Source organism: Solanum lycopersicum, chromosome 2 (assembly GCF_036512215.1).
Source record: "Solanum lycopersicum chromosome 2, SLM_r2.1".
NCBI lineage: Eukaryota > Viridiplantae > Streptophyta > Magnoliopsida > Solanales > Solanaceae > Solanum > Solanum lycopersicum.
In genome coordinates, this window is record NC_090801.1 from 65,062,733 (window position 1) to 65,123,619 (window position 60,887).

A 60,887-nucleotide genomic window follows, 5' to 3' on the forward strand; every position below is an offset into this window, starting at 1 on the left:
AGAGATAATAACAATTTGTTTCTATTGAGAATTGCACCTAAGACAACTTTTCGGGAGGGTGTAGCATAAAACCTTTGCTTTCATAGAACAGACGCTCAAGAAATGCGATCTACTTTTGGACAATGAATTCTTCATTTCTTATTTAAAAAGTATTTTCTATTTTAAAAGATGAATTCTTCTTTTAGTGTGGGAGATTTTATTATAAATTTATAATGTGCAATGTCAGTGTTAATGTGCAATATTAGTGTTAATGTGCAATATCCGTGTTATAATATAGAATTATTTATGTGTATTGTAAATAATTCATTTCCTCCTCATTGTTAATTTCTACTTGCACCTCCTTAGCACTGCCCTCGCTATGAAGAGACCCATAATAATATATAGAAGAGAAGCAACTTTAGTGTTTTTGGATTATATACAACAATGAATGGCTTAGCACAAGCAAGGTGATTTTTTCTACCATTGTATTAAAATGTGATTATAGTACTACTTCTAAACAACAACAATAATGTAGATAATTAAATTTACAACTATTATTATACATAATTTAAATCGTTAATATATTAGATAATTTAATAATTTTTTGAAGAAAGATATTTTTTTTCCTCAAACAACAATAAAAAGGTCATTAATTAGTTGTAGAAAGAAAACAAGCCTGTAGTATTGTATGTTTAATGCCAAGATAAGAAACGATAAAGAAATTTCCAAAATAAATCAATCACATTTTTTGCACTTGAATGAACTTTATAATGTGAAAGTTTGCTTTTTAGTTTTGGTGTTTTGCTAGTTAGTGGTTGAAGTTGCCTACATGCATAAACATGTGACATCAATGAAGGTTCTAGAATCATTGAAGCGAAGTATTTGATAATTTTTTATACTTAACATTTAAATTAGAAATAATTACAGTTAGTCGTATTGAGAGTAAGTAGTTTAGTTTGGTGGTTCTCTTTTAGAATGACACAAGTTATTTGGTTTTTATCTATGAAATAATACTAGGAGATAAATTGATTGTGTGCAATGCTAGTGCTAATGTAGAATTATTTAGGTGTGTTGATGTAGAATTATTTTTGTGTGTACAAGAGTTATAATAGTATGTGTTAATTTTATTTTATGCTTAACGTTGAAGTTAGATATAAATACAATTTGTTGTATTGAGAATAAGTAGTTCAATTTGTAGGTTCATTTTTGGCATGACGTTGATTCTTTTTATCTTATTTTTCTCGAAAAGTACAAGGAGATAAATTTATAATGTGCAATGTCAGTGTTGATGTGCAATATCAGTGTTGATGTGCAAAGTCTTTGTTAATTTAGAATTATTTATGTGGGTTGTAAATAATTCATTTCCTCAATGTTAATTTCTACTTGCACCTTCTTAGCACCTTCCTCGTTACGAAGAGACTCGTAAAGAGAAGAGAATTAACTTTAGTGTTTTTGAATTATATACTAGCATGCATGACTTAACAGTTAGCACATAATCCACACTATTAGCGAGGTGATTTTTCTCCCACTGTATTAAAAATGTGATTATAGCACTACATCTAAACAATAACATAGTGTAGATATTATATTTATAATTATTAGTATATATAATTTAAATTTTAAATATAATAGATAATTTAATAATTTTATGAAGAAAGATATTTTTTTTCCTCAAACAAAAACGTTAAAAAGGTCATTAATCAGTTGCTAGAAAGAAAACAAGCTTATAGTATTGTATCTTGTAACACCAAGATAAGAAATGTCTAAGAAATCTCCAAAATAAATCGACCACATCTTTTGCACTTGAATGAACTTTACAATGTGAAAGTTTGCTTTTTAGTTTTGGTGTTTCGCTAGTTAGTGGTTGAAGTTGCCATATTTTTCCCCTCAAACAATGATAAAAAAAAAATTATTAAACAGTTCCTATAAAGATTTCAAGCCTATAGTATTGTATCTTGTAACGCCAAGATAAGAAGTTTCAAGAAATCTCCAAAATAAATAGACCACATTTTTTGCACTTGAATGAACTTTACAATGTAAAAGTTTACTTTTAGTTTTGGTGTTTCGCTAGTTAGTTGTTGGAGTAGCCATATTTTTCACCTCAAACAACGATAAAAAGGTCATTAATCAGTTCCTAAAAAGAAAACAAGCTTGTAGTTTTGTATTTTGTAACGCCAAGATAAGAAACGTCCAAGAAATCTCCAAAATAAATCGATCACATTTTTTACACTTGAATGAACTTTACAATGTGAAAGTTTGCTTTTTAGTTTTGGTGTTCTGTTAGTTAGTGATTGAAGTTGCCTGTATGCATAAACATGTGGCATTAATGAAGGTTCAAAAATCATTAAAGTAAAGTATGATTTGATTTTTTTTTATACTTAATATTTAAGTTGGAAATAATTACAGTTTGTTGTATTGAGAATAAGTAGTGCAATATCATGTTAATGTAAAATTATTTATGTATGTTGTAAATTATCCATCACCTCAATGTTAATTTCTACTCGCACCTCCTCAGTACAACCCTCGTTACGAAGAGACCCCATAACTATAGAGAGAAGAGAAGAAAAAAATGGAGAATGCAAATTAAAGGAAGATAAAGAGAAGATTATTTCGTTCTTTGATGAAGTGACAAAGTGAGTGATATATAGTGAGGGAAGCAACTTTAGTGTTTTTGGATTATATGCTACCGTGCATGACTTAACACATAATCCACAATATTAGCAAGGTGGTTTTCACTCCCACTATATTAAAAATGTGATTATATGTAAATATTACAAGAACTAAATATTTTGCATTAAATTTAATTGAGAGTTCTCTACAGAATAGTACTACTTCTAAACAATAACATAGTTAGATAATTAAATTTACAGTTATTACTATATATAATTTAAATCTTAAATGTATTAGATAACTTAATATGTTTTTGAATAAATTTAGTTATTTTCCTCAAACAACGATAAAAAAAGGTCATTAATCAGTTGCTAGAAAGAAAACACGCGTATAGTATTGCATTTTGTGACACCAAGATAAGAAAAATTCAAGAAATCTCCAAAAAAAAATTGACCACATTTTTCGCACATGGATGAACTTTACAATGTGAAAGTTTGATTTTTAGTTTTGATGTTTTGCTAGTTAGAGGTTGAAGTTGCCTGCATGCATAAACATGTGGCATCAATGAAGTTCAAGAATAATTAAAATATGTCTTAATTTTGTTTTGTACTTAACATTTAAGTTATAGATAATTACAGTAAGTTTGTATTGTTTTGAGAATGAGTAATCCAATTTGATGGTTCTTTTTTGGCATGACGTTAATTTTTAATGTATTTTTCCTTAAATAGCAAAAAGTGATAAATTGTTCATGTGCAATGTAAGTGTTAATGTGCAATGTTTGTGCAATGTCCGAGTTTAATGTTTTTGGATTATATGCTAGCATGCATGGCTTAGCACATAATCTCCACTATTTGCAAGGTGATTTTTTCTTTCACTATAGTAAAAATATGATTATATGTAACTGTTACAAGAATCAAGTATTGTGTAGTAAATTTAATGGAGAGTGATCTACAGAATAGTACTACTTCTAAACAATAACATAGTGTAGATAATTAAATTTATAATATTAGTACATATAATTTGAATCTTAAATACATTAGATAATTTAATAATTTTTTGGAAGGAAGTTATTTTTTTCCTCATATAATGATAGAAAAGTCATTAGTCAGTTGCCAAAAAGAAAAAAAGCTTATGGTATTGTATTTCGTAACACCAAGATAAGAAATGATCAAGAAATCTTCAAAAAAATCGATCACATTTTTTGCACTTGGATAAACTTTACAATATGAAAGTTTGTTTTTTAGTTATGGTGTTTTGTTAGTTAGTATGAAGTTGTCTACATGAATAAACATGTGGCGTCGATGAAGGTTCAAGAATTATTAAAATATGTTATAATTTTGTTTTATACTTAATATTTAAGTTAGTGATAATTACGGTTAGTTTGTATTGAGAATAAGTAGTTTTGTTTGGTGGTTCTCTTTTCGAATGACACCAATTTTTTTTTTTATCTATGAAATTGTACAAGGAGATTAATTGATTGTGTGCAATACTAGTGTTAATGTAAAAATATTTGTGTGTTGTGGTAGAATTATTTATGTGTGTTCAAGAGTTATAGAAGTATGTATTAATTTTATTTTTACGTAACATTTAAGTTAGAGATAATTACAATTTGTTTGTATTGTGAATATGTAGTTCAATTTGATTGGTTCTTTTTTGGCATGACTTTGATTTTTTTTTATTTCTCAAATAGTACAAAAAAAATAATTATAATGTGCAAATATCACCGTCAATGTATAATATCACTGTTAAAGTGCAATGTCTATTTTAATGTAGAATTATTTATGTGTGTTTTAAATAATCCATTTTTTCCTCACTGTTAATAATTTCTACTTGCACCTCCTTAACACCGCCCTCGTTACAAAGAACTCCATAACAATGGAGAGAAGAGAAGAAGAAAAAATGGCGAAAGTAAAGTAAGGAAGAAAAAGAGAGATTATTTTGTGCTTTGATGGAGTGATGAAGTGAGTGATATATTGTGAGGGAAGCAACTTTAGTGTTTTTAGATTATATGCTTGCATGCACGACTCAACACATAATCTACACCATTAGCAAGGTGAAAAATGTGATTATATATAATTGTTACAAAAATCAAGTATTGTATATTAAATTTAATGTAGAGTTATCTACAGTATAGTACTATTTCTACACGATAACATAGTTTAAATAATTAAATTTACTATTACTAGTATATATAATATAAATTTTAAATATATTAAGATAATTTAATAACTTTTGGAAGAAAAATATTGTTTTCCTCAAATTAGGATAAAAAGGTCTTAATCAGTTGCCAGATAGAAAAGAAGCTTGTAGTATTGTTTCTTGTAACGCCAAGATAAGAAATGATCAAGAAATCTTTAAAAAACAAAATCATCCTTATTTTTTGTATTTGAATGAACTTTACAATGTGAAAGTGTCACGACCCAAACCGGGTTGCGACTGGCACCCACACTTACCCTCCTATGTGAGCGAACCAACTAATCTAACCTTAACATTTCAATATAATATCAACAGAAAGAAATGCGGAAGACTTAAACTCATTAAATAAAGACCAATTCATTAACTTCTAAAATTCAACATCTATTATTCCCCAAAATCTGGAAGTCATCATCACAAGAACATCTACGATCAAATGACTAAACTAAGAGTATTCTAAAAGCTAAAAATACATAAGAAGCTAGTCCATGCCGGAAGTTCAAGGCATCAAGACTTGAAGAAGAAGATCCAGTCCAAGCTAGAAGCATTAGCTCACCCTGAATTTTCGATGTAGTAAGACTGGCTTGAATTACTGTTGAGTTGAAGACGATGGCACGTTTGCTGCACTCCACAAATAAACAAGAAGAAAACATAAAAGTAGGGGTCAGTACAAAACACGGGTACTGAGTAGATATCATCGGCCAACTCAAAATAGAAATCAATATATACCAAGTAATATCATAAAATCAACTATGATACTCAACATGTAGCAACAACAAATACTATATCATTAACAATTACCGTCAAGTTCACACATGAGGACTCAAGCCTCAATACCATACTCATTTGGGAATCATGTTCATTAGATTGAGTATATTAACATCTTTCAAGATTCATTATCTTTATTTCTCTTGTGTCGGTACGTGACACTCCGCTCCCTCAATATTCATTAATCCTCTTGTGTCGGTACGTGACACTCCGATCCCCTAAATCTATGTGTCGGTTTGTGACACCCGATCCCCTAATTCTACGTGTCGGTTCGTGACACCCGATCCCCTAATTCTACGTGTCGGTTCGTGACACCTGATCCCCTAATACTACGTGTCGGTTCGTGACACCCGATCCCCTAATTCTACGTGTCGGTTCGTGACACCCGATCCCCTAATTCTACGTGTCAGTTCGTGACACCCGATCCCCTAATACTACGTGTCGGTTCGTGACACCCGATCCCCTAATTCTACGTGTCGGTTCGTGACACCCGATCCCCTAATCTCCTTCCATCAATTAATCAAGCCTTCTTTCTTACCAAGGCATCATCAATCCCATTATTTTAGTTCATCACGCCTTCTTTTATACCAAGGCCTCATTATTAACAAAGAGATTAGGATTTTGCAAGATTTGGGATTCAATAACTTCATCATGCTTATGTAATCACAATTATATAATTACATTCATGCAAGCATACAATTAAGCACATAGCAGGGTTTACAATATTATCAATACATATCATTCTCTATTAAGAGTTTACTACGAATATCGTAAGAGAAACCATAACCTACCTCCACCGAAGATTCGTGATCAAGCAAGCAAATTTTCCCAAAGCTTTGTGTTTTTTTCCCCTTCTCGATCGTCTCTCTCTCTATCGATTCCCTTCTCTCTCTTTCTCTTGTTCTTTCTATTTTCTTTATTCAAACCCTCTTTCTTTTACCCTAATTAGTATATAATTAAAAATAAAAGATGACAATAATAGCCCACTAATTAACTTAAGGTTACCTCTTTTATCCCCCAAGAAATTGAGTTATTAATATAGACCCACGAAATATATAATTATAGCAGGAATAGTCCAAAACGCCCCTTTAAAACTTAACCAGAATTCCGACTTCAACTGGGATTACGCAACCTGTGACGGCCCGTCGCGCCTGCGACGGTCCGTCATGCAGGTTCGTCAGAGACTCGATTTCCTTAAGGAGTCTGTGACGGCCCGTCGTACCTACGACGGTCCGTCCTGCACTTCCATCACGACGTTCAGAGAATCGTTCCCTGTACCAAATTCTCAAGAGTTGAAGTGTTTTGAAACGGTGGATCACGACGGTTCGTCGTGCCGGTGACGGTCCGTTCTGCAGGTCCGTCACAGAGTTCAGAGAGTCGATTTCAGCACCTAAATTTCAGAATTTCTAAGTGTTTTGGGACGAGACACCCTCGACGGTCCGTCGTGCCCATGACGTTCCGTCGTGGGTTCCGTCGTCTCAGCCTGTTTTTCCAGAAATAAAATCTGCTGCTCAAAACGACTAAACAGGTCGTTACAGAAAGTTTACTTTTTAAATGGCCAAAAAATCTCCAAAAGAAACCATCCATAATTCAAAAGATCTCCTAAAGAAACAATCCATAATTTTTGTATTAACATGAACTTTACAATGTGAAAGTTTACTTTTTAGTTTTGATTTTTGATAGTTAGAGGTCAAAGTTGCCTGCATGCATAAACATATGGCATCAATGAAGGCTCAAGAATAATTAAAGTATGTTTTAATTTTGTTTTATACTTAACATTTAAGTTAGAGATAATTACTGTTAGTTGTATTGAAAAATAAGTAGTTTAGTTTTGTGGTTCTCTTTTAGAATGACACCAGTTTTTTTGGTTTTACATCTATGTTTTAATTTTGTTTTATACTTAACATTTAAGTTAGAGATAATTACTGTTAGTTGTATTGAAAAATAAGTAGTTTAGTTTGGTGGTTCTCTTTTAGAATGACACCAGTTTTTTTGGTTTTACATCTATGAAATTGTACATGGAGATAAATTGATTGTGTGCAATGCTAGTTTTAACGTAGAATTTTTTATTTGTGTTCAAGAGTTATAAAGTATGTGTTAATTTTATTTTATACTTAACATTACGTTAGAGATATTTACAGTTTGTTGTATTGAGAAAAAATAGTTCAATTTAAAGGTTCTTTTTTGGCATGACGTTGATTTTTTTATTTTATTTTATTTTTCTCAAATCATACAAAGAAAATAAATTGATGATGTACAATGTCAATGTTAATATAAAATTATTCATTTGTGTTGTAAATAATGTAGCTGTAATTGTGACCGTTTAAAAAATTAGTTATAGAATTATACTTTTACATAATGAAATAAACAAATCTCCCTAGCTATTTTCTTTCTCGTAGGTCGTTGAATTTTCATTCCCAAGCAGCCTCAAGATAGAATTTAGCTTCTATTTCTTTGATAAAATTAATATAATATTAGCTAGTAACTTTGTCCGTTTTTAATTACATGCTTTTGATTTAAGTTAATAGATTTTTTTCTCTTGTGTTTTCATTTTTTTAACTTGTTAAGTAGTAAAGTTTATCACATAATGTGTCTTTTTAAAAAAGAAATTATATATACTTGTTTTGATAATTAAGCAGTAAACCTTCAGACGTTTTATACTTAAGTTTAGTGTATATAATTTTTGTTAAATTTTTATATATATTAGATAATTTAATCTTTTTTTAAGGAATTCTTTTTATTCTCAAACATGAATAAAAGGTTATTAATCAATTGCTGGAAAGAAAACAAGCATGTAGTATCGTTATCGTATCTTGTAACCCCAAGATAAGAAACTGTCAAGATGTGTCTGAAAAATACCAATCATATTTTTTTTTTGTACTTGAATGAACTTTACAAGGTGAATGTTAGTTTTTTATTTTTTGGTATCTTGCTAGATAGAAGTTGAAGCTTCTGCATGCATAAACATGTGGCATCAATGAAGGTTCAAGAGTTATTATAAATAAATGTTTTAATTTTGTTTTATAGTTAATACGTAAGTTAATGATAATCACAATTTGTTTGTATTGATAATAAATAGTTCAATTTGGTGGTTCGATTCAATCATGACGACCTTTTTTTAAAATTTTTATATCTTTGAAACAATACTGCCAGTGTTAATATAGAATTATTTGTATCTTCATAAGTGTTATAAAAGTATTTGTTAATTTATGTTATACTTAACATTTAAGTTTAGAGATGATTATTATTTATTTATATTGATAATAAGTAGTTCAATTTGATAATTTTTTTTGTATGACGTCAATCTTTTTGGTTTTATTTCTTTTAGACGGTACAAGGAAATAAATTGATAATGTGCAATATCAATCTTAGCATGCAATGTTAGTGATAATGTAGAATTATTAATGTGTGTTGTACATAACTTTTTATAAAAATAATATATTTTATGTTATTAACTTAACTAATCAATAAATAATTGAAAAGACACATTTTCTTTTTAAAAAAAGTTTTCAAAACTTTCTAATTTGAACAGTTTTTTATCCATTTTCTCCTGTATATTTATAATTTCTACTTGCACCTCCTTAGCACCATACTTGTTAGAGAGGCCCCATAGGAAAAGAGAGAAGAAAAAATGGAGAAAGCATAGGAAGGAAAAGAGATATTATTTTGTGCTTTGATGGAGTGATAAAGTGAATGATATACGTTGGGGACACAACTTAAGTGATTTTAAATAATATACTCGCATGCATGACTCAACTCATAATCCACACTATTAGCAAGTATTATATATGCATTAAACTTAATGGAGTTGTCTAAGTATAGTACATCCACTACTAAATAGTAAATAGTTTAGATAATTAAATTTATAATTATTAGTATTAATAATTTACATCTTAAATACATTAGATATTTAATCATGTTTTGAAGAATTTTGTTTTTCTCAAACAAGGATAAAAAAAGGTTATTAATCAGCTATTGGAAAGAAAACGAGTCTCTAGTATTGTATCTTGTAACGGTAAGATAATAAACGGCCATGAAATCTCCAAAAAACAATCGATCACATCTTTTGCACTTAGATGAACTTTACAATGTGAAAGTTTGCTTCTTTGTTTTTTGGTGTTTTGCAAGTTAGAGGGTGAAGTTGTCTTGCATACATAAACATGTGGCAAACGATCGAGTCGAATATGAATCGATCAAAAAACGAGTTAAATAAAAATTGATAAATTACCCGACTCAACACATATTTTAAATGGGTAAAACGAGTTTACCCCATGGATAATATGGATAATCATATTACCCATATTAGATTAAAGATTTTGTTCAAAGCTTTAAAAACAAAACAAAAAAAATTAATACTTAACTCCACTCTAGCAGCCCCCACCTCCCAAAAAATGTAAAAAATAAAAAATTTCACCCAACCCCTACCCCTCCCCCCCCACCCACAAAAAAAAAATTCACTAAATTTAAAAAAAAAGCATTAATTTTTTTTAAAAAAAATTATCACCCCACCCCCTACCCTACCTCCCCCCCCGCGCCGCGCCCCTATCCAAAAAAAAAAATCATTGATCTTTTTTTTTAAAATGTCCACACTCCCTACCCAGCCCCTACCCCCTACACCTCCTCCTCAATACTCCATCCCACAAAAAAAATCAACAAAAAATTTAATTTTTGTCATTAATATTTTAATTTTTTTAAAAAAAAAAATTATCACCCCCCTTACCTCCTACCCCCCATCCTACCACCCCTATCCCAAATCAAATGTACAAAAGAATTTCATGATTTTTTTAGATTCTTTTTTTTAAAAAAAAAAATTCTTACTATCTAACTCTTTATCACATTTTTTTGTTTGTTTTATCCATTTTATCCATTTAACTATCCATTTTAAATGGGTAATATAGGTATTATTCGTTTTTTTTACCTATTTTCAAATGAGTTGGATACCTAATTGATTTAATATGGATAATATGAATGGATACCCATTATGTGTTAATTTAGTTTTGTAGTTACAGTTAATTTGTAGTGAGAATAAGTAGTTCAATTTGGTAGTTCTCTTCTAGCATGACATCAATTTAATGACCAATTATTTATGTGTGTTTATGTAGACTTATTTATGTGCATTAAAGAATTATTAAAATATGTGTTAATTTTATTTTATACTTGACATTTAAGTTGAGAATAATTACAGTTTATTTCTATTGAGATAAGTAGTTCAATTTGATAGTTTTTTTTGGCATGACTTTTTAATTTTTTTATTTTATTTTTCTCAAGTAGTACAATAAAATAAATTGATAACGTGTCACTAACAATGTTAGTGTTAATGTAGAAATATTTGTGTGTTGTAAATAATGAAGCTGAAATGGTGATTGTTGAAAAATTAATTATAGAAGCTCTTTTTTCATTCCCAAGCAGCCTCACCATAGAACTTATCTTCTGATTTTTTTTATGTTTTTTTGATAGAATTAATATAATTTGCTGGTAACCTGATACGTTCAACTTACTTGCTTTTGATTTAAATTATAGATCTTGTGCTGGAGGTTGTTGTATATAACTTCATTTAATAGATAAATTGAAGTACATAATCTTTTCTTTCAAAATTTAAAAATGTCTAATTTAAATTTCGGTGAAGTTGAGGGCTTTAATTCGAATAAAGCCTATTTTTATCAATAATCTAAATGAAAATCCCTACAAATTTAAGAGACATAATGTATTAAATTTACAATATTAGTACATATAATTTAAATCTTAAATAGATTAGATAATTTAATTATTTTTTTGAAGAAATAATTTTTTTTCCCAAACAATGATAAAAAGGTCATTAATCAATTGCCGGAAAGAAAACAAACTTACAGCATTCGATCTTGTAACGCCAAGATAAGAAACTGCAAAGAAGTCTCCTGAAAATACCGATCACATTTTTACCTTTAATTTACAATGTGAAAATTTACTTATTATTTTTTGGTGTTTTGCTAGTTAGAGGTTAAAGCTTCTGTATGCATAAACAAGTGGCATCAATGAAAGTTCAAGAGTTATAGAAGTATGTGTTAATTTTATTTTACACAACATTTAAGTTAGAGATAAATATAATTTATTTGTATTGCGAATAAGTAGTTTAATTTGATAGTTTTTTTTGGCTTGACGTCAATTTTATTTTATTTTATTTCTCTCATACAATACAAGGATATAAATTAATAATGTGCAATGTTAGCGTTTATATGCAAACGTCAGTGTTAATGTAAAATTATTTATGTGTATCGTAAGTAATAAAGCTTTAATTCCGACTGTTAAAAAATTAATTGTAGAATTATTTTTTTTTGACAATGAATTAAACAAATCTTATTGAAGCCTTAAGAACCCTGGCTATTTTCTATCTCTTAGGTCGTTTCATTTTCATTCTCAAGCAGTTTCAACATAGAACTTAGCTTTTATTCTTTGATAGAATTAATATGGAATTAGCTAGTATCCTGATCCATTTTTAGTTACATGCTTTTTAAATTTAAATTAATTGGTTTTTTCCCCTTGTGTTTTCATTCTTTTATTTGCTAAGTAAAATTACTATTTAAGCAGTAAACGTTCAGATATTTTTCACTTGAGTTTAGTGTATATAATGTTTGTCAACATATTATATTTAATCAAAATTTAAGTAGAGTCAGAAACATTCAATTTCAACAGCAAAAAAGAAAAATTTTGCCCATAATTGTTGACGATAGTTGGTGGCCATGGAAATGTAGTAGTTAATATAAATAATTCTCTTTTAATAAAATTTTGGCTAAACCTGAATCCATATTATTTTATTTTTTTAACTTTTTTTTGGTTAGCCAATCGCTAGGAATAAACTCCTCGTTTGGATGTTTTTTTTTTTAAAGTTTCATTTATATAAGTTGTATACCAATTAAATAATGAAAAAAACCCATTAATTTTAATATAAAAGCATTATTTAGGATAATTATGAATTTCCAATTAATTTTTTGTTATTTTATTTTTATATTTAGTACTTCTTCAGTAAATTAGGATTCTAGAAGGATCTGAAAATCACATAAATTAATTTGGGGTTCAACGAATCCCGATGTTACATTTCTCCGCCAGCGACCAACGAATCCCAAACACTTTTTCTTCTGGTGAAGTGTTAAAATTTGATTTGTGTACTCATCAGATCTATGTGCGTTTTGAATTCCTCGCCCATTTTCGGTTGTGGATGGGTTTTTGGGGAAACAGAAGGTCAATTTCAGTGAGGAGTGAGATGGCTCTGTAATTTCTTGATCTTGATAACATGGAGGCCAGGCGCTGTGCTAGAGAGGTATAATTTTTTGATCTTGATTTATCATTCTTAGGGTTCTGGGTTTGGATTTATGTTTTGTTGAATTGAAGTGTTGGTCTATGGTGCAGACTGCAATTTATTGAATTGGGTTATAGACTACATGTTTTCTTAACTTGCTAAACTATGTGCTATATGTTCTTTTGAGATTATCATGTCATTTGTCAATCCTCCATTCCCCAGAAAGTGGTACATGTTAGAGGTGTTCTAGATTAGAAATTATGGCTAACAGGACTCCATTGAGGTTTCCATTGGTAAAATTTTACAAGATGTATAGGATAAGGTATGAAAATAGGGTTTCAACATAAATTTTAATGTTAAAGGTTTATGAAAGAAATCGTTAGTTGAAGTAAGTGACCTGGATTTGGATTTAGGATATTTGTAATAGAAAATAACTTCCGCCAATAAGTGAGTGAAGTCGTTTCCGCTCTTCAGGGGAAAATCATGAGTAGAGAAAATATTTTCTACACTTCAAGATAAGTAAACAATAAAGAGAATATTTTTGGAGGAAAATGTTTTCAGCCATATTGAGCGCACCACCTCAATAATCCATTGTTGGATTTAACAAGCATGCAGTTGGAGAATTTAAAAAAACAAACGATCAGAAAGAAGCATGGTACTTTCACATGGAATAATATCACGCCCATTTGGGAACATTCCTCCATTATATTAGACGACAAAGGTAAAATGTGTATACAAGTTTCAACTGGCAGCTTAGGGTAGAATGTACATTCGCGAAGATGACGTACATAAAGTATGAATGCACTTTGGACATTGTTAGCAGTTTAAGGGCATTTCGAGATTGATCATTCCCTTTTCAGTCAATTAGCTGTCAATACATTAATGACACATTTTCCCAAAATCCAACCATAAGCTTATTTATGGATTTAAGAAATTGAAATGACCGTCAACAAAATTGGCTTTTCCCATCTTATGTAAGGCTGAATAACTATTAGTTTTTCTCGTCAATAACTATTCTGTTCCTTAAAAGGCGGAAAGGATATTTTGATAAGTATATTCTTGTAAAGGTAAAATCATCATATTTTGTTCCAAGGAGTGTGGCCTAGTGGTCAAGGAATTGGTTGAGAACCTTAAGGTCTCAAGTTTAAAACTTAGTGGAGACAAATCACTAGGTGATTGTTTTCATTTGTTCGAGCCTTGATGGATAGAGTTATTTGATACTTTTTACTTCAGGGGCGGCTCAAAGATATTAGTGACCTAAAGCAAAAATTAAACGGGGCCTTAAACTTGAATTGTTTAACTTTTATATAATTCATTTTTTCGAGTTTTCAATTGATAATATAATCATTGTTATTTTAAATTATTTTTCATGAGATATAGTAATCTTAATATATCAAATTTCTTCTAATATTTCTTTCATTTTTCATGAAAATTTAATTTTTTTCTACAAATAATATTCAATATTTGTTAAAAAATAATTACTTATAATCTATTATTATTATAAGTGAGGCTCCTTAAATTTGGGGCCTAAGGCACATGTCTTTTTTTAACACTTTCGAGCCACCCCTGCGTGGAATTAGTCAAGGTGCACGATAATTGGCTCGTAAATCACGGTCATAAAAAAAAAAGAAAATACATTCGCAAAGATATGACCTAAATAAAAAGATTTTAACCAAAAAAATTGCTAAGTGACTAGAATATACATACCAAATGTCCTTTCACCTCTTTAGGAACCGATGACGTACATAAATCTCCAACTTACTTTACGAGAATGTGTACTAAATGTTCTTTCAGCTTTTCAAAACCGAACGATAATTGACGGGCATAATTAATAGCTGTACAATTTGATGTAAGATGGACAGTTGTCACTTGCACATTCTCATAAAGTATGTTGGATATATTTGGATAAAGTAAGTTGAAACTAGCAGTACGTCATTATTCAGATTCTGATAATATGAAAGGACATTCGGTACATATATTGTGGTGAAGTAAGTTAGAGATTTATGCACGTGTATTCTCATAAAGTAAGCATTTATCTAGTTAAAAATGTTGTGTACTTTGCGAATGTAAGCTTGTTATGTCATCTCCGTAAAGATTGTTATAACTTTTGGAAGCGTATACCTTTGTCGTCTATTGTAATGGAGGAATATTCCCAAATTGGCATGATATCCCATTTGGGAAACGTCTATTATGCTTTTATTTCCTTTTTTCTAAGGTTGTTGGAAACGTGTTGATGCATCATTGCCTAATTTTTCTTGCTTAACTGTAAATGTTCTTAGCTTGTTCTGTACTTTGTAATGTAGCATGTTATGGCTTCTTCCTACTTTTCCTTTTCAAAATGAGAGATGATTTTAATAGCTAACAATAATAAATAAATTTACTACATTGCAGTGAAGAGATCTAGTTTCCTTACTTAACTGTCAACCTTCTATTTGATTATGAGACGATTGCATACTCATATTGGAAGGTGGAATGTTGGGTTCATAAGATTATATGCTCCAAAATTTACTACATGTTATCAGTAATGTAGACATTCTTGAGAAAGATGACTTGGTCCCTCAAGGATGCTTTGAGTATTAGTGCTTTTCCCTTACATAGACTAAGGAAAAGGGAGAAGAGTCTGTTTTAGCGTACAAGTTGTTGAAATTTGGATGTTATATCCATACTATTGATGTGATTTACATTGTATAATTTTCGACATTTATTGGCAAAGTCTTATAAGGTTAGTTCTCGAGGGCTTGAAATCTTCCCCAAAAGTTGTTGTAGTCTATTTTTGTAATGGTTATGGGACTTTTTTTGTTGAAGGTCTGTGGCTTGCAAAAGCATTTAAAGTCTCAGACAAGTTATCTTCTTATAAAAGAATTTGTAATAACTATCATTAACTGTTGGCATTTCAGGGAAATTAGCATCATTTTTGTAATGGAGTTGTTGCAATGGATTACCTCGGTGGGCTTTCAGAAGGCCTTCCTTCATGGTTACATACCAAGCTTTGACTAGCGTGTTGATGACGTCATTGAGCATTACTCAAAATTTAAAGGTATGACTCAATTGGATAACCTACTATTGCCTTCATCATTAAATTGATTCTTCTGAAAGGGTCAAGACACAAAAAATGTGTAGAAATTAGATTCAAAATATCTTACATGTGAAGGTCTGAGCCATATGAGCTTAAGTTTTTATTTCATTAATTAGATAGCTCAGTTGACGCTGATGGTAAGCTGAAGATGTTTTAGGCCTGCCTGATTAAGGGCTTCAACCATCTTTAAGACTGGAGGGCTGTTGTTTCTGCTGAATTAGTGAAGGCTGATGTTACTTTTGGAACCCTTCTGTATATTTGAAGTAGCATCTTCTGTTTTTTTTTTGAGGTAAATGTGAAGTAGCATCTTATCGTGGGTGAATGTATAAGTAAAATGAAATACTCTTTCTTTTGGGATGGAGACTTGTTTGAATGGCGAAATAAGGGCCAGTTAACATTGTTCATCTGATCGTGCTTGTGCCAGGAATGCCACTGTTATCTCAAATTCTCAATTGCATTAAGTGATGTTGAATAGCTTCTAGTGGGACTTATCTTGATTGGTTGAGCATTATAATTAGATGCACAGATACTGACCGTTTTTTCTGTATGCAGACTGCCTATGTTGTCATCTCTTACAAACATGAACCCGTTTACAGACTGTCCTGGAGTTGCTGAATGCCACAAAAGAGATAGAGGGACTACTAGAATAGGTGCGTCACCTGTTTCAACTTTTCTTTTGAATTAGTGTAAAAGTTCATCGTTGTGTTAAATTTTTTAAGAAGTTGATATGTGAATATTTTCCATTTATGGGAGCTGCTCCACAGTCCGAATTTGTTGAATTCGGTCATATGCTTATTCTATCATGTTTTGCTCTTGTAGTTTAGGAAACACTTGTCCTCATTTAGCTTGATAAAGAGTCACAAGAACTGTCCATATCTGTGCAGACAAGTTAATTAACCATCCCGTTTAAATAAATACACAAAGCTATTGTTCATGCGTTTTTTTGTTGCCTCTAGATCTTCATAATTCTTTAGAGTTAGCAATTTACTCGACGAGATTTGAGATAAGCAACCTGAGATATAAGAGCCAGGGATTCTGTCATTTGGTTTGCTTTCGATTTTTGAAAATTGTTTTACTGAATACCGAACTGAATTAATTTGGTTCAGTTTGTGATTTTTTAATTCGATTCATTTTTGTAATTTGGTTTTGAAAAAATTTGTCGTGGTCGCGGGTTGCTACCTGGTCGGCGGTCACTGGAGGCTTGACTTGGAATTGAAATTTGGAAGAGTAGCCTAGAAGGCAGAAGCAAAAGATGCGGCAGAAATCGGAAAAACAAAAGTAAAAACCTAATGTTAAGTTGCCAAGGGTGAAGAATGAAATAAAATGAACATGCTTAATAGAATTAATAACTACATTTATTTATTATAGTGTGCATATTAGTGTGTATTTTTTGGTATAATCGAAATACCAAAAATATGAAAAACATATTATCAAAATCAAATCAAAATATCAAAAATATAAAAATGTTATCGAAATATCAAAAAAAAGAATTGGTTTGGTTCGGTATTTATGCAGGCTGGGCATATATGAGTCCGGAGCCTAAAGGGTATAAAATATTAATAAAAATTTCAAACGGTGTATAAAATTTTGTTTCAACCAAAACAGCAAAATCGCTGGAACAACAATTTTGCTTTTTTCGGTGGAGTAAATCGCTGTTGTTCCAACGATTTTGCCGTTTTGGTTAAAATAAAATTTTATGTGCCGTTTTAGAATTTTTGTTAATATTTTATACCCTTTAGGCTCCGAACTCGGGCATATATGACGAAAATTCAAAATATCTGATCGAATTGATTTCATTTCCGATATTCTATGATATGTTTTTGTATTTTCGATATTTTGGATTGGTTTTTGATAATATGTTATCATATTTTTTATATTTAGGTAAATTGAAATATACACACTAATATATATATATATATATATATATATATATATATATATATATATATATAACTTATAAATATTATGTAATTATTAATACTAATTTGGCATTTTAAGTTTGTTTCCTTTTGTGCCCTTTAGCACTTAGTAAGTTAGGATTAGGTTGTCATTTTTGTTTTTCCAATTTCCGCTACACCTTGTGCCTTCTCTTTCAAAATTCCAATTCCATGTTTATGCCTCCAGCGATAGCCGACCAGGGCAACAATTAGCGACCACGACCAGTGATTTTAAAATTGAATTTAATAAACTGAATCGAATCACAAATATTAAATTGAATTAAAAAAATTGAACCGAATTAGTTTGATTTGGTGTTAAGTTCAACAGTTCCAAAAATTGAAATAAAAAACCAAATGAACGCCCAGCCCTAATTTTTTGTGCACAAAGTCGATTAAGTAACTGCGCAATTGTTTTTGCACTATTGGTGCACACTAGTTATAATTAGAAAAAATTATATATAATAGCAAACTAATAACCTAAAATAAATGGAGTAGGTAGGGTTTGATCTAATTGTGCTCCATAGCCCAGTTTCTTTTGTCTTTCTCTCTTTCTCGTTTTGTACAATTTTCAAATTGTATCTAATTTCTCTCTTTCTCGTTTTATTCAATTCGATTCAATTGTATATTCGTTGTCAAGTCTCTTTTGTCTTTCTCTCTTTCTCATTTTATACAAATTCAAATTGTATATAATCATTCTATACACTTATAATAATACAATTTGTTTTATACAGTTCTCTGCCCAAGTGTCTTTCTCTTTCTTGTTTTATACACTTTGTTTTATACAATTTGCTTTAACTGTATATGTATAACGAATTATATAGTTTCTATGTTTGCTATGGAGCGTAATTATGCAAACTTTGCTATAACATACAAATATGAATTTTTTATTTACTATATTGTCCTTATAATTAAGCAATCAGTTTTAAGTAAAAACATAGTTTTTATTTTTTACACAATTGGTGCACACAAGTTAATTTAGCACAATTTTAAGTAATTACACAAGTTTTTTTTTTTTGACTATGTTGATATATAAAACTAATTAACGCACTGATTTTAAGTAGTTGAACAATTTTATTTCATAATATTGGTGCACAAATGTTAATTAAGCACCATTTTAAAGTGACTACACAATTCTTTTTGACACTATTGTTGCACAGTAATTAATTAAGCAGTTCTTTTAATTAGTTAAATACCCAAAAAAAATTCACATTGATACATAGAAATTTTTTGAACACCGCATTTGTATAACTACATAATTTTTGACATTGTTGATGCACTAACGTCAATTAAGCTTTTTCTAAAAAATAGCTACACAATTCTTTTGGCCTGAAATCTAAGATAAAAGAACTTTTACATCATACATTACATGCAGAAAAGAGAAAAATAAAATTGGTAGAAAAATAATAACCTGATCGAATTTCCCAGAGACTTAAAAACGAAAATAAAAACATATAATACATTAATCCACGAGCTGGGGAATCTTATCTATTTTTTCTTATTATAGCGAAGGCACTCTTCATAAGTGTAAGGTGACCAAATCCACTCCATAAGTTCAAAGTCCCAATTAGCTTTTGTAGCTAATAATGATCCCTCATCTGGAGGAGGAATTTCCATCAATTTTTCTAATTCCATTAATGATGAAACAGTTGAAGACAACACCACAGGAGGATTAATAATTTCCTTCTCATAAGGAGTAAATTCCATCACCTTTTCTTCATCTTCTGGTAAAAAATCAGAAAACATGGCATTAAAATCTATGCCAGCACTTTCATAATTAGTTTCACCTAATTTCTCCAAATCTAAGATTAACCCCATATCTTCATAATCTTTTACATCTAAAGGACGAATTTCACCTACACTTTTTTCTGATCTTTTCTCTATTTCCTCATCAAGATTTATAATTTCTACTTGCACCTCCTTAGTACCACCTTCTTTACGAAGAGACCCCATAACAATAGAAAGAAGAGAAGAAAAATTGGAGAAACCACAATAAAAGAAGAAAAGAGAAGATTATTTTGTGCTTTGATGGAGTGATAAAGTGAGTGATATATAGTGAGGGAAGGAAGTATTTCTGGATTATACGCTAGCATGCAAGGTGGTTTCTTCTCCCACTGTGTTAAAAATGTGATTATATGGAACCATGTATTGTGTATTAAATTTAATTGGAAGTTTAGATAATTAAATTTACAATATTAGTATATATAATTTAATTCTTAAATATATTAGATAATTTGATAATTTTTGAAGAAAAATATTTTTTTCCTCAAACAAGGATAAAAGTGCCATTAATTGGTTGTTAGGAAGAAAACAAGTCTGTAGGATTGTATTTTGTAATGCAAAAAATAAGAAACAACTAAGAAATATCCAAAAAAAATCGTCCACATTTTTCGCACTTGGATAAACTTTACAATGTGAAAGTTTGAATTTTAGTTTTGGTGTTTTGCTAGTTAGAGTTAAGTTGCCCACATGTATAAACATGTGGCATTAATGAAGGTAGAAGAATCATTAAAGTATGTTCTAATTTTGTTTTATACTAAACATTTAATGTAGAGATAATTACAGGTAGTTAGTTAGTTTCTATTTTAAAAGATAAATTCTTCTTTTAGTGGGAGGAGATTTTATTATAAATTTATAATTTTATCTTCTTTTAGTGGGAGGAGATTTTATTATAAATTTATAATGTGCAATGTCAGTGTTAATGTGCAGTATTAGTGTTAATGTGCAATATCCGTGTTATAATGTAGAATTATTTATGTGTGTTGTAAATTATTCATTTCCTCAATGTTAATTTCTACTTGCACCACCTTAGCACTGTACTCGTTATGAAGAGACCCATAACAATATAGAGAAGAGATGCAACTTTAGTGTTTTTGGATTATATACAAGCATGCATGACTTAGCACAAGCAAGGTGGTTTTTTCTCCCACTGTATTAAAATGTGATTATAGTACTACTTCTAAACAATAACAAGAATGTAGATAATTAAATTTACAATTATTAGTATATATAATTTAAATCGTCAATATATTAGATAATTTAATAATGTTTTAAAGAAAGATATTTTTTTCCTCAAACAACAATAAAAAGGTCATTAATTAGTTGCAAAAAGAAAACAAGCCTATAGTATTGTATGTTGTAATGCCAAATAAGAAACGATAAAGAAATCTCCAAAATAAATCGACCACATTTTTTGCATTTGAATGAACTTTAAAATGTGAAAGTTTGCTTTTTAGTTTTGGTGTTTTGCTAGTTAGTGGTTGAAGTTGCCTACATGCATAAACATGTGACATCAATGAAGGTTCTAGAATCATTGAAGCGAAGTATTTTATAATTTTTTTTATACTTAACATTTAAATTAGAGATAATTACAGTTAGTCGTATTGAGAGTACATAGTTTAGTTTGGTGGTTCTCTTTTAGAATGACACGAGTTATTTGGTTTTTATCTATGAAATAGTACTAGGAGATAAATTGATTGTCTGCAATGCTAGTGCCAATGTAGAATTATTTAGGTGTGTTGATGTAGAATTATTTTTGTGTACAAGAGTTATAATAGTATGTGTTAATTTTATTTTATGCTTAACATTGAAGTTAGATATAATAACAATTTGTTGTATTGAAAATAAGTAGTTCAATTTGTAGGTTCATTTTTGGCATGACGTTGATTTTCTTATCTTATTTTTCTCGAAAAGTACAAGGAGATAAATTTATAATGTGCAATGTTAGTGTTGATGTGCAATATCAGTGTTGATGTGCAATGTCTGTGTTTATTTAGAATTATTTATGTGGGTTGTGAATAATTCGTTTCCTCAATGTTAATTTCGACTTGCACCTTCTTAGCACCTTCCTCGTTACGAAGAGACTCGTAAAGAGAAGAGAATTAACTTTAGTGTTTTTGGATTATATACTAGCATGTATGACTTAGCAGTTAGCACATAATCCACACTATTAGCGAGGTGTTTTTTCTCCCACTGTATTAAAAATGTGATTATAGTACTACATCTAAATAATATCATAGTGGAGATATTAAATTTATGATTATTAGTATATATAATTTAAATCTTAAATATAATAGATAATTTAATAATTTTATGAAGTAGCTAGGATTTAATTTAATTGTGCTTTGACGTGAAATCTAAGATAAAAGAACTTTTACGTTATACATTACATGCAGAAAAGAGAAAAATAAAATTGGTAGAAAAATAATAACCCGATCAAATTTCCCAGAGACTTAAAACCGAAAATAAAAACTTACAAAAAATTAATCCACGAGATGGGGTATCTTGTTTTTCTTATCATAGCGAAGGTACTCTGCATAAGTGTAAGGTGACCAAATCCACTCCATAAGTTCAAAGTCCCAATTAGCTTTAGTAGCTAATGATGATCCCTCATTTGGAGGAGGAATTTCCATCAATTTTTCTAATTCCATTAATGATGAAACAGTTGAAGACAACACCACAGGAGGATTAATAATTTCCTTCTCATAAGGAGTAAATTCCATCACCTTTTCTTCATCTTCTAGTAAAAAATCAGAAAACATGGCATTAAAATCTATGCCAGCACTTTCATAATTAGTTTCACCTAATTTCTTCAAATCTAAGATTAACCCATTATCTTCATAATATTTTACATCTAAAGGACGAATTTCACCTACACTTTTTTCTGATCTTTTCTCTATTTCCTCATCAAGATTGATAATTTCTACTTGCACCTCCTTAGCACCACCTTCTTTACGAAGAGACCCCATAACAATAGAAAGAAGAGAAGAAAAAATGGAGAAACCAAAGTAAAAGAAGAAAAGAGAAGATTACTTTGTGCTTTGATGGAGTGATGAAGTGAGTGATATATAGTGAGGGAAGGAAGTGTTTCTGGATTATACGCTAGCATGCAAGGTGGTTTCTTCTCCCACTGTGTTAAAAATGTGATTATATGGAACCATGTATTGTGCATTAAATTTAATGGGAAGTTTAGATAATTAAATTTACAATATTAGTATAGATAATATTTCTTAAATATATTAGATAATTTGATAATTTTTTGAAGAAAAATATTTTTTTTCCTCAAATAAGGATAAAAATGTCATTAATCGGTTGTTAGAAAGAAAACAAGTCTGTAGGATTGTATTTTGTAACGCCAAAGATACAAAACAGCCAAGGAATACCCAAAAAAACGTCCACAATTTTCTCACTTGGATGAACTTTACAATGTGAAAGTTTGAATTTTAGTTTTGGTGTTTTGCTAGTTAGCGTTAAGTTGCCTGCATGTATAAACATGTGGCATCATTGAAGGTAGAAGAATGATTAAATTATGTTCTAATTTATTTTTATACTAAACATTTAATGTAGAGATAATTACAGTTAGTTAGTTAGTTTGTATTTAAGAATAAATAGTTCAGTTTGGTCGTTCTCTTTTAAAATGCCACCGCTGTTTTTGGTTTTATATCTATGAAAGAGTACAAGGAGATAAATTGATTGTATGCAACACTAGTGTTAATGTATAATTATTTATGTGTGTTAATGTAGAATTATTTATGTGCGTTCAAGAGTTATAAAAGTACATGTTAATTTTATTTTTTACTTTAACATTTAAGTTAGATATAATTACAGTTAGTTTGGCATGACATTAATTTTTAATTTTTTTCTCAAACATTACAAAGAGATAAATTGATAATGTGCAATATCGATGCTAATGTAGAAATGTTTATATGTGTTTTAAATAATCCATTTCCTCAATCTTAATGATTTCTACTTGAGCAAAGTAAAAGGAAGAAAAATAGAAGATTATTTTGTGCTTTAATGGAGTGATGAACTGAGTGATATATTGTGAGGGAAGCAACTTGAGTGTTTTTGGATTATTTGCTTGCATGCATGACTTGGCACATAATCCACACTATTAGCAAGGTGGTTGTTTCTCTCACTGTGTTAATACTGTGATTATATGAAACTGTTACAAGATTCAAGTATTGTGCATTAAATTTAATGGAGAATTTTCTACCGTATAGTACTACTTTATATCAGTAACATAGTTTAGATAATTAAATTTACAATTATTAGTATATAATTTAAATCTTAAATATATTATATAATTTAATAATTTTTTGAAGAAAAATAATATTTTTCCTCAAACAAGGATAAAAAGGTCATTTAATCGGTTGCTAAAAAGAAAACAAGCCTGTAGTATTGTATTTTGTAACGCCAAGATGAGAAACGGCTAAGAAATCTTCAAAAAAAAAACAGACCACATTTTTTGTACGTGGATAAACGTTATAATATGAAAGTTTGCTTTTTTGTTTTGGTGTTTTGCTAGTTAGAAAGAAGTTGCTCGCATGCATAAACATGTGGCGTCATAAAGGTTCAAGAATCATTAAAATATGTTTGACTTTTGTTTTATACTTAACATTTAAGTTAGAAATAATTACATTTAGTTTGTATTGAGATATTTTGATTGTGTGCAATGGTAGTGTTAATGTAAAATTATTTGTGTTAATGTATATTTATTTATGTGCGTTCAAGAGTTATAAAAGTATGTGTTAATTTTAAATTATGCTTAACAATTTAGAGATAATTACAGTTTCTTTGTATTGAGAATAAGTAGTTTAATTTGATGGGTTTTTTTGCCACAACGTTGATTTTGTTTTTCTCAAATATTACTAATAGATAAATTGATAATTTATAATGTCTCTGTTAATGTCATTATAAAAAGGTCATTAATGAATTGCTAGAAGAAAACACGCTTGTAGTATTGCATCTGTAACGCCAAGATTAGAAATGGACAAAGAATCTCCAAAAAAAAAACCGTCCATATTTTTTGCACTTGTATACAATGTTTTCTTTTTCATTTTGGTGTTTTGGTAGTTAGAGATTGAAGTTGCTTGCATGCATAGACATGTGACATCAATGAAGGTTCAAGTATGTTCTTTTTTTTTTTAATTTTATACTTAACATTCAAGTTAAAGATAATTATAGTTAGTTTGTATGAGAATAATTAGTTCAATTTGGTAGTTCTCTTTTAAAATGACACTAGTTTTTTTTGGTTTTATATCTAGGACATATTACAAGCCAATAAATTGATTATGTGCAGTGCTAATGTTAATGTGTAACTATTTATGCGTGTTAATGTAGAATTATTTGTGCGTGTTCAAGAGGTATAAAAATATATATTAATTTTATTTTGTACTTGTTTGTATTGGAAATATGTAGTTCAATTTGATGATTCCTTTTGGCATGACATTGATTTTTTTTTTATTTACTCTTCTCAAAACACGACATAGAGATAAAATGATAATGTGCAGTGTCTTTGTTAATGCAAAATTATTTTGTGTTGTAAATAATGAAGTTGAAATTGTGACCGTTCGTTAAAAATGTGATTATATGTAGCTGTTACAAGAACTAAGTTTTGTGCATTTAATTAAATGGAGAATTGTCTACAGTACAGTACTACTTCTTAACAATAACATAGTTTAGATGATTAAAATTACAATTATTAGTATATATAATTTAAATCTTAAATATATTAGATAATTTAATACTTTTTTGAAGAAAAATAATTTTTCCCCTCCAACTAGGATAAAAAGGTTATTGATCAGTTGCTAGATAGAAATTAAGCTTGTAGTATTGTATCTTGTAATGCCAAGATAAAAAAATGGTCAAGAAATCTCCCAAAAAATCGTCCACATTTTTTGTACTTGGATGAACTTTATAATGTGAAAGCTTGCTTTTTAGTTTTGGTGTTTTGCTAGTTAGAGGTTGAAATTGTCTGCCTGCATGTATAAACATGTGGCATGTTTTAATTTTATTTTATACCTAACATATAAGTTAGAGATAATTACAGTTAGTTTGTATAAAGAATATGTAGTTTAGTTAGGTGGTTCTCTTTTAGAATGATATCAGTTTTTTGGGTTTCATATCTATGAAATAGTACAAGACAATAAATCAATTGTGTGCAATGCTAGTGCTGATGTAGAATTATTTATGTGTGTTAAAGAGTTATAAAAGTATGTTTTAATTTTTTTTTACTTAACATTTAAGTTAGAGATAATTACTGTTTTTTTGTATTGAGAATAAGTGGTTCTTTTTTGGCATAATGTTTGATTTTTTTCATTTTATTTTTCTCAAACAATACAAAGAGATAAATTGATAATGTGCAATGTCAGCGTTAATGTACAATATTTGTGTTAACATGCAATGTCTGTGTTGATGTAGAATTTTTTATGTCTATTGTAGATAATCAATTTCCTCCTCAATGTTAATAATTTCTACTTGCACCCCTTCAGCACCGCCTTAGTTACGAAGAGACTCATAACAATAGAGAGAAAAGAAGAAAAATGGAGAAGGCAAAGTAAAGGAAAAAAAAGAGAAGATTATTGTGTGCTTTGATGGAGTGATGAACGGAGTGATATATAGTGAGGGAAGCTATCATGCATGACTTAGCACATGATCGACACTATTAGAAAGGTGATTTTATCTTCTACTGTACTAACTGTTACAAGAATAAAAGATTGTGCATTAAATTTAATGAGGAGTTATCTACAATATAGTACTACTTTTATACAGTAACATAATGTATTAATTTTACAATTATTAGTATTATATATTAAATCTTAAATGTATTAGATACTTTAATAAATTTTTGAAGAAAAATAATTATTTTACTCAAACGAGGATAAAAAATTCATTAATCAGTTGCTAGAAAGAAAATAAGCTTGTAGTATTGTATCTTATAACGGAACAGTCAGGAATCTCCAAAAAATTGATGAAGTTGCTTTTTAGTTTTGGTATTTTGCTAGTTAAGAGGTTGAAGTTGCATGCATGCATAAACATGTGGCATCAATGAAGGTTCAAGAATCAAGTATGTCTTAATTTTGTTTTATACTTAATATACAAGTTAAAGATAATTATAGTTAGTTGTATTAAGAATAAGTGATTTAGTTTGGTAATTCTCATTTAGAATGATAACAAATTTTTTGGTTTTATACCTATGAAATAGTACAAGGAGATAAATTGAATGTGTGCAATGCTATTATTAATGTAGTATTATTTATGTGTGTTCAAGAGTTATAAAAGTATGTTTTAATTTTGTTTTTTACTTAACATTTAAGTTAGAGATAATTACAGTTTGTTTGTATTGAGAATAAGTGGTTCTTTTTTGGCATGATGTTGATTTTTTTATTTTTATTTTTCTCAAACAATATAAAGAGATAAATTGATAATATATAATGTTGTGTTAATGTGCAATATTTGTGTTAATGTGCAATGTATGCGTTAATGTAGAATTATTTATGTTTATTGTAAATAATCCATTTCCTCTTCAATGTTAATAATTTCTTTTCTACCACCTTTGTTACCAAGGGACCCACAACAATAGAGAGGAGAAGAAGAAACATGGAGAAAGCGAAGTAAAGGAAGAAAAAGAGAAAATCAGTATGTGCTTTGATGGAGTGATGAAGCGAGTGATATATAGTGAGGGAAGCTAGCATGCATGGCTTAGCACATAATTCACACTAGTAGAAAGGTGACTTCTTCTCCCACTGTATTAAAATGTGATTATATGTAAATGTTACAAGAATCAAACATTATGTTCTAAATTTAATGGAGAGTTGTCTATAAAATAGTACTACTTTTAAACAGTAACAAAGTGTAGATAATTAAATTTACTATTATTAGTATTATATATTAAATCTTCAATATATTAGATACTTTGATAATTTTTTTTGAAGAAAATAAATTTATTTCTCCAAACAAGAATAAGATATTCATTAATCAGTTGCTAGAAAGAAAACAAACATGTAGTATTGTATCTTGTAACGTCAAGAAAAGAAACGACCAGAAAATCTCCAAAAAAAATTGATCACATTTTTTGCACTCGGATAAGCTTTACAATGTGGAAGTTTTTTTTTTAGTTTTAATATTTTGCTAGTTAGAGATTGAAGTTGTCTGCATGTACAAGCATGTGGGATCAATGAAAGTTCAAGAATCGTTAAAGTATGTTTTAATTTTGTTTTATGCCTAATATTTAAGTTAAAATAATTATAGTTAGTTGTATTATTAAGAATAAGTGGTTCAAATTGGTGTCTCTCTTTTAGAGTGATATCAATTTTTTTAATTTTATATCTATGAAATAGTATTAGGAGATAAATTAATTGTGTTCAATGCTAGAGTTTATGTAGAATTATTTATGTGTGTTCAAGATTATAAAAGTATATGTTAATTTTATTTTATTCTTAACATTTAAGTTAGTGTTCAGTGCTAGACTAAATGTAGATTTATTTGTGTGTTCAAGATTATAAAAGTATATGTTAATTTTATTTTATACTTAATATTTAAGTTAGTAATGATTACAGTTTGTTTGTATTGAGGATTAGAAGTTCAATTTGATGTTTTTTTTTTGCATGACTTTTTTTAATTTTATTTTTCTCATACAGTACAAAGAAATAAATTGATAATGTGTCATGTCGATGTTAATATAAAATATCAGTGTTAATATATAATATCAGTGTTAATATTTATGTAGAATCATTTATGTGTATTGTAAATAATGAAGCTGTAATTGTGTCGATCGTTTGAAAAATTAATTGTAATTTTTTTTCCACAATGAAATAGACAAATCTTTTTGAAGCAGTTAGAACCTTAACTATTTTCTTTCTTTTAGGTCATTTCATTTTCAATCCCAAGCAGTCTAAACATAGAACTTAGCTTCTATTTCTTTGATAGAGTTAATATGGAATTAGCTAGTAACTTTATCCGTGTTTAATTACATGTTTTTTATTTAAGTTAGTTGATTTTTTTCCTTGTGTGTTTTATTCTTTTACTTTGTTAAGTAGTAAAGTTAATCACATAAATATATCCTCTTTATAAATTATATATATTCATTTTTATAATTAAGCGGTAAACCTTGAGACATTTTATACTTAGTGTATATAATTTTTGTTAAAATGTTATATGTATCAGATAATTTAATCACTTTTTGAAGGAAAATATTTTTTATCCTCAACGAGGCTAAAAGGTCATTAATCAATTGCTCGAAAGATAACAAGCATGTAATATCGTATCTTATAACACCAAGATAAGAAACTGTCACGAAGTCTCTAAAAAATATCAACCACATTTTTTTGGCACTTGAATGAATTTTACAATGTGAAAGTTAGATTTTTTTATTTTTTTGTTATTTTGCTAGATAGAGGTTGAAGCTTATGCATGCATACACAGGTGGCATCAATGAAGATCGAAGAGTTATAAATGAATGAGTTAATTTTGTTTTGTAGTTAAACACTTATTAGAGATAATTACAATTTGCTTGTATTCAGAATAAGTAGTTCAATTTGGTGATTCGCTACTAACATGATGTTTGTTTTTTTGGTTTTATATCTCTAAAATAATACAAGGAGATGAGTTGTTACCGTGCAGCGTTGTTGTCAATGTAGAATTATTGTGTTCAAGAGTGTTATAAATGTATGTGCTAATTTATTTTATACTTAACATTTAAGTAAAGAGATAATTACTTTTTGTTCGTATTGAGAATAAGTAGTTCAATTTGGTGGGGGAGGGACGTCAACTTTTTTGATTTTATTTCTTTCAAACAGTAACAGGAGATAAATTAATAATGTGCTATATCAGTGTTAGTGTGCAATGTTAGTGAATGTAAAATTATTCAGGTGTGTTTATAACTTTTTTTTAAAATAATATATTTTATGTTATTAACTTAACTATTCAATAAATAAATTAAAGTACATATTTTGTTTTAAAAAGAACTTTTCAAAATTGTCTAATTTAAACATTTTTTAATTTATTTCTTCCTCAATGTTACAAAGTTCTACTCGCACCTCCTTAGCACAGCACTCATTATAAAGAGAATTCATAGCAATAGAATAGAAGAAGAAAAATATGGAGAATGCAAAGTAAAGGATGAAAAAGAGAAGATTGTTTGGTGCTTTGATGAAGTGAGTAATTCATAGCTGAGGAAGGCAACTTAAGAGTTTTTGGATTATATATCAGCATGATTTAGCACATAATCATACACTATTAGCAAGATGATTTTTCTCCTAGTGTATTAAAACTGTGATTACATGTAACTATTACAAGAACAAATTATGGTGCATTGAATTTAATCGAGTTGTCTACGTATAGTACTATTACTAAATAGTAAGATAGTTTAGAAATTAAATTTGCAATTACTATTATATATAATTTAAATCTTAAAAATATAGATAATTTAATAATTTTTTGAAGAAAATATTTTTTTTCTCAAACAAGGATAGAAAGGTTATTAATCAGTTGCTAAAAAGAAAACAAACATGTAATATTGTATCTTGTAACCATCAAGATAAGAAACGATCAAGAAATTTTTAAAAATATACCAACCACGTTTTTTGGCACTTGAATTAATTTCATATTGTGAAAATTTGCTTTTTTATTTTTTGATATTTTGCTAGTTAGAGATTGAAGTTGCTTGCATACATAAACATGGGGCATCAATGAAGGTTCAAGAATTACTAAAGTATATTTTAATTTTGTTTTATACTTAAATCATTCAAGAACTTAGCTCTATTTTCCTTGATAGAATTAATATGGAATTAGCTAGTAACCTGACCGTTTTTCTTACATGCTTTTGATATTAATTGCTTATTTTTTCCCTTTTTGTTATCCTTCTTTTAATTTGCTAAGTAGTAAAGCTAATCACATAATATGAATAGACTTTTTTGCCCCTGTGTTTTCATTCTTTTAATTTGCTAAGCAGTAAAGTTGATCGCATAAATGTATCATTCACTTTAATTATATATATTCATTTTAACAATTAAACTAAACCTTTAGACATTTTTACTTGAGTTTAGTGTATATGATTTTTATTAAAATGTTATATTTTATATTGTTTACTTAGCTGTTCAATAGATAAGTTAAAGCACACAATTTTTTTTTAAAAAAAAATTCCAAAATTGTCTAATTTGAACACTTTATTGAAGTTGAGGGTATGAAACATACTTTATCAATTATCTAAACGAAAATATCCCAAATTATGTATTAAATTTACAATCTAATATTATTTGAAGAAAAATAACTTTCCCCCCTCAAACTAGGATAAAAAAGGTCATTAATCAATTGTTGGATATAATATAAATACGTGATATTGTATCTTGGAACGTTAAGATAAGAAACTGTTAAGAATTTTTTAAAAAATAACGATCGCATATTTTTTATTCGAATAAATTTTACAATGTAAAAGTTTGCTTTTATTTTTTTGAAGTCTTGCTAGTGAGAGGTTAAAGCTTCTACATGCATAATAAACATATGAAATCAATGAAGGTTCAAGAGTTATAAAAGTGCGTGTTAATTTTATTTTATATGAAACACTTAAGAGGTAATTACTATTTGTTTGTATTGAGAATAATCAATTTTTTTATTTTATTTCTCTCAAACAGTAAAAGGAGGCAAACTGACAATGTGTAATGTTAGTGTTAATTTAGAATTATTCATGTGTGTTGTATAACTTTTTTTAAAATTAATATATTTTATGTTATTAATTTAACAACGCAATAGATAAATTAAAGCACACAATATTTTGTTTTTAAAAAAATTCAAAATTGCCCAAGTTGAAGACTTTATTGAAGCTGAGCGAACAAAGCCTACTTCATCAATTATCTAAACGAAAAATTCCAACAAATTTAAGGCATTTTATGTATTAAATTTACAACTATTAGTATATTTAATTTGAATATTAAATATATTAAATTTATTTATTTAATCATTTTTTTATGAAAAATAATTTTTTCCTCAAACAAGAATAAAAAGGTCATTAAACATGAAAAATAACAAGCAGGTAGTATAATTTACAATTATTAGTATATATGATATGAATATTAAATATATTAAATTTAATTATTTAATTATTTTTTAATGAAAAATAATTTTTCCTCAAATAAGAATAAAAAGGTCATTAAATAATTGCTGAAAAATAACAAGCAAGTAGTTTTGTATCTTGTAACGCCAAGATAAGAAACTGGCAAGAGGTCTCCAAAAAATACTGACATATTTTTTGAAACAATGTGAAAGTTTGCGTTTTATTTTTTGTTGTTTTGCTAGTTAGAGGTTGAAGCTTCTACATGCATAAACATGTGGCATCAATAAAGGTTCAAGAGTTATAAAAGTATGTGTTAATTTATTTTTATACTTAATATTTCAGTTAGAAATAATTACAATTTATTTTTATTGAGAATAAATAGTTCAATTTGATAGTTCTCTTTTGACATAACGTTATTTTTTTAAAATTTTATTTCTCTCTAACGATACATTTTTATAAGTTGATAATATGCCATTTCAGTGTTAACGTAGAATTATTTATGTGTTATATATAATTTTTTTGAAAAATATAATATATGTTATTAATTATTTAACAATTCAATAGATAAATTGAAGCACACAACTGTTTTTTTTTAAAAAAAATTCAAAATTGTCTAGTTTGAACACTATTGAAGTTGAGGGAACAAAGCCTATCTAAACGGAAAATTCCAACAAATTTAAGAAATATTATGCATTAAAAGGTCATTAATCACTTGCTGAAAAATATATTTTTGCCTCAAACAAAGATTAAAAGGTCATTAATCACTTGTTGAAAAAAAAATAAAAATTAAAAGGTCATTAATCAATTACTGGAAAAAAAACACAAGCATTTAATATTGTATCTTGTAACATCAATATAAGAAATTGTCAGGAGGTCTTGAGAGAAAATGTGGATCGCATTTGAAAACTTTATTGAAGTTGAGGGAACGAAGCCTTACTTCATCAATTATCTAAATGAAAAATTCCAACAAATTTAAGAATTCAGTATTAAATTTACAATTATTGGTATATATAATTTAATTTTTTTAAAATATATTAGATAATATTCATTTTTTGAAGAAAATATTTTTTTCCTCAAACAAGAATAAAAAGGTCATTAATTAATTGCTAAAAAAAATATGTAGTATTGTATCTTGTAACGTCAAGATAAGAAACTGTCAAGAGGTCTCAAAGAAATACTGATCATATTTTTTACATTTGAATGAACTATACAATGTGAAAATTCACATCCTATTTTTTTGTTTTGCTAGTTAGAGATTGGAACTTCTGCATGATAGCATTAATGGAAGTTCAAGAATTATTAAAGTATATGTTAATTTTGTTTCATACTTGACATATAAAGTTAGATATTATTACAGTTTGTTTGTATTGAGAATAAATAGTTCAATGTGATTGTTTTTTTTTGGCATGATGTCATTTTATTTTATCTTATTTCTTTAATAAAATACTAGGAGATAAATAGATAATGTGCAGTATTAGTGTTATTCTGCAATGTCGAAATTAATGTGAAATTATTTTTGTGTTGCAAATAATGAAGTTTTAATTGGACTGTTGAAAAATTATATATATATATATATATATATATATATATATATATATTCTCTTAGGTCGTTTCGATTTCATTCCCAAGCGCCTCAACATAGAATTTAGCTTCTTAATTTTTGATAGAATTAATATGGAGCTAGCTAGCTAGCTAGTAACCTGATTTGTGTTTAGTTACATGCTTTTGATTTAAATTGTAAATTTTTTCCAGGTGTTCTCATTCTTTTAATTTAGTAAGTAAGTAAAGTTAATCACATAAATTATGTCACTTTCTTAAATAATATATATTGTTATTAATGATTAAACAACATTTTTAACTTGAGATTAATGTATATAATTTTTGTTAAAATGATATATTTTATGTCATTAACATAACTATTTAACAGTAAATTAAAGCACACAATATTTTTTTTCCAAAATTTTAAAAATGCCTATTTTAAACATTTTATTGAAGTTGAGGTGTTTAATTTAAATAAAGCCTACATCATCAACTATCTAAATAAAAATTTCAAACAAATTTAAGAGATATATTATGTATTAAAATTACAATTATTAGTATATATAATTAAATCTTAAATATATTAGATAATTTAATCATTTTTTGAAGAAAAATACTTTCTTTTTTTTGGCTTAAACAAGGAGAAAAAGCTCATTAATTAATTGCCGGAAAGAAAAACAAGCATGTAATATTGTATCTTGTAACACCAAGATAAGAAACTGCCAAAAAGTCTCCAGAAATAATCGATCACATTTTTTGCGCTTGTATGAATTTTACAATGTGAAAGTTTGCTTTTTTATTTTTTAGTGTTTGCCAGTTAGAAGTTGAAGCTTATGCATGTTGCGTCAATGTAGGTTGAAGAGTTATATAAGTATGTATCAATTTATTTTTAGACTTAAATTTAAGTTAAAGATAATTATAATTTGTTTGTATTGAAATAAATAGTTCAATTCAGTAGTTCTCTTTTTGGCATGATGCCATCATTTTTTGGTTTTATTTCTCCCAACTATACAAGGAGATAAATTGATAATAATGTGCAACATAGTGTTAATGTAGAATTATATGTGTATTGTAAATATTAAAGTTGTAATTGTGACTACATTGCTGGAAAGAAAATAAACATGTATTATATCTTATAACGTTAAGATAAGAAACTGTTAAGAAATCCTAAAAATACTGAACCCATTTTATACACTTGAATTAACTTTACAATGTGAAAATTTTTATTTTTTATTTTCTAGTTATAGATTAAAGTTTCTGCATAAACATGTAGCAATCAATGAAAATTCAAGAGTTATAAAAGTATGTGTTAATTTATTTTGTACTTAATATTTAAGTTAGAGATAATTATAAATTTTTTTTGTATTGAGAATAAGCACTTCGATTTTTGATAGTTTTTTTTTGGGCACAAGGTCAATTTTTTTGGTTTTATTCTCTCAAATATACAAGAAGATAAATTGTTAGTGTTCAATGTTAGTATTAATGTGCAATTTTGGTTTCTGTAGAGTTAGTTATGTGTGTTGTAAATAATGAAACATTAATTGTGTTTTATACAATTTTAGTATATATAATTTAAATCTTAAATATTAGATAAACTTAATCATTTTTTCTAGAAATATAATTCACTTTTTCTTTCAAAAAGGATAAGAAGGTCATTAACTAATTGCCGGGAAGAAAGAATTACAATGCCAAGAAGAGAAACGACAAAGAAGTCTCTAAAAAATAACGATCACATTTTTTTGCATCTAGATGAACTTTGCAAAGTTTACTTTTTATTTTTTGAGGTTTTTGCTAGTTAGAGGATGAAGCTTCAACATACATAAACATGTGACATCAATAAAGGTTCAAAGAGTAATAAAACTTATGACTCCCTTTTTTATTGGTTTATATTAAAAGAGGGAAGAGGGGGCGGGGGGGGGGGGGGGATCTTGAAGAGAAACCTAAATGTTAGTTCGCAAATAAAACTTGACCTTCTTCACAGATATTGGAGAAAACGAACCTAAATCACAAAGCTAAACTTGTATGTTAATTGAGCAAATAAAACTTAACCAAGATATTTCGTGCACAAAAATTAATTAAACACTTTATTAATTAGGTAACTACACAATTTTTTTTCACGTTGGTGCATAGAAATTAATTATGCATACCTTTTGAAGAACTACATAATTTTTGACATTGTTGATGCACAAATGTTAGTTATTTTTTCTTTAAAAAAAATATAACTATAAAATTATTTTGGCACGGTAATATCTTAGATAAAGAAACTTTTAAATTGTACATCACATACAAAAAAGAGAATAAAATTAATAGAAAAACAATAAGACCAAGACCAATAGAGGAAAGGAGAAAAAAATGGAGGAAACAAAGGAAATATAGTGAGGGAAGTAACTTTAGCGTTTTTAGATTATATGCCAACATGCATCACTCAGCACATACACTATTAAATTTGTTTACATATGTAACTATTAAAAAAAGTATAGTATACTACTAAACATGAAGATAATTTAACTTCATAATAACTATAACAGAATCAATATGGGATTAGCTAGTAAGTAACCTGATCAGTTGTTGTAATTGAACATTTCCATATTTAATAAATAATTTAATTCCACACACTAATTTCAATTTTAGAATTTTCTTTGCTTGTATTTTCATTCTTCTGTTCAACGGTTAAGTTTAGTACATAATATAGAGTCATTTTCTATGATTATATCCATTCGCTTTTATAAGTTGTAGATTTTTAGATAAATTTTTTTACTTTGAGTTGATACAATTAATTTATAAAGAAGATCATTTTATGTAATTAACTTAACTATCCGACAGATAAATTAAAATACGTAAAAAGAAATTTCAAAATTTCGAAATCTAATTAGCATAAAGCCTACTTCATCAATTATCTAAAATGAAAATCCCAACAAATTTACGAGATGGATTATGTATTAAATTTACAATATTAGTATACATAATTTAATCTTAAATATATTAGATAATTTATTCATTAGAGGAAGAAAAATAATATATTTTTTAAAAAAGATAAAAAGGTTATTAATCATTTGCTGAAAAGGAAAACTAGCCCGGTATTTTGTAACGTCAAGAGGAGAAATGGTAAAGAAGTCTCCAAAAATAATTGACCACTTTTTTTTTTTTTTTTTGCGCTTGAATGAACTTTACGAAACTTTGCCTTTTTATTTTTTTGGTTAGTTTAGAGGTAGCTTATGCATGCATACAAACGTGGCACCAGTGAAGGTTCTAGAGTATGTGCTAATTTTGTTTTATACTTAAAACATACAAGCTATAAATAATTCTAGTTTGTTTTTATTGAAAATATATAGTTCAATTTGGTGGTTCTTTATTTACATGATATTAGTTTTTCAAAATTTTATTTTTCTGAAATAGCCTTAGTGTGCAATGTCAGTGCTAATGTGAAATTAATCATGAAGTTGTAATTGTGATTGTTGGAAAATTAATTACAAAATTTTAATTATTTTTTTTCACAATGAAACTGACAAATCTCGTTGAAACATTAAGAACCCTAACTAATGTCTCCCTCTTCTTCATTGATTTAGGAAAAAAAAAAAGGAAAAAAATTTCGAAGAGAACCTTCTTCATTGATAATTCGAAGAAAAGGAACCTAAATCACAAACTAAAACTTATATGCTAATTGAGCAAATAAAACTTAATCAAGATATTCATCAGTGCCATGAAAGCGATAATATTTACAACCTGGAGATCTGTGCGAAATGAAGATGCACACGAAAACCGTATACAGATGGGTGGAGAAGAAACTGCACAATATTATATATTTTTCAAATAGTCAAAAGTGGTGAAAACCCACTTGATTACATTTACAGAAGATAATAAGCACAACAAAACACTTACATCAACCCCTTACATTAAAAACCAAAAACAAGAAAGAAAGAGAACTCCTTAGATTGCTAAGTAATGTACAACTCTTCGTTTTTTGTCTTCTTCTTTTACTTTGGAAAACTTTATTTCTAATAGGACATATTTTGCAGTCAAACATTCATATTGGTGAGAGTTTTGAGGAATCAAAGCCCTCAATTCTAGGTGGTGGTGCTTGAGTGTTTTGTCCAAGTGATTTTGGCTTTGCACATGAAACGGAAGTAGATGCACTGATTGACGTTGTTGTTGATGATGATGATGATGAACCGTTGAATTGTTTTCCATAATTTACAAAGCGAACATCATGAATCAATGGATTCATCGGTCGGCTAGGCGGTGAACCATTAAAGAAAGGAGGAGATGCTGATGCTGACAGTATTGCACTTATAACATCCTGTTAAAATGAACATCAAATATTAAACATAAATTAGTTAACCAATTCATCACACCGTCATTTGTATTGTAACTTTAAATCTTTCCATAAAAATACCTCTGTTCTGGCTTTTGAATCCATCACCTCATCACTGTTACACAAATGAAAAATCAGAATGCTAACCATTTAACAATCTAGCTACAAATAAAAAAAAGAGCTGAGAAAGTGAAAGCAAAATCACCTGAAGCGACGCTGAGTAACCCAATTTTCTCGACGAGATTCGGGAAAAAAAGTTCGAGACGCAAGATTATTGGGATAATTCATCGTCACAAATTAACCGGCCGGAAAACTATTCAATCGGCGGGGAGAACGGTGGTAGGAGCTGATGGGAAATGGAGAACTGTTGAAGGAAACATAAGAAATCTGACCCTATTAAATAATGGGAAAAACCACTCCCTCCGTGTCACTTTTCTTTTTTAGTCTTCATAAAATAAATGACATTTTGACTAAATAAAAATAATTTAATATAAAATTTCTTTATTACGTTTAATGACATAATTTATAATTATACAAGTATCCAAAAAAAATAATTAGATCAAAATTTTAATAAAGTGTTATTTTTATCTTAAATATCATATCAAATTAAATAGTGTCATATAAAATTAAACGAAACGTTCATTAGTAAATAAATAAATATTGATTCATATCTTTTTTTTGGAATAACATTAATCCATTTGTTTTACTTACCAGTGAAGATTAGAGTTGATATTAACTTAATTGGAGCTAAGATATAGTTATTATTGTTTGAGAAAGTGAATTAGAAAAAAACAATGCATAAATTAACTTTGTTTAATATATATATATATTTTCTATGAATTAATTATATACATTCTATTATATATTAAAGAATGCATTACTACTAACATGAACTTTTATATTTTATTAATAATAAAAGAGTACAAGTATCACTCACTCACGTACATTAAATTAATTAAAGACATAACTATAAAGTAGAGTGTGGAGCTAGGGTGATTATATATAAATATATGTAAGACTTCTATTTCTAATATATCAAACTAACAGTATATAACGTAATAATATTAGCTTAACTAGTATCATTATTATTATTATTAATAATAATAAATTATTTAGCAATTTTCTGAAATATTCTATCAAACTAACCGTAAATAATAATTGATAATTTTTTATTAAGAAAAATGGAACACGTCATTTGTTTCTCATTCCATTATCAAATGTGAGTAAATTTTTTTTTTCTTAAATGAAATTTTTATTTTTTTAAAAGCGAATTACAATTTTAATGCGATAACAAGCAACCCTAGAGTTGGCCATATCTTTTTACTACTCTAGTTGTGTGTGTGAGTACTAAAATTCGGAAGCATGTAATTTTTTTAAGGACAATTTTCACATATAGTAAATAAAAAATTTATATTTGTATACTAAAACAAACTTTGCATAATTGCGCCCCAAAGCAAACATAAAATTGTATAATTTGCTATACATATACAATTGTATAATTCGCTGGCCTAAATTGTATAATTCGTTGGCCTATTTCGCTGCAATTGTATAATTTGTTTTGCATACAGTTGAATCGAATTAAAATGTATGTATATTGCATAATTATAAGTGTATATCAAGAAGATATATGTTTTTCTCGCTTTATACAAAAACAGAAACACAATACATACACTTCTATTGTATAAAGCTAGAGAAAATTATATTTCACTGCAATTGTATAATTCGTTGGCCTTTTTCTCTACAATGTTGAAGTAAAATGTTTGTAAATTGTATAATTAAGTGTATAACACGAAAATATACATTTTTGCATGTGTATATACAATTTTCTCTCGCTTTATACAAAACAGAAACAGAATTATACACTTCTGTGTATAAAGCGAGAGAGGCGAGCGAGAATGGAGAGCGGCGAGTGGGATTTTTGGGAGAGAGACGCTGACAAATTTTAGCTAATGTTTGCTATGGAACACAATTAAATCAAACCCTAGCTATTCCATTTAATTTAGGTTATTAGTTTGCTATTATATACAATTTTCTTTTTTTTTAATTATAATAAATAGTTATTAAGTTTGATTAATTCAAAATACCAAAATTAGAATTGGCGAAGGAAGTGATTCGTTATGAGTTTAGAAATTGAACGGAAAACCCGAGGTATGTCCTTCGCTAATCACAATTGTCAATTTGGTACATCTGAATTCTGATATTTTGGGGGAAACATAAGGTGGATTTTTTTTCATTGAGAAGAAATTAGATGCAGATATGGACAATGTGGAAGGCAGGCGTGTGCTGTAGAGATATTCAGCTTTCAATTTAAAGGTATAATTTCTTCATCTTCCTTTCTCATTGCTGATATACCTTAACTTGTAAAAGTATTAGGTGCTCCGATTCCTTAGATGGGCATTTAGGGTTTACGCTTCTGCTTCCCGGGATAACACTGAGAATCATGTACTCTTCGTCAATGTTGAGTTGTTCGCCGTTCATGTCATTATTATTATGAGTAGTTGTGGGGAGGACAATGTGGTTGATGATCTAGAAAAGGCAACTAAGGAAACAAACAAATGGTAGTTGGAAGCTAGAGGAAGCTCAAAATAAATGAAAGAAAGAATACATAAAGTTGACTCCTAAAAACTTGTCTCCACTGTGTCGGTTTAATACTCTGATGACAAAATAATCATCTAGAAACCTTTAAATCTGTGTGTCACATCGTGTCGGGTGTCCACAAGACACAATAGGGACGAGTTGGAGTGTTTAGTTGCAATGGACACTATGCACTCTCGAACTTGCCCGCAGAGGCCAAGTATGAATGTATGTTTATGTAGTGTGGTTCTTGATCAATAACTGGAAACAACCTCTTTATTTTCTCAAGGTTAGGGTAAGGATGCATATGCACCACACTCCTCCCTAGACCCACTTGTGGGATTATACTTAGATTGTGGTTGTTGGTTCTTACTCAATAGACTGCAAATTTGTGTAATGTGTTACCTTTAGGATGCGTTTTGATATGGAGTTCTATGTCATGGATGTTTTACCCTAAAATATAATTTGTTTGAATCATTTTCTACTCTATGATTGAATATAGAGTTTGGTGATATATGGTAATTTTGCAAAGTGTATAAGATCCGACATGGGAATAGTGTTTCGACATAAATTTGAATATTGAAGGTTGATATAGAAAAAAAACCATTCATTGAAGTAAGAGACGTGGAGTAAGATTTAGGATATTTGTAAAGGAAAATTACTTCCACTAATAAGTGACTGAAGTCATTTCCATTCTTCTGGTGAAAAATCGTGTGCAGAGAATATTTTCAACACTTAAAGATATATAAGTAAACAAAAAGGAATTTCTGTTTGAAGGGAAGTGATTTCAGCCATTTTAAACACACTGCCTCTTATAACCAGTTGGTAGATTTAACAAGTGTGCAGTTGGAGATTTTATGTATACAAATCTTAACTTATACGAAGACAACAGAACAAGCTTACAGTGAAAGGTACGTTCACAAAGATAATGTACATAAAACTACATCAAACAATTTTAACCAAATCAATGCTTACTTTACAAGAATATACAATCAACATACCTTATTTCACCTTTTCAAGAATGGAATGATGACGTACATAAATCTCCAACTTATGTTACGAGAATATGTGTACCAGGTATCCTTTCACCTTTTCAGGAACTGAATGATGATTGATGAGCAGAATTAATAGCTATCCGATCTTATGTAGATGGAAAAGCCAATTTTGCTGATGGGTTTTTTGGTTTGTTAAATCCATAAATAAGTTTTTGCCTGAATTTTGAGAAAATGTGCCATTAATGTATTGACCACTAATTGACAGAAAAGGGAATGATCAGTGCTGAAATGCCCTTGAACTTCTAACAGTGGTCCAAAGTGAATTCACACTTTATGTACGTCATTTTTGCGAATGTACCTTCTACCGTAAGCTTGTTATAGCTTTTGGAAGCATTGCCAGTTGAGACTGCATATTCTACCTCTGTCGTTTACTGTAATGGAGGAATGAGCCAAAATGGGCGTGATACCCTACATGGAAGTAACGTGTTTCTTAGTTATCTTTTCTGCTTTTTCTTAGTGATTTTTTCTTCCATCTATGCATCAGGTGCCACATGTTGGACTGAAGATGGCGGAGATAAAGCTTATGCTCTTCTTTCCTTTTTTCGAATGTTGTTGGAAACGTGTTAATGCTTTATTGCCTAATTTTCCTTGCTAAACCGTCAAATTTTTTAGCTTGTTTTATACTTTGTAGTGTAGCAAGTTATGACTTCTTCCTACTTTTCCTTTTCAAAATGAGCTCATAGAATAAATAGAAACAAAATAGATGGAGCTAATGCGAGAATCTCGTATTGGTTGAACAGTTTAAGTAAACTGAAATTCAGCATAGGAATGACAGGATTACATAAGAAGAATTGAATTGGGATTTTAGTTTCCTTATTTAGCTATCAGCATTCTATTTTGATTATGAGACAGTTTCGCACTCATATGGGAAGGTGAAATGCTTGGTTCATAAGATTATAAGCTCCAAAATTTATTACATATTATCAGTTAAAGCAAGAAGGTTTGCTTGTTACAAAGGCATTTGAAGTCTCAGACAAGTTATCTTTTTGTAACAAAATTTGTAATAACTATCCTTATCTGTAGGCATTGCATGGAAATTAGCATCTTTTGGTTGTGGAGTCGTTGCAATGGAGTCTTTTTGGGCTTTCAGAAGGTCTTCATGGTTACATACTGGTTTTGACAAGCTGGTTGAAGATGTCATTGAGCATTACTTGAAAGTTGAAGGTATGACTCAATTGGATAACCTTCTTCGTCGTCTTCATCATTAAATGGATTCTTCTTAGTGATATGACGTCAGTCTCTTTTATTTTATTTTATAGAGAGTAGAAGAAAAAAATGGAGAAAACAAAGCAAAGGAAGACAAAGAAAAGATTGTTTTGTACTTCAATTGAGTGGTGAAGTGAGTGTATATATAGTGAGGGGAGCGACTTAGTGCTTTTGGATTATATGCCTGCATGTATATCTTTCCTTGTTTTCCTCTAGAGCAGCTGATACTAATGGTCAAATGAAGATGCTTTAGATCTGACTTATAAAGGGGCTTTGAGCCTTCGACCGTGTGTTAAACCCGAGTATCGCTGTTAGCTTTTGTCTTCTGCTGAATTTGTGTAGTCTGATGCTACTTTTGGACCCTTCTGTAAATGTGAAGCGCCATCTTAGTACTGTTCATTTATGAAATTCTTAAGGCTTACAGATCAAAAGAAGTACCAAATTCTGACCAACAAATACTTGTGGCAGAACTGTATGAAACTAACTAGCTAATTTATATTAAGAGTTTCTTAGAATATTAGTCAAGTCTGTCCTCTTCATTATATGCCAAACAAACACTCCCACAGCTCATTTTCTTAGTCGTACTCTGACGGGAACAGAGTATAAGGGTATAGTCAAAACTGTATTGTTGGCAAGAGAAATTTGTCCCGAATCGGATATTAAGGTACCTGTTATCAACTTTTAGGTTTTATAATCTAATGTTACTACTTACTAGTGAAGCATATAACTTTAAAATGAACAAAAAGTGATAGGGGAAGCTTTCTGTCCATTTATAGCAAGTAGAGATTTTCGGGGGTTAACCTACAAGTAAAATAATATGATCTTTCTTTTGGAAAAGAGACTTTTATGAATGGCAAAATGAGCGCCAGTTAATGTTTGTCATCTGAGTGACCTAATTAAGTAATGTCCGCGATCTTGTGAAGCATAGGGTATGACTGACCTTATTTAATCCTCCTGGTTGTAATTACCCTCGTTGAATCTTTATCCGTCGACTGCAGAGTGATATAGTAAATATAATATATCCATGTTTCATGCTGGAAATATCTGTGTCCTGCATTAGATAAAAATGTAAAATATTATCGTATGTAAATCAAGTTGCCAGTTCTCTGTGTAAATGTTGGTATTCTGACTAACGTCAGGCCCGAAATCTCAAACATGATGACTTGTTATTGAATATTGCATTTTCTTATTCTTCTTGACACTCTACTGGAGAAAAAATTGATAGATAATAGTTGGTTGCAGAAAAGCCAGAGTTCTGTAATCTACCAAGCTTCCTATTTGAGGAATCCATGGGTGGAGCAATAGCTTTGAAGGTGCACCAGAAGCAACCTGATGCTTGGAACGGTACTGTTCTTCTTGCTCCTCTGTGCAAAGTATACCTCTGGAAATGCTTCTCAATTCTTACTGATGCCTCTGATTTTGATAGAGTGATGACTGGTTTGTCATACAGATTGCAGATAGCATAGTTCCACCATGGTTAGTTACACAAATTTTAATTGGCGTTGCAAAGTTTCTTCCAACAAAGAAACTACATATAGTCCGGACACAGGATTTAGGAGAGACGGCAGTCAGAGAAGCAAAGAAGAAAGAACATGTACGTATCTCTTTGTTTTTTGTAATAAATCAGCTCGGAAAAGTAATAGGTTTTAGGAAATCAGAAAAGTGATGGTTACAGAGTATTAGAGGCTAATAGTGCTTGTGTCAAGAATGCTTCCGTTACCTATCTCAATTGCATTAAGTGATGTTGAATAGTTTCTAGTAGGACAACCTTGAGTGGTTGAGCATCATAATTAGATACGCAGATACATCCTGCCCAATTTCTCATATAAGAGGTAACCTATTTCTTCTGTGTACAGGCTGCCTATAATGTGTAACATAAGCCCTGTTCACTGACCACTCTGGAGTTACTGAATGCTACAAAAGAGATAGAGGGACTACTAAAAAACTGTGTACGTGTTTCAACTTTCTTTTGAATTTGTGTACACTGTGTTAACTGTTTAAAGTTTGATATGTGAATATTTACCCTTCGAGGTGGCCCAATGGTTTGAGCTTGAGACTTCCATATAGGAGGGCCTCACGTTCAAAACCCCTTGCTAGCGAAAACAAGGGGTTTGCCTTCTGGGTTGAGCTCATTACACTAGACTTGCCTAGTGGGTTATCTCTCCCATGTGGTTTGTGAACTATTGCATAGGAGCAGAGAGAAGTGCACCCAAAGGCTAGCGACTGCGGGTTTTCCTTTTCATAAGAAAAAAGGGTTGATATGTCACCATTCCCTTGTCGTAGAAATGCTGACATTAAGATAAATATGTATTTGTTCATGCATGATTAGAAAGCTAAGAAACTATTACATTTGACATGGTTGCAACTTGCAAGTAGCATATATAGAGAAGTTGTGACCATGTATTAGACCACCAAATGCACCCTCTTTAAATATGATAATATAATGATTGAAGGTGATTAAGTGGAGGTAGACTTACAATCACTTTGAGGGAAGCACATTTTATAATATTATCCAATGAAAATAAAAAGATCTATATACCAACTCCGTTTGTCCACTGCGATATGGTATCATGATATGGAAGTGTAGATACAAATAAAAAGCGTATCAATATATAAAATAAGTTCTTCAGATACGTTTACCAAAAAGATATTCCATAAGCCACTTTCATGAAGCCATGATTCATGATTATGCACATCAGTTCACATTTCATAAAGGGATTTATGTGCTAGAACTTCCATGTATGATTCATATTGACATCTTCATATCTGTGTTTGCATCTGGACCTCCACATTTGCCAGCTGATGCTTTCAGAAGAGGTCATTCTTTCGAAAAGTATAAAAAGGTCATTTTAGTTTACCAAATTGGAAAATAGCTCATAGTATTTATCCTTCGGGGTGGCCCAGTGGTTTGAGCTTGGAAAATTCATGTTGGAGGTCTCACGTTCGAAACTCCTTGCCAGCGAAAGCAAGTTTCGCTGGATTTGCCTTCTGAGTCGAGCTCATCGCACCAGGCTTGCCTGGTGCGGGTTACCTCTCCTATGTGGTTTGCGAGCTATTGCATAGAAGCGGGGTTTACCTTGTGCGCATCCAAAGGGCAGCGGCTACGGGTTTCCGTTGTCATAAAAAAATAGCTCATAGTATTTAACATATAACCCCTAAGAGTATAAAGGACAAAAGACCTTCTTTTTACATTGTTGGTGCACAAAAGTTAATTAAGCATGGTTAAAACAGGATCGTCTTAACCACTGGGCCACTAAAGTCATCACTTAGTATGGGGCCCCATTTATTTTGTTTAAAATACTTATATTAATAAAACAATGTATCTGTACTTTTATTTTAATTTTATTTTTTTTAAAAAAAAACATGTAAGAAGTAGAAACAAATTTTTTTAAAAAAAGATTGTTAGTTTTCGACTTTTCCCACTTTTTTAATGGAATGAAACATTTTTTTGGGAATAATTTCCTTGAGTGGAAATTGTGTTTCTTATTTATCTCCTAAAAGTTTGACCCTATATTATTATTTTCCTTGTACTCATATTTTTAGTTCTCTATTTTATTACAATATTTCTCTCCTATAATTTTTTTTTGTTTTACTGTTGCTTACAAGTTACAAAAAGAACAAAATTTTCTTTTGGATGTCTTCTTCAAAATCTCACTATTTTGATATTATTTTATCAACTTATCAAATTCACGAGTCAGGTTTTTATAATTCTAACTTCATTTTGTATTTTTTCTTGAAAATATGTTGTTATTAATATTTTTAGTTCATAAGTATATATACTTGTTTTAGTTCTTATTAGAATTATTCAATTTAAATATGTCAACTAGAAAATATGATTTCGATTTGACAAAAAGAGAAAAAGAGAACTTAGAAGAATTAAATAAATTTCAAAAAGGAGTCCTTCATAGATTTTTAACAAATAATAAAATTAAAAGTATTTCATATAAAATAATGTTAACAATTTCAGTAAATGTTGCCTCCGCCGAAATAAGCTTTTCGAAACTAAAATTGATAAAATCTTATCTATGATCACCAATGTCTCAAGAAATATTGAATGAATTAACTATATTATCAATTGAAAAAGAATTACTAAAACAATTTGATTATAAAATATTAATTAATAACCTTGCATCTAAAAAGGCTAGAAAAGTAGAGTTTAATTAAGAGTATATATGATGATTTTTTCTAAAATTTTTTTTTTATAAAAATACTAGTGCCCCCTCTTCAAGATTTGGCATGGCCCAATCTTATTGAGTCGGCCGTGTGTTTTTAGATAATTGTGTAATTTTTTCGACATTGTTGGTGTGCGCATTACGCACCATTTAAGAATAAATAATACATTTTTTGACACTACTAATCAATTAAACACAAATTTTGAATTGCTACATAAAATTTTTTGACACAATTGTTGCACAAAAGTTAATTAAACACTACTTTTAAATAGCTTCTTTATTTATTTTTTTTGACACGATTGTTTCACAAAAGTTGATCAAACACTGGTTTTAAATAGCCAATTTAGAGTTTTAAATCCTACATGTACAATAAATGTGTCTTCACTGAAGGTTTTATGTTAAAATAGTGAAGGAAGCAACTTAGTACTTTTGGATTATATGCCTGAATGCATGACTCAACTCATAGTCACACTATTAACAAGGTGGTTTTTCCCCCATTGTATTGCAAACAGGTCATTAAATTTGCTTGTAGGGAAACTAACACATGGTAATTGGTATTGAATCTTATAATGCCAAGATGATAAAATGCAAACAAATAATACCAACCACTTTTTCATCTGGATTAACTTTACAATGTGGAAGTTTGCTTTTTATTTGTTTGTATTTTGCTAAATTAAAGATTAAAAATTTTGCACGCACAATACACTTGAAAGAGTGATTTCAATTAACTTCTCTTTATTTCCAGGATAAAAGTCAAAAAACATAAAATCAAAATTCATACAAATATTTTCATAACTAGTATCTCCTATTTCACCCAAATTGTTTATAAATCAAAAGTTCTCGTAATTCTTTATATCCAATAGCAAAACTTCTCTTTCGAGTTTCCAGCTGAAGTACTTTTTTTCAATTTTCTCTTCATTTCTTCCTCAACATTTTCTATCACTACTTTCACCTTTAAATAACTACATATTTTTTGACACAATTGTTTGCACAAAAGTTTATTAAAGACTGTTTATAAATAGCTACATTATTTTACTGACACAATTATTGCACAAAAATTAATATAATACTGCTATTAAATAGCTAATTTAGAGGTTAAAAGCACACAGACTCAATAATTGTGTCTTGAACGAAGTTTTTAAAGTACTAAAAGTGTGTGTCAATTTTGTTTTATACTTAATATATAAGTTACGAAATAATTACAGTTTGTTTATATTTGAGGATGAAGTTGAAAGTAGTTTAGTTATGTGGTTCTCTATTAACATTACGTCAATCTTTCTTATTGTATTTTATACGGTAGAAGAAAAAAGGGAAAAAACAAAGCAAAAAAAAAATTATTTTGTGCTTCAATTGAGTCGTAAAGTGAGTGTATAAATAGTGAAGAAAGCAAATTAGTATGTTTGGATTATATGCGTGCATGCATGACTCAACACATAATCACACACTATTAACAAGGTGTTCTTTTCCTCACAATTAAAAATAGTTCAATTTTTTTCTTCAAATAGGTCATTAAATTTGGTTGAAGGGAAACCAACACAAGGTAATTGGAATTGAATCTTGTAACACCAAGATGATAAAATGCTAGCGAAAAATACCAACCACTTTCTTTTACCTAGGTTAACTTTACAATGTGAAAGTTTGCTTTTAATTTGTTGGTGTTTTGCTAATTGAGAGGTTAAAGATTCTGCATGCACAATACACTTGAAAGAGTGATTTCAATTAACTTCTTTTCATCTTCTGTGAAGAAATCAAAAAAAATAAAATTAAAATTCATACCAACATTTTTCATAACAAGTAGTTCTCTCAAATCGTTTATAAATCCGTGTTCCCTGTAATTCTTTATATCTTATAGTGGAATTTGCTCTTTTGAGTTTCTGATTAAAATATTTTTTTTTCTTCAATTTTCTCCTTTTTTTCCTCCTCAACATTTTTAATTTCTACTTTCACCTTTAAATAACTGTATAAGTTTTGACAGTGTTGCACAAAAGTTAATTAACACTACTTTGAAATAGCTACATTACTTTTTTTGACACGATTGTTGCACAAACGTTAATCAACACTACTTTGAAATAGCTATATTGTTTTTTTTACACGATTGTTATACAAAAGTTTTTAAACACTAGTTTAAATAGCCCGAGGTTAAAATCTTACATGCTTAATACATGTGTTTACAACGAATGTTTTAGAGTACTAAAAGTGTGCCAGTTTTATTTTATACTTAACATACAAGTTTAGAGATTATTACATTTTATTTATATTTGAGAATAAAGTTGAAAGTAGTTCAATATTGTGGTTCTGTTTTAACATTAGGTCAATCTTTATTATTTTTATTTTTATAGAGAGTAGAAGAAAAAAGTGAGAAAGCAAAGAGTAGGAAGAAAAAAGAAAAGATTGTTTGTGCTAAATTTGAGTGGTGAAGTTAGTGTATAAATAATGCGGAAAGCAACTTAGTATTTTTTCAATTATGTCTGCATGCATATGCATGACTCAACGCATAATCACACACTATTATTTCCCATTATATAGTTCAATTTTTTTTTCAAACATGTCATTAAATATGCCAGAAGAAGAATCAACACATGGTAATTGGTATTGAATCTTGTAATGCCAAGATGATAAAATGATAACAAAAAATGTCAACCACTTTTTCACCTTGATTAACTTTACAATATGAAAGATTGCTTTCACCTTGATTAACTTTATAATATGAAAGATTGTTATTTATTTGTTGGTGTTATCTTTAATAAAAGGTTAAAGATTTTACACGCACAATACACCTCTTCATCTCCAGGATAAAAGTCAAAAAACATAAAATTGAAATTCGTACCAACATTTTCATAACTAATATTCCCTAGTTCACCCAAATTGTTTATAAATCTGGGGTTCCTCATAATTCTTTATATCAAATAGCGAAATTTTTCTTTCGAGTTTCTAAATGAAGTGCTTTTTTTTCAATTTTCTCTTCATTTCCTACTAAATATTTTCAATCACTACTTTCACCTTTTGAAAAACTATATATTTTTCAATACAATTATTGCACAAAAGTTAATTAAACACCGTCTTAAATAACTACATTGTTTTTTTGACACAATTTATTGCACAAAAGTTAATTCAATATTGCTTTTAAATAGCTAATTTAGAGGTTAAAAGCATACATGCTCAATAAACGTGTCTTGGATGAATGTTAATGTGTTTCACTTTTATTTATACTTAAGTACAAATTAAGAGATTATCACAGTTTGTTTATATTTAAGGATGAAGTTAGAAGTAGTTTAATTTTGTGGTTATCTATTAACATTACGTCAATATTTTTATTTTATTTTATAGATAGTACAAGAAAAAAGGGAGAAAACAAAGAAAAGGAAGAAAAAAAGAAGATTGTTTTGTGCTTCAATTGAGTGGTGAAGTGAGCATATAAATAGTGAGGGAAGCAACTTAATATTTTTGGATTATATGCGTGCATGCATGACTCTACACACAATCACATAGTATTAGCAAAGTATTTTTTTCCTCACTCTATTAGAAATAGTTCAATTTTTTTTTTCAAATCGGTCATTAAATTTGTTTAAAGGAAACCAACACATCGTAATTGGTATTGATTCTTGTAATACCTTGATGATAAAAGGTAAACGAAAAATACCAACCACTTTTTTTCACTTGGATTAACTTTAAAATATGAAAGTTTGATTTTTATTTTTTGGTGTTTTGCTAATTTAAAGGTTAAAGATTTTGCACGCACAATACACTTGAAAGAGTGATTTCAATTAACTTCTCTTCAACTTCAAGAAAAATTCAAAAAACATAAAATTACAATTCATACCACCATTTTCATAACTAGCATCCCCTAATCCGCACAAATGGTTTACAAATCTGAGTTACTCGTAATTCTTTATATCTTATAGTGTAATTTCCTCTTTCGAGTTTCTGACTAAAGTATGTTTTTTCCAATTTTCTCTTTTTTTCCTTCTCGTCATTTTCAATTTCTACTTTCACCTATTAAATTACTATATCAGTTTTGACACGATTGTTGCACAAAAGTTAATTAAATACTACTTTATAATAACTACATTATTTTTGTTGACACAACGTTTGCACAAATATTAATTAAACACTACTTTGAAATAGCTACATTATTTTTTTAACACGATTGTTGCACTAAAGCTAATTAAACACTGGTTTAAATAGCTTGAGGTTAAAATCTTACAAGCTTAATAAATGTTTCTTCAACGAATCTTTTAGAGTACTAAAAGTATGTCAGTTTTGTTTTATACTCTACATACAAGTGGAGAGATTATTACAGTTTATTTATATTTGAGGATGAAATTCAAAATAGTTAAGTTTTGTGGTTCTCTATTAACATTAAATCAATCTTTTTTATTTTATTTTATAGAGAGTAGAAGAAAAAAAGAAAGAACAAATAAAAGATTTTTTGTGCTTCAATTGAGTGGTGAAGTGTGTATAAATAGTCAAAGAAGCAACTTAGTATTTTTGGATTATATACCCGCGTGCATGAGTCAATACTTAATCACACACTATTAACAAGGTGGTTTATTTCCTACTTTATTGAAAATAATTCAATTTTTTTTTCAAACATGCCATTAAATTTGCTTGTAGGGTAACCAAAACATGATAATTGATATTGAATCTTGTAACCCAAGATGATAAAATGCAAACCAAAACTACCAACCACTTTTTCACCTTGATTAACTTTACAATATGAAAATTTGCCTTTTATTTTTTGGTGTTTTTTTAATTTAGGAGTTCAAGATTATGCACACACAATACACCTGAAAGAGTGATTTCGATTAACATCTCTTCATCTTTAGGAGAAAAGTCAAAAAACATAAAATTAAACATACCAACATTTTCATAACTAGTATCCCCTATTTCACCCAAATTGTTTATAAATTCGAGTTCCTCGTGATTCTTTATATTGAATAGAGGAATTTCCTCTTTCAAGTTTCCATTTAATGTACTTTTTTCAATTTTCTCTTTATTTCCTCAACATTTTCAATCTCTACTTTCACCTTTTAAATAACTATATATTTTTGACACGGTTATTGCACAAAAGTTAAATAAACCATGTTTATAAATAGGCACATTATATTTTTGACACAATTATTGCACAAAAGTTAATTTAATATTTCTTTTAAATATCTAATTTAGTGGATTAAATTCTACATGCTCAATAAATGTGTCTTGAATGCTGGCATGCATGACTCAGCACATAATAACATACTATTAACAAGATGATTTTTTTTCATTATATTAAAAATAGCGCAATTCTTTTTTTTTAAATAGATCATTAAATATGCCTAAAGAAGAACCAACACATGGTAATTGGTATTGAATCTTGTAAAGCCGAGATGATAAAATGCCAAACCACTTTTTCTCATTAAATATGCCCGAAGAAGAACCAACACATGGTAATTGGTATTGAATCTTGTAATGCCATGATGATAAAATGCAAAACAAAAAAATGCCAACCACTATTAACTTTACAATATGAAAGTTTGCTTTTTATTTTATGTTTTGGTGTTTTGCTATTTAGAGTTAAAGATCCTGCAAGCACAATACACTCGAAAGAGTGATTTCAATTAACTTCTCATCATCTTCAGGAGAAAAGTCAAAAAACATAAGATTAAAATTCATATCAACATTGTCATGAATAGTATCTCCTAGTTCACTCAAATCGTTTATAAATTCGAGTTCCTCGTAATTCTTTATATAAATAGAGGATTTTCATCTTTCGAGTTTCCATCTGATATACTTTTTTTATTGTCTCTTTATTTCCTCCTTGACATTTTCAATCTCTACTTTCACCTGTTAATTAAGTGTATATTTTTAAACGATTGTTGTACAAAAATTAATTAAACAGTGTCTATAAATAGGTACATTATTTTTTTGACACAATTATTGCACAAAAGTTATAATGCTTTTAAATATCTAATTTAGAGGTTTAAAGCCTACATGCTCAATAGATGTGTCTTGAATGAAGGTTTTAGAGTACTAATAGTGTGTGTTTCGGTTTTGTTTTATACTTGACATACAAGTTAGTAAGATTATTATACTTTATTTTTATTTAAGGATGAAGTTGAAAGTAGTTAAGTTTTGTGATTCTTTATTAACATTAGATCAATCTTTTTTATTTTATTTTATAGTTAGTAGAAGAAAAAAAGAGAGAAAACAGTGCAAAGGAAGAAAAAGAAATGATTGTTTTTTATTTCAATTGTGTGGTGAAGCGAGTGTATAAATAGTGAGGGAAACAACTTAGTATTTTTGGATCATATGTGTGCAACGTATAATCACACACTTTTAACAAGATAATTTTTTTCCCACTATATTAAAAATAGTTCAATATTTTTTTCAAATTGGTCATTAAATTTTGTTTGAAGGGAAACCAAACACATGGTAATTGGTATAGAATCTTGTAACATCGACATGATTAAATGCAAACAAAAAATACGAACCATTTTTTTTCTATTGAATGAACTTTACCATGTGAAAGTTTGCTTTTTTATTTTTTAGTGATATTGATTTTGAGGTTAAAAATTATGCACCTACAATGTACCTAAAAGAGTGATTTCAATTAACTTCTCTTCATCTTCAAGAAAAAAGTTAAAAGAAAACATAAAATTAAAATTCATACCAGCATTTTCATAACTAGTATCCCCTAGTTCGCCCAAATCATTTATAAATTTGAGTTTCTCGTAATTCGTTACATCCAATATCAAAATTTTTTCTATGGAGTTTCTAACTAAAGTATTTTTTTTTTCAATTTTCTCTTCTTTTTCTCCTTAACATTTCAATCTCTACTTTCACCTTTTTAATAACTATTTTTGGCACGATTGTTGCAAGATTAATTAAATTTTGTTATTAAATAGCTACATTATTTTTTTAACACAATTATTGCACAAAAGTTATAAAATACTACTTTTAAATAGCTAATATATAGGTTAAAAGCCTACATGCTCAATAAATAATGTGTCTTGGATGAAGGTTTTAGAGTACTAAAAGTGTGTGTCAATTGTGTTTTATATTTAACATACAAATTAAGAGATAATCATAATTTATTTATATTTGAGAATGAAGTTGAAAGCAGTTCAAGTTTATGTTTCTTTACAATATTACGTTGATTTTTTTTAATTTTATTTCATAGAGAGTAGAAATAAAAGGGAGAAATCAAAACAAAGGAAGAAAAAAAAAGAGAGATTGTTTTGTGCTTCAATTGATTGGTGAAATGAGTGTATACATAGTGAGGTACTACTTCGTATTTTTGGATTGTATGCCGACATGCAGACTTAGCACATAATCAAACAGTATTAACAAGATGTTTTTTTCCTCACTATATTAAAAATAATTCATATCTTTTTTTTTTCTAAATAGGTCATTAAATTTGCTTGAAGGGAAACTAACACATGGTAAATGGTATTGAATCTTGTAATGCCAAGATAATAAAATACAAACAAAAAATGCAAACCACTTTTTCACCTTGATTAACTTTACAATATGAAAGTTTATTTTTTATTTTTTGTGTTTTGCTAATTTAGGGATTAAAGATTTTGCACGCAAAATACTCTAGAAAGAGTGATTTCAATTAACCTCTATTCATCTTCGGGATAAAAGTCAAAAAAGCAGAAAATTAAAATCCATACCAAGATTTTCATAACTAATACTCCTAGTTCACTCAAATTCTTTATAAATTTGAATTTCTCGTAATTCTGTATATCGAATAGCGGAATCTCCTCTTCCGATTTCCCATTAGATGTATTTTTTATATTCTCTCTTTATTTCCTCTTCAACATTTTCAATCTCTACTTTCACCTTTCAAATAACTATATAATTTTGACACTATTATTGCACAACAGTTAATTAAATACTTTTTATAAATAGGTACATTATTATTTTGACACAATTATTGAACAAAAGTTAATTTAATACTGCTTTTAAATATCTAATTTAGACTTTTCTATAAAGTAGCTACATTATTTTGTTGACACAATTACTGCACAAAAGTTAATGTAATACTGCTTTTAAATAGCTAATATAGAGGTTAAAATTCTACATGCTCAATAAATGTGTCTTGAATGAAGATTTTAGAGTACTAAAAGTGTGTCAATTTTGTTATATATTTAACATACAAATTAAGAGATAATTATAGTTTAATTATATTTGAGTGAAGTTAAAAGTAGTTCAAGTTTGTGGTTCTTTATTAACATTACTTTGATTTTTTTTTAAAATTTTATTTCATAGAGAGTAGAAGAAAAAAGAGAGAAAACTAAACGAAGAAAGAAAAAAAATAGATTCTTTTGTGCTTCAATTGAGTGGTGAAGTGAGTGTATACATAGCGAGAAAAACAACTTAGTATTTTTGATTGTGTGCCTACATGCATGACTCAACACATAATGACACACTATTAATAAGATATTTTTTTTCCCACTATGCTAAAAATAGTTCAATTCTTTTTTTTCAAATAGGACATTAAATTTACTTGAAGGGAACCAACACATGGTAATTGGTATTGAATCTTGTAACACCAAAATGATAAAATGCAAACAAAAATATCAACAACTTTTTTTTACCTGGATTAACTTTACAATGTGAAAGTTTATTTTTTTATTTTTTGGTGTTTTGCTAACTTAAAGGTTAAAGATTCTGCAGACACAATACACCTGGAAAAGTGACTTCAATTAACTTCTCCGCATCTTCTGGAAAAATGTCAAAAAACATAAAACTAAATTCATAACAACATTTTCACAACTAGTATCACGTAGTTTGCTCAAATCATTTATAAATTTGAGTTCATCGTAATTTTTTATATTTTATAGTGGAATTTCCTATTCCTTTTAAATAACTATATAATTTTTACACGATTATTGCACAAAAGTTAATCAAATAGTGCTTTGGAATAGCTACATTTTTTTGACACGTTTGTTGCACAAAAGTTAATTAAACACTGCTTTGAAATAGCTAAATTGTTTGTTTTTACACGATTGTTACACAAAAGTTAATTAAACAATGGCTTTAAATAGCTCGAGGTTAAATCTTACATGTTTAATAAATGTGTCTTCAACGAAGATTTAGAGTACTAAAAGTTTTTCAGTTTTGTTTTATACTTTACATACAATTTAAGAGGTTGTTTTAGTTTTTTTTTTTTATATTTGACAATAAAGTTGAAAGTAATTCTGTTTTGTGATTCTCTATTAACATTATGTCAATTTTTATTTTATTTTATATTACAGAGAGTAGAACAAAAAAAGGGAAAAAGCAAAGCAACATAAGAAAAAGAAAAGATTGTTTTGTGCTTCAATTGAGTGGTGACTTGAGTGTACAAATAGTGAGGGAAGCAACTTAGTATTTTTGAATTATATGCTTGCATGCATGACTCAACACATAATCACACACTATCAACAAGGTGATTTATTTCCCACTATATTAAAAATAGTTCAAATTTTCTTCAAACGTGTCACTAAATTTGCTCTAGGGAAACCAAGACATGGTAATTGGTATTGAATCTTGTAATGCCAAGATGATAAAGTGTAAACAAAAAATACATACCATTTTTTCACCTTGATTTACTTTACAATGTGAGAGTTTACTTCTTCTTTTTTTTGGTGTTTTACTTGTTTAGAGGATAAAGATTTTGCACGCACAATACACCTGAATGAGTAATTTTAATTAACTTCTCTTTATCTTTAGGAGAAATGTCAAAAAACATAAAATTAAAATTCATACCATCATTTTCATAACAAGTATCCCCTAGTTCACCTAAATTTTTTATAAATCCGAGTTCCTTGTAATTATCCAATAGTGAAATTTCCTCTTTCGACTCTTCAGTTGAAGTACTTTTTTCCAATTTTCTCTTCATTTCCTCCTCAACATTTTCAATCTGTACTTTCACCTTTTAAATAACTATGTATTTTTTGACATGATTGTTGCACAAAAGTTAATTAAACACTGCTATTAAATAGCTACATTATTTTTTTGACACAATTATCGCATAAAAGTTAAATTAATACTGCTTTTCAATAGCTAATTTAGAGGTTAAAAGCCTACTTTCTCAATAAATGTGTCTTTAATGAAGGTTTTAGAGTAGTAAAAGTGTGTTAGTTTTGTTTTATACTTAAGTTAAGAGATTGTTACAATTTGTTTATATTTAAGGATGAAGTTGAAAGTAGTTTAGTTTTGTGGTTCTCTAATTATATTACATCAATTTTTTTAATTTTATTCTATTTTATAGAGAGTAGAAGAATAAAGGGAGAAAAGAAAACAAAGGAAGAAAAAAGTAGATTGTTTTGTGCTTCGATTGAATGGTGAAGTAAGTACATAAATAGTGAGGGAAACAACTATATGCTGACTCAAAACCTAATCACACTATTGACAAGGTCTTTTTTTTCCACTGTATTTAAAAAAGCTCCTTTTTTTTCAAATAGGTCATTAAATTTCCTTGAAGGTAAACCAACGCATGGTAATTTAAATATATTATTGCAATTATACTCGACGAGGTTCCATATCCTGAAATATTTTTATAATAGACTCGTTAGAAATTGTAGGAAATACTTTCTTTTTTCTACATAAGGCACTATACAACCGTCTATAAATTCATCATGCATTCGATTTCACAAGTCAATTTTAATATACTTCAGCGCTTAAAAAGTTTTTTCAACGGTTGCAATAACAACTGACAAAAGCAAAGCAAACCTTTTTCCATAAGGAAAAAATATTAAAATGTAAGAAAATCTTATTCCACAAGGAAAATGTATTAAAATTTAAGAAAATAATTTCATTTTAATTAAAAAAAATTACAAGAAAATAATATTAGATTTGAGGAAATCTTGTTCCATAAGAAAAAAGTATTACAATATAAGTAAGTAAATATTAATTAAAAAAAAAGTAGTTAATGGAAGAGGGAATCAAACTTGGGTCTATGGAGAGCTTCATGACACAACTAACCACCAAGCTACTACATGTTTTTGTCATTATAACACATGTTTATTTAGTTAATTGAATTGAGGAAGTAAAAATAACTACAGAAAAAGAGAACACCCCCGCCCACGGGAAAGCGAACCGGGGCAAAGAGTAGTATTCCACCGGCTAGTGCCAACTACACTGCACGTCACTTAGTAATTTCAAGGGGTTCAAATTCTATATATATTAATATTAAGTCAAAATTTTATGTGTATATATAACGTAATTTTTTGACAAAAGGTGTTCAATTGGAAATTCTGAATCCTACGTGGCTCCGCCCTTAACTAGAATCCCTAGTTTTTCTAAATCGTTTATAAATTCGAGTTTCTTGTAATTCTTTATATCCAATACTGGAATTTCCTCTTTCAAATTTTCAAGTGAAGTACTTCCGGGTATACCATCCTGTTAGATCACGTATGAACATGAATAATTAAAAAGAAATTTACTCCATTAGTGCAATTCACTACACCGTCATTGGATACAATTTAAATTTCCTTAAGCTTTCATTATGTCATGGAAGCATACATTTGAAGTAGTGGTAGCAAAAAAGGAAAACACCAGCAGAATTGGTGTAGAAAGAACAGAAAAGGTAAGTAAGACAGTTGGTAAGTAAACAAGTGATTTATATATACACTCAAGTTCTCTGGTAGTCCTATATTGATGAAATTTGATATGAAGAAGACAGTTATAAACATTTATGGTAATGACAACAAATAGCTGAATGAATGCCTATTGAGGACAAAAGGTGTAGGGTTTTTCATATATCGTGTGATTTACACATCAATAACTATTATATTTCGATTTTCCTTTGGTTTTGCCCAAATTTATTTCACTCCATGTATTGATGCTTACTCTAGATCACAGCATTTCTCCGGAGACGTTGCCAAATTAACTTAGAGTTTGTTCTATAACTGATTCTTGTTCTAAGATAAAAGTATATAGGTAATGACACAATAAGGTCATGATAAGGCAATTTTACGTAAGTCTTTACGACACATTAATTGATAACATGAGTGACTAATCTACTCAAATAGGTTAAACAGCACTAAACTAGCTTGAAATTAACAACCTTGAGCTAATGAAAATGTTGATTTCCACATTGACTATTACTTATAATTGCAACTGTATCCCTTATATAACACGTGTTTGTCGAAAACTATTATTTTATTTCTACGAAGTAGGGGCAAAAATAAGGTTGGTATATTGACTTTATCTTCTCCAAATTCTATTTGTGGGATTACGGGATATATATTGTTATTGTATTCCTCATACAACCTAGCAGAAGTTTCAATCCCTACCAAAACCCTCATTTCTTCTACATTCACTATAAGAAAACTGTTAATTACATGGTAATTTCCCCCCATTTTCCTGGGAATTGGTATGAAAATCCGCAGGAATCTAATTCTCATGCAATTTTTTATATTAATTCTCAGGAAAATCCCCGTGTAATTAATATTTTTCTTATAGTGATTTCCCTTCCCACATGGAAATGGCAATTTAAATTTTACACGATGATATCATTCAATTTTATTCCTGAAAATTTAGGTGATAATCCCTGTTAATGAAAAGCAACTAAAGCAAAAAACAGAGAGTTTCAAATCGATAAAGATTTAAATGCAATTTGCTCAGGCCAGAAATATAAAGTAGTACCTTTTAGAGAATAAGATTCAAATATTTCTGCGTTGATTTTTATTTATTAAATATGAGTTTGATTTTTCTATATTTCTCATGTTCATTTAACTAATCCTATCCATCCTATATTAGGCCAACTCATGAGTAGCGTCCATGTATTTCTCAATTTGGTCAGAAATTAAGAAAAAAAGACGTTTCAATTTTAGTCTCTAAAGTTTTCTCAGGCTCGATCTAATGGTGATAAAAAGAAATAAACTTTGGGACCTAACTCGTAGCATGCAGATTGTACAACACCAAAGACGTTGAAACTTTAACAGACTAATAAAAATAGACATACATATATAAATCCATATGCTGGTGGATTTTTATCATAGATTATAAAAGAGGAGGTATTCATCAAAAGTGTACAGTTCCCATATCCACTCCATCAACTTTGGTGGAGGAATTTCCATTCATTTTTCTAATTCCATTAATGATGAAAAAGTTGAAGACAGCCCTACAGGTAGAGCTGTCAGAATGGGTTGGCTCAACTCAATTCAATCCTAACGAGCTAGAGAGTTAAATGGGTTGGGGCGGGCTGGTTCTTTACTTAAAGGGCCAATAAAATAGCGGTTCAATCCAGCTCTAAGCGGGCCACGGGTTGGAACGAATTAGCCCTTCAACAAAAAAATGAACAATATTACTCTCTTAGAAGGAGTATTTAAGAGACTTGATTGTTGATGTCTATGAACAGGACATCAATACATATAAATTTTCATTTATGAATCACACACTTCAGCGAATACTTACAGAGATACATTTATGAATTTCACACTTCGGTGAATGCTTACCGAAATACATAATAGTCAACGTAAGATTTAGCGAAAAAATGTTGATCATTCTACCATTCCTCCCACAAAAAACAAGCTACTTTAAAAGACTTGATTTTTTTATGTTTTTAACATATTAATTGATAAAACATTTATAAATAAAACACATTATATATATATATATATATATATATATATATATATATATATATTCATAGCCCATGGGCTAGCCTCTTAGGCTAGCGGGTTGGGCCTATGAGACTAGCGAGCCAAGTGAGGCTGGGCTAAAAAGTCTCGTTTTTAAATGGGTCAAAAAAATTAGGCACAATTCCTCTTAATGAAAGGGTTGGGTTGGGATGGCCTCGTGGGTCAAATCCATTTTGACGGCTCTATCTACTGCGTTCTTTTAAGCTATGGATTAAAGGAACAAATGTAGTTGAATGGAACAGCAGGATAAACATAAAGGAGTAGTTTTCATTTAACTTTTTTTCATTCTTCAAGAAAAATTGAGAAAACTAGATTGACTCAATGAATTTGTACTCAAATGTTATTCCTAATAATTCGAAATGTAATTACTATATAGTTTCGTTCGATTTGTTGGTATTATGTTTCTCTTTTCTTTTTTTTTGGATTTCTATATTTACAAAAGCTATGTACTCTTAAAAATCGAAGTGTACATGTAATTAATGACAAACAGTTTAACTACATATTTAAATAATACTATTATAAAACTTCAAATACATACAATTTGTCATAAATAATTTGATCCTTGAATATTTATACATTTTTAAAAATCATATTTTGGTGGCAAAATAGTCTTCTTTATCTATAAAAAGTAAATTATATTACTAAAGCTTTAGCTGTCACAAACAATTTTATTTAGTGATATAATAATTTATCCCAGCCTTCATATTTTTTTATTTTTTGGCAGATAATAATTAATTAGGGAAACTTTC

The 60,887-nt window shown here is 28.8% G+C and overlaps 2 protein-coding genes and 1 long non-coding RNA gene across 7 annotated transcripts; 2 read left to right on the plus strand and 1 right to left on the minus strand.

Annotated features, from left to right (window-relative positions):
- Positions 1 to 12,557: 12,557 nt before the first annotated feature.
- LOC104645734 (uncharacterized) lies at positions 12,558 to 29,235 on the plus strand. Of its 3 annotated transcripts, XR_002026938.3 has the most exons (6): positions 12,558 to 12,844; positions 15,721 to 15,860; positions 16,452 to 16,549; positions 26,107 to 26,287; positions 27,182 to 27,344; positions 29,007 to 29,235. It is a non-coding gene; the product is annotated as an uncharacterized lncRNA (long non-coding RNA). The 3 variants fall into 3 exon arrangements; XR_739822.4 differs by lacking the exon at positions 29,007 to 29,235 and having other exon boundaries at positions 12,565 to 12,844; positions 26,057 to 26,287; positions 27,182 to 27,532; XR_002026937.3 differs by lacking the exon at positions 29,007 to 29,235 and having other exon boundaries at positions 12,565 to 12,844; positions 27,182 to 27,532.
- A 5,248-nt stretch (positions 29,236 to 34,483) lies between these two features.
- Positions 34,484 to 38,010, minus strand: LOC104645733 (uncharacterized). Its single transcript, XM_010318033.4, has 3 exons — positions 37,721 to 38,010; positions 37,597 to 37,630; positions 34,484 to 37,500 (listed from the first exon to the last, which is right to left on the minus strand). The coding sequence occupies exons 1-3, from the start codon at positions 37,801 to 37,803 to the stop codon at positions 37,228 to 37,230; spliced, it is 390 nt and encodes a 129-aa protein (XP_010316335.1). The 5' UTR covers positions 37,804 to 38,010; the 3' UTR covers positions 34,484 to 37,227.
- Positions 38,011 to 39,594: 1,584 nt separating this feature from the next.
- LOC104645732 (caffeoylshikimate esterase) lies at positions 39,595 to 50,215 on the plus strand. Of its 3 annotated transcripts, none has more exons than XR_739819.4 (7): positions 39,595 to 39,663; positions 39,757 to 39,828; positions 42,168 to 42,308; positions 43,593 to 43,723; positions 43,801 to 43,944; positions 44,207 to 44,299; positions 49,850 to 50,215. XR_739819.4 is itself a non-coding variant. In XM_010318031.4 (6 exons), exons 1-6 carry the CDS (start codon positions 39,633 to 39,635, stop codon positions 44,222 to 44,224), a joined length of 537 nt encoding a protein of 178 aa, XP_010316333.1. In that variant the 5' UTR covers positions 39,595 to 39,632; the 3' UTR covers positions 44,225 to 50,215. The 3 variants fall into 3 exon arrangements, 1 of the variants encoding a protein (XP_010316333.1); XR_003245564.1 differs by having other exon boundaries at positions 43,593 to 43,694; positions 43,808 to 43,944; XM_010318031.4 differs by having other exon boundaries at positions 44,207 to 50,215.
- Positions 50,216 to 60,887: the final 10,672 nt, after the last annotated feature.

What these genes read in the sequence shown, in the direction of transcription:
- LOC104645733 (XM_010318033.4), bottom strand. Translation starts at nt 37,803, where the DNA reads ATGAATTATCCCAATAATCTTGCGTCTCGAACTTTTTTTCCCGAATCT. An exon ending in GTTACTCAGCGTCGCTTCAG is followed by an intron (nt 37,631 to 37,720) that starts GTGATTTTGCTT and finishes TTTGTGTAACAG; the next exon opens with TGATGAGGTGATGGATTCAA. An exon ending in ATTCAAAAGCCAGAACAGAG is followed by an intron (nt 37,501 to 37,596) that starts GTATTTTTATGG and finishes TCATTTTAACAG; the next exon opens with GATGTTATAAGTGCAATACT.
- LOC104645732 (XM_010318031.4), top strand. Translation starts at nt 39,633, where the DNA reads ATGAGTTTAGAAATTGAACGGAAAACCCGAG. An exon ending in ATTCAGCTTTCAATTTAAAG is followed by an intron (nt 39,829 to 42,167) that starts GTATAATTTCTT and finishes CCTTATCTGTAG; the next exon opens with GCATTGCATGGAAATTAGCA. An exon ending in GCATTACTTGAAAGTTGAAG is followed by an intron (nt 42,309 to 43,592) that starts GTATGACTCAAT and finishes AGTTGGTTGCAG; the next exon opens with AAAAGCCAGAGTTCTGTAAT.